The sequence below is a fragment of the Triticum urartu genome, chromosome 3A (assembly GCF_056163025.1).
Source record: "Triticum urartu cultivar PI428250 chromosome 3A, HENAU_Tu73, whole genome shotgun sequence".
Taxonomy (NCBI): Eukaryota; Viridiplantae; Streptophyta; class Magnoliopsida; order Poales; family Poaceae; genus Triticum; species Triticum urartu.
In genome coordinates this window covers 338,908,994-338,981,082 of record NC_141875.1, presented here as the reverse complement: position 1 = coordinate 338,981,082, position 72,089 = coordinate 338,908,994, and the positions used below count along the sequence as shown (strand labels likewise).

The following is a 72,089-nucleotide window of genomic DNA, read 5'->3' as shown; positions in this document are numbered from 1 at the left end:
ATGTAAAACGGACAACAGGGAAAATGCTCAAATGCATGAGATGAACACGTATGCGAATGCAATGCACATGATGACATGATATGAGATGCATGACAATGATAACAACACACGGAGACAAAAACCTGAACCCAAGAAAATAAAATAACTTAACGCCGGAAACGGCAAGAGTTGGAATACATATTGGGAAAGTCATATCCGGGGTGTTACATACCTCTTGAGCACTGCGTTGGTTTTCCCTTGAAGAGGAAAGGATGATGCAGTAGTGATAGTTCATCCAAGTGAACCGTATGTTGTATATCACACACACCTTCATCTGGCTGCCCGTTTCTTTTGCTCCTCCTCATCGCAAACAGTTAATTGAGATGAACCCTATGCCCTGCATCGTACACGCAACTAAAATCTGAATCGTGTTTGATGCATCCTCCATCGCAAATGTTTTGCACCTTTTTGATGGGTTTTTTACACCACCGTTTGCGATTATGGCATCGCACATAGTTTCGTCGAAGGGTCTCTGATCGTAGTGTCACGTTAGCAGCATCATGTAGTAGTGTTTTATACAGTATTCTAATCATATCATAAACATGCAATATGGTCATCATATCATACACATAATAGTCTCATCATATCATCCAACACAAATCATGTCGTCACGTCATAATCACGATGTAGCTATAAAAGTTACATGACATGTCTCATCATACATAATGTAGTACTTCTTGAGGCACCAGTTCGTATCCCTCTCTCGCACTAGCGTGAACCTAAACTAACTACTTTCCGATTTGGCTCTGCTATTGAACCCTCTCTGGCTGTCGCTCGGAAGGCGATACACCTGGGCCTGACACTCCGGCCATTCGTCGTATACTCCTGGCATAGCACTTCTTCGCCATCAATGATCTATGTGCCTGCATCATCACATGAGTCGATAATATGCAACATATATAGTTGAGCAACAGAAAGAGATAGACTTGGCAAAAATAGAAGCAACATATCATAATCATAAATAACAAAGTTCATCATACCCAAAATGCCCTAACTAGAGTGATCTTCGCTAGTTGACGAGGACGGTTTAATTACCTCACAAATAAAGTTCAGTCGTGCATAACTTCGTCTTAGAGAAAGTATGGACTAAACGGACACATTGTCATATATCGTCAATCACTCCAACATGTCGTGCCATCCATCCAAGTCAGGCAGATAGTCCTCGAGCGCAGTGAAAGGCTTCTGGTCGATACGCTGAGTGGCTACGCGTGTTCGGACGTCTTCCCACGACATTTTCCCTTCTTTGTAGAACATCCCTGTTTTTTCGAGGACCTCCTTCATGATTATTTGGGAAAGTTCACGCTGGATGTGACAGAACTCAGCTCGAAGTCGATGATCCGGGATATCTCCTAGGTTCTTTGCCCATTACAGACTATGGGCATCGCCGGATCTAGGTGACATGCGAAGGTTCTACTGATCTCGTCTATCGGATTCAGGGCTCCGCAGACCCTTGAGAGGTTCTAACACTGGGTGCACACGAAGAACACTCTCTCCCTAGCTCGCTCGCTAACGATCCCATGGCCTAGCTCGACGAACCCGGAGAACGAGAGACACAGAGATTTATCCTAGTTTGGGCCACCTTGCGGTGTAATACCCTACTCCAACTTTGTGGTGGATTGCCTTGATGGGCTGAGGATTAACTAGTACAGTGGATGAACAGCCTTAGGAGGTGAGGTGTTCTTGAGCTTGATGAGCTGGTGAGTGTGGGGATGGTCTGGATGATCCTCTCCTCTATGGTGGTGGCTAACTCCTATTTTATAGTGGCATTGGTCCTCTTTCCAAATGTAGGTGGGAAGGGATCCCACAATGGCCAAGTTTGAAGGGAGAGAACTAGTACAAGCTATCCTGACAAAAGTAGTCTTCGCCTGCAAAAGGCTCTGGTGGTGACGCTGCCGTGGGCTCCGTGATGACCTCCATCTTGTCATCCTGGCGGTCTTGGTCTTGTTGCATCGATATGGAAACCTTTGCCTGATGCCTCGGGACTCCGTGCCTGCACTTGCCTCCTTAGCACCAAAGAGGAAACTGGTACACTGCGCCCGCTGGAGCCTGCCTGGCCTTGGTCGTCATGGCTCACGTCATGTGAACCTCGCGAGGTGCACCCTGCCTTGATATTTCCGCTCCTCGGGAGCCAGCCTAGTGAGGCTGTCCCCAGGGAGGTCTTGGTGTCGTCCGTCTCGTGAGACTCGGCCCCTTTCGAGGGTTTTGGATCGTTGTTGCTGGAACTGGGCCATATCAGGCCGCTGGTGGAGCCACGCCGCGGGCCACAGGCAGGCAAGTCTGGGCACCCCCGGTCCTAGAATGCCGACAGTAGCCCCCAGGCCCAAGGCGCGCTCGAACTTGGCTTCGAGGCGAAGCCAAAGGGCAAGTGCGGAGCGCCGCGGGCCCCAACCGCCTACGACCTCGGTCGACGTGTGGTGATTGACGGGACGTGGGCGCCTCCGCTTCCCCATGCTTCCTCGGCAACTGTCTGACTTGATGAGATGCCGTTGCATGCAGAGGAAAATCATCATTACGTGCGATCGTGGTGACCAGTGGTTGGCCTCCTCCTGGCTATAAATGAGGGAAGGGGCAGAGCCCCCTTTGCTCATCTCTGCCTTCTCGCCGTCCGCTCCTTCTTCCTCCTCCTTGCCCCGTCGCCCTGCTGCAGCCCCCATGGCGCCAACGAAGAGGTTCTCGGTCGCGGAGAAGGGGAAGGCTCTCTAGGAGGGGCCTGGCTCACCGCCGCCCAAGAGGGGGCGGGGTCGCCCTCGCAAGCACGCCACGACTCCTGTTGTGGCTCCTCGGAGGCGCGGGCGTACTCCCTTGGGGACCGGTGTCGTTCTTGGTGGCCGCAGCGGTACTACCTCTCGCAGCGGGGGCCACCCGAGGCGGGGCAGCCCTTGCACCGAGGGAGGCGCGTTGTGGTCGCCCGGCCTCCTCGGTCGCACTTCCATTCGGTGGAGGTGCTCCTGGAGTTTGTCGTGTGGTCGGAGCGGCCGGCTAGCACTTGGCTCTAGCTCCTGTGCTCCTTTGCTGGCGAGCTGCCGGCCGTGAGCCGACGGCTTCTGGTTGCAAGCCGACGGCTGCTGCAGCAAGGCCTCATGTGCCGCGGTGGAGGTTTTCACCGCGGGCAACGCGGTCCTGGCCCGCGGCTGGCAGATGTTCTCCTCACGCGTGTGACCTGAATAGGAGGTGCACCCTCCACTTCAAGTACGACGCCGTCGCAGCCCTCTACGTGAGGGTGTTTGGGGAAGATGGTTGCCGCGCTGGGTGCTACCCCGAAGATAGCGACGACGACGACGGTGGGCTTGGCCTTGACGACAGTCGCGATGGCGCGGAAGGCGAGCTTGCCCTTGGCGATGGCCACGACTCGTCCAGCGGCAGCGGCTCCTCCTCCAACGAGAGCACCAGTAGCGGTGTCTACGACCAGCCGCCGGGCTCGCTTCGAGGACAGTGGCGGGTCGTCCCGCCGCGCTCCAGTGAAGCACGAGGAAGGCTTTGGCTGAGTCCAGGGGGCAGCCTCGGAGCTAACCCTCGTGGTTGTGTGTGCCGCTTTTGTTTATCCTTTTTTCCTGCACCTTTTTAAAAAAACATGGGGCCCTGCGGTGGCGCGTGTAGTGAACTATGGTGTTTATGCTGCTATGTTATGCTTATCGCTCCGGTGTTATGCTGCGGTGCTCAATCTTCAAATGTGTATGGTAGGATACTTAGCTTGATACGTTTGCGGTAGTCCCCCTCCTCGTGACGGCGCGCGTTCAACTGCCTGGTGAGGCCCTTCTTGCCGTCGGATCAGGAATCCCCAACCTCGAGGGATGTCACGAGGCTGCGAAGTTGTTAGAAAGCTCTGTCGGGTGTTTTATTCTTCCTTGCGCGAGCCCTCGGGCATGAGCCCATCGTGGATCAGTGCACCGTGTCGCAGTACCCGGGGGGCATGGACATCAAGAGGGTGCGTAGATCACGAGCTTGCTCGAGGGCGTCTCGCGAGGATAGAGAAACCCGAAGCACCGAAGGAGCGGGGCTACGACGAAGTGTGTTTGCTGTGCGGGGCGAGCCCGTCGCACGCACACACCTGCCCAACCCCCACACGCGAGACGTGTGAGAAGGAGCAACGGGCAATTGCCGCTCCTCCAGAACCAGGACCAAAACACAAAAGAGAAAACAGAGGGGGACGTCAGCGAGGCAATTGAAAGCATGCAAACTCCAAATTCATTAAAAGGTTGCAAACCAGATAAATAAAGCAAATGAACAGTCGCGTCCGGCACCTAGTCTAGTCTTCTCACCAGCGCGGAGCTAAGTGCTGCCACTAGGACGCAGGAGGGAGCCCCCGAGGCTGGAGGGGGGCACTCTGGAGACTCCGGGGCGTGTAAAGCCCCACTCATTATTACGTGAGAGTGTCACGAGCGGAGACCTTCACAGCCATGGGGCCTTGCTTCATGGGTAGAACCTCCGGAGGTGCTGGATGTTCTAGGCATTCTGGATGGGGATCCCGTCCTGCGTCTCCAGGCACGCGGCGCCAGGCCTGGAGACGTGGGCGACCCTAAACGGGCCCTCCCACATGGGTGAGAGCTTATGCAGCCCTTCCCTGGAGAGCACCCACTGTAGGACGAGATCTCCCACCTCGAGTGTCCTAGAGTGGACGATGTGGCAGTGGTACCGCCGCAGCGCCTGCTGGTACCTTGCCGCTCGGAGCGAGGCTTGACGGCGGCGTTCCTCCCCCAACACGAGGTCCATCCCCCGCGTGGCATCCTAGTGCGCCTCATCAAACGCCAAGACCCGTGCAGAGTGATGCCTGACCTCATGTGAGAGAACCGCTTCAGCTCCATAGACGAGGAAGAACGGAGTTTCGCCGGTCGGCTTGGTCACAGTGGTGTGGACGGACCACAGCAAGGACTGGAGCTCATCGAGCCAGCCCCTGCCGCAGGCCTCGAGCTTCTTCTTGAAGGTTCTTTCCTTGAGGCCCCTCGGGACCACCGCGTTGGCGCGCTCATCCTGGTCGTTGCTCCTCGGGTGTGCTACTGAGGCATAGCATATCTGCGTTCCAAGGTTAGCATAATATGTTTTGAAGAGGTTGCTAGTGAATTGTGAGCCATTATCGGTGATGATGCGGTTAGGGACTCCGAAGCGGCTCACGAGACCCTTGATGAACTTGACCGCCGAGCCGGCCGGGATGGTGCGGACTGCTTCCACCTCCGCCCATTTGGTGAACTTGTCGATGGCGACGTAGAGGTAGCGGTAGCCCCCGGGTGCTCGGGGGAACAGACCCAAGATGTCCAGCACCCAGACCGCAAACGGCCACGAGAGTGGGATGGTCTGGAGGCCCTGGGCAGGCTGGTGGATTTGCCTGGCGTGGAACTGGCAGGCTTCACATGATCTCACCAGCTCGGCCACGTCGGTGAGCGACGTGGGCCAGTAGAATCCGCTACGGAACGCCTTGCCTACGAGGGTGCGCGATGATGAATGATGCCCGCAGTCTCCACCGTGTATGTCGGCTAACAGCTCGTGCCCCTGTTCCCTGGAGATGCATCGCAGGGAAACATCATTTGGTCATTTTCGGTAAAGCTCATCGTCCCAAATGCAGTAGGTTGTGGCCTGCTGAGCTACTCGTTCAGCGTCTTCTTCCTTCTCCAGTAGGGTTCCCTGAAGCAGGTACGCCTTGAGTTCTTTGGTCCAGCACCCCTCCTGAGGCTCGAGCCTGAGGAGCAGGCATGCTCCTGAGGTCGGGCCATAGGCCGGGGCCCCCGAGGTTGGTGCTGGCGGGAGCTCCTCCGGAGGCAGTGCTGGCTCCGCAGCAAGAGGGGCTGCTGAGGGCTTGAGTCGTTCTTCGAAGACACCGGGCTCCTGAGGCTGGTGCTTGGATGCTCTCTTGGCAATATCGTCGGCTTCCTTGTTCATGCCGCGGGGCACGTGCTGCAGCTCCAGGCCCAGAAATTGCATATCTATCTTGCGTACCTTTGCCAGGTATGCCTCCATGTGTTCATCCTTCGGCTCGTACACTTTGTTGGAGAAGTTGACGAGGAGTTGAGAGTCGCCTTTGATGGTGAGGCGCTTCACGCCCAAAGCGGTTGCGGCCTTGAGGCCGGCGATCAAGCCTTCGTACTCCGTGATGTTGTTGGAGACGTTTTCACCGTGTTGGAAGCAGAGTTGCATGGCGTAGTAGAGATTGTCTTGAGTAGGCGAAACGAGAACGGCTCCAGCCCCCGCGCCATGTCGTGCGAATGCGCCGTTGAAGTATATGACCCAGCCGTCTGGTGCTTCGCCCCTTGGTGAGAGCATCCGGTCCTCGCCTGCCTCTGGCCCTGGGGAATCAGTCCACTCTGCCATGAAGTCGGCAAGCACAACCCCCTTGATGACCCTGGTGGTGCTAAACTCCAACTAAAATGCCTGTAGCTCAATGTTCCATTCAGCGACTCTACCTGCTGCGTTGGGGCTCCGGAGTACCCTCTCCAGTGGGTAGGCCGAAATGACCTTGATGGGGTGCCCTTGGAAGTAGTGGCGTAGCATGCGTGAGGTGACAAGGAGCACGAGCAAGAGCTTTTGCGGCATGGGGTAGCGTGCCCACGTGTCTCGCAGTACCGTGCTGAAGAAGTACACTGGGTGCTCGACGAGGGCGGAAGTGTTGGCGGAGTCCGAAGCCTCCTGAGGCTGGAGGACCTCAGGAGTTTGGTCGCCCATTGGGGCAACTATGGCATCATGAGCGCCATCTTGTGGAACCTGGTCATCCGTTGGTCTCGTCGAGGCTTCAGGGACGCCGTCCTGAAGCTGTGTTGCCTTGTCCTGCCGTGGGGCGTTGCCCGGCAGGCCCTTGGTTTGGTGCTCCTCCCGGACCACCACTAGCGCTGTGCTGGCAGAGTGAGGTGTGGCGGCCAGGTAAAGCACTAGGGGCTCGAGGGGACACGGCGCCACCATCACTGGTGGGCTGGTGAGGTATTTCTTGAGGTCTTGGAATGCGGCATCGTCCTTCGGGGTCCACTCGTACGGTCCCATCTTCTTCATCAGCTTAAAGACTGGGAGGGCGCGCTCCCCCAGCTTGGAGATGAAGTGCCCTAGTGCGGTCACGCAGCCCACTAGCTTCTGCATTTCCTTAAGGGTCTGTGGCGGGTTCATCCTTTCTATCGCCTTGACCTTCTCCGGGTTTGCCTCTACCCCCCTATGTGACACAGAAAGCCCAACAACTTGTCGGAGGGGACACCAAACACACATTTCTCTGGGTTGAGCCGCAGTTCCACCTTACGCAGGCTAGCGAATGTCTCTTCTAGGTCCTCGATGAGGGTCCCTGCCTCCCGAGATTTCGCCACTATGTCGTCGACGTAGGCCTCAGCGTTCCTCCCGAGCTCCTGGCCCAGTGCGATGTGCATGAGCCGTTGGAAGGTTGCCCCGGCGTTGCGCAGCCCAAAGGGCATGTAGGTGTAGCAATACACACCACATGGGGTCAGCAAGGCCGTCTTCTTGACATCTTGCGCCGCCATCTTGATTTGGTGACACCCTGAGAATGCATCTAGGAAGCATAGCAGGTCGCATTCGGCAGTGGAGTCAACGATCTGGTTGATGCGCGGTAGTGGGAAGGGGTCTTGAGGACATGCCTTATTGAGGTTGGTGAAGTCGACGCGCATGCGTTCCTTCCCGCCTTTTTTAGGTACCACGACCGGGTTCGCCAGCCATTCTGGGTATCGCACCTCCCGAATGACACCAGCGTCCTGCAGCCTGCGGGTTTCTTGGACAATGAATGATGGCTTCTCTATGGACTGCCATCATGCCTTCTGCCTCACTAGGCATACATTGGGGCACACATTGAGGTGATGCTCGATCACCCCCCCTCGGGACTCCGGCCAGGTCCTTGGGCTCCCATGCAAACACCTCCTTGTTCGCGCGCAAGAAATCAACCAGCGCCTTTTCTTGGTCTGGGGCGAGGTTGGCGCCTATGGTGAAGGTGGATCCTAATGACCCATCTTGGTTGACTAGTACCTGCTTCGTTTTAGCCCGGTCCTGAGAGAACAACTGCTTTTTCTTCGCCGGCGTAGCCCCGGGGGCTTCTTGGACCTCTCCCGCTTTTGGCCATGCGACAGTCGTGGCCCTAAAGGCGAGCTTGAGAGCCGTCAGTGCCTCCTTGGTGTCCCCGGCCACGGTGAGGACGCCGCAGCTTCCCGACATCTTCATGAGGTTGTAGGCGGGGTGAGTCGCTGCCATGAACTTGGCCAAGGCCGGGTACCCGAGGATGGCGTTGTACGGGAGGCCGATACGGGCGATGTCAAAATCGATGATCTTGGTGCGGTAGTTGTCACGGGCTCCAAAGGTGATGGGAAGGTGGATCTTCCCTAGAGGGCTGGTGGAGCCGTCGACGACCCCGGAGAATGGCTTGTTGGGGCGGAGCCGGCCATGTGACACGTGGAGCAAGCCAAAGGCTTCCACGGACAGCACATTGAGTCTGGCCCCGCCATCAATGAGCGTCTTGGTTACCGCCACGTTACAGATGGTCGGGGTGAAGAGCATCAGGAGTGCGCCTGCGCTCGCGGTGGTCACTGGAGGATCGCTCGAGTCGAAGGTGAGGTCGGCCTCGGGTGCCGCCCACCCCGGAGGAGTCCCATGTCGCACGTAGGCAGCACCTGCTTGACGAAAGAACTGCTTGATATGGCGGTCCGATGGCGGTGCCTGAGAGCCGCCGAGGAGGGCTGCGACGGCGTGGGGCGCTGGTGCCGTGAAGTGCACGATGAAGAGGCCGCGTAGCTCTTCCCAGGAGGCCACAGAAGATTCCGGCAGACTGAGAAGCCAGGCGCGCGGTACGCCCGTGAGGGCCATGGGGAACCAATTAGCCATGACCTTGTCGTCGCCTCCTTCCACCCAGACAGCGTCCTCGTACGCCCAAAGGAAGCTTGCCGGGTCCGCCGCACCGTCGTAGCGGGGTGGCATCTCCGGCTTGAACTTGTGCGGCCATCGTACCTGCCGCAAGCCGAGGGCGAAGGCCCGGAGCCCCACAGCGCCTCCGCATGCGCCTATCGGCCCGGACTAAGGAGAGATGCTCGCCATGGGGTGGAACGGGGGAGCGAAGCGGGCGGATAGGACGGAGAGGTGAAGCTTCGACACACCCCTACCTGGTGCGCCAAATGTCGGATTCAGGGCTCCACAGACCCTTGAGAGGTTCAAACACTTGGGTGCACACGAAGAACACTCTCTCCTTAGCTCACTCTCTAACGATCCCACGGCCTAGATCGACGAACCCAAACAATGAGAGACACAGAGATTTATCCTGGTTCGGGCCACCTTGCGGTGTAATACCCTACTCCAGCTTTGTGGTGGATTGCCTTGATGGGCTGAGGATTAACTAGTATAGTGGATGAACAGCCTCAGGAGGTGAGGTGTTCTTGAGCTCGATGAGCTGGTGAGTGTGGGGATGGTCTGGATGATCCTCTCCTCTATGGTGGTGGCTAAGTCCTATTTATAGTGGCCTAGGTCCTCTTCCCAAATGTAGGCAGGAAGGGATCTCACAACGGCCAAGTTTAAAGGGAGACAACTAGTACAAGCTATCCTGACAAAAGTAGTCTTCGCCTGCAAAAGGCTCTGGTGGTGACGCTGCCGTTGGCTCCGTGATGACCTTTGTCCTGTCGTCCTGGCAGTCTTGGTCTTGTTGCACCGATATGGAAACCTTTGTCTGATGCATCGGGACCCGTGCTTGCGCTTGCCTCCATAGCACCAAAGAGGAAACGAGTACACTGCGCCCGCTGGCGCCTGCTTGGCCTTGGTCGTCATGGCTCACGTCATGTGAACCTCGCGAGGTGCACCCTGCCTTGATATCACCGCTCCTCGGGAGCCATCCTAGTGAGGCTGCCTCTAAGGAGGTCTTGGTGTCATCCGCCTCGCGAGGCTCGGCCCCTCACGAGGGTCTTGGATCATTGTTGCTGGAACTGGGTCGTACCAGGCCGCTGGTGGAGCCACACCATGGGCCGCGGGCAGGCAAGTCTGGGCACCCTCGGTCCTAGAATGCCGAGATCGTCTGTACTCCAGCATGTGGTGGAGGACATAGAATCCATCACTGGGAGTACCACTCAATTGCTGGATGCAGCAGAAGTCGGTCTTATGGCCGAAGGCGGGCGCGCGGTTCCTTGTCTTCTTGAGCGTGATCTCTCCACCCCGTAGGCCGTAGCTAAAGATAGCACTATCGAGAACAGAGTTGATGTGGGTGTAATCTTTTTTCTTCATGTTCTTCGACGAGTCCAAGTAACGAGCGTGGGAGAATCGGCGGTAAAGGATGATGAGGACGGCGTGCCTGTCGCTGCGCAAAATAAGTACACCTCAAATTAGCATCCACGCATGCAAATGAATGATTGAAATTGAAGGAAGGATATCCGCGCGGATGACTTACATGGGATGAGAAGGCACCAGAATCGTCTCCTTGTCCTTATTGCCGACCATGAAATCGGCGATGTAGTTACTCGCGTATTCACGGTGCTTTGGCAGTCTGCCAAGAATCCCTCGTGCATGAAGTACGGGTCAGCGACACAGATATAAGGTATCTGCTCAATCCTGATGATGTAGTTCATGTACAAGGCAAAAAGGCGTACAACATAATGTCCAGCTTTTTCAATTGAAACATGTCGAACATGTAATCAAATAGAAGGAAGAACTTCTCCGCGGGGAATGTGTCGACGTACAACCTTTGCTGTGGCACGTTAACCATGTAGAGCTGGTATCCTGGATTTTTCGACACGATCAGGCTTTTCTCTCTCCACAACACATCGTCATGAAGTCTCCTTAGATTGCCGTATATGGCCTCTACCACTGCCTTAGGTAGGATCAGATCACCGGGGATATGCCATTTTGCGGCACCTATGATAGGTATACAGTCTTGAACCCGAGGCTACAGAGGCGGCTAGATCATAGAAGTAGCTTTGCCTTTCCTCGGTCTTTTCCTATGCTTCTTTGCTACTGGAAGTGAGCCTATAATACATTCATCCTCTGGCAATTCAGGCACCAACTCATCATGCTCAAACCCTGAGTACTCATACTGCTGAGCCATCAATCCTCTGTTGTCATAGGCGCAGGTATTGAGATACTGTAGAGGGTCATCGTCATCCTCGTCGATGGCATCATGCATTGCTTCTTTGACGGCGGCGGCGTCATCAGCCACTAATGGAGCCTCTTCCTCACCCGGCACGAGAGGCGACGCTAATTGGGTAGGTGGGGTGTTGGTGTTCATACCTTGTTGAGGCTGCTTGGTCGTAGGTGTGCTTCCGGCCGCCTCCAGACAAAGCAGACTCTTCGGCCACAACATGACCTAACGCTTACAATCGCCAAGCCGCCGCAGGGTCTCGTCGTCATCTCCTCCTAGTGCTACCGGAGGAGCCAAATTCTCGTGGCCCGGTTCGACACTGGCCACAAAAATCTTGAAGACGTTAGGGGGATAGGCCAGCTGTGGAACAATTATTCCTTCGACTTCACTATCGTCGCCTTTCCCACGTCCACCTTCTGGCCGCTGATGGTGTATATGCACGGGGTTACGTCGGCATCCGAAAGGCAACGAAAATGTGAGATTATACATATACTGAAGAGGGCTGGTGTGACAGGCATATATCGTGAGGGCATTGAGCTTAGTTAAGGACGAAGCCCCGCCGAGCACGCTAGAGACGGAGGATGGGATGCTATGTGCAGGTGGGGTTGCGTTAGCAGGTGCAACGTTAAACGAGCTGCTCCTGAAGAAGTTGGAAAGGGGAAAGTCTGCTGCCTCTTTATTTGGATTTTGCTTGCTCCAATTGACAATAACCGGAATCAACACACCATACGAAGATGCCATTTCCTCTCTTGTGGTAGCTACCGCTGCTTTGACAGTCTCAGCTGATTTCTTCTCAACCGCAATCTCAACCTTCATGTTGATATTTTCTTTGTTTAACCTCTGTCTTTCCGTTCTCTCCTTAGTGGTTTCACGGTAGTACTTCTTCCACGTGGCATCATCTCCGACGCCGTGCACGCGTCCATACGACGGCCGAGTGTCCACCAGGAGTCCTTTCAATATGTTCAAGGCCCAGTTCAATGGGGTGTCCCACTTGGGCCTCGCCAACGCCTTAGACGGCGAGTCACTTCCAGCCGCAATCCTGTGCTGCTCTTTCTGCAAAAGGAACAAGGATCGTTTACAAATATGACTAAACGTGCAGTTGAATTGATCAAAAGCTAAATTAGGGGGTAAATTAAAAATTACCAGCAGTCTCATGAATTCAGTCGTGACCGCATCCGTCTCAAAAACCTTGTTGACTGGGTCCCAATGGTACTGGGACCTGATAACATCACGCTCCTGCGGGACGGTGAACTCCCCCAAGGGGTCTGGGATCCCCAAACTTTCGTGTTTCGTGTCCTCCTTGGCCCATATGGGCCTCTTCCCTGCGTAACAACGGCTTCCAAGGTGGTGGCATCCCAGGTTCCTCTCTTGAAGCCCCTTCATGTACTTCGACTATTCTTCGGCAGCTTCGGCAACGCAAGCCGCCTTGAATATTTCAAACTGCTCTTTTGTAATTGTCGGATTATCCTTTACAATCTCGGAGTAAGGTTCTGTTTTGACCATGATCCGATGTTTCACCCTTACTTTCCAAGCGGACAATGCGCTACTAAACTTGCCCATGGCGTGTTTGTTTATCTTCTTCATTGCCGGGTTTGCCACGGTCGAGTATATTTGCTTTCATCCCGGCCCGGGAACAAGAAAACCTGGTGCAGCTTCCTTAGGTGGGAGTGCTCCATATTTGGTATCTACTTTAGTTTCTCATCGTTGATGCTGGCGGTTGCCCGTAGGATGCAGCCTATTTGATTGTCGTAGCTCGCGCGCGCTTCCGCAGGCTCTTTTGGCTCAAAATTGCCGGAGTCCACCTCCGTGACCACTAGTCTAGTAGTGCTGAGATGGTTTGGGCGTCGTGTCCTCTTCGGTTTCGGTTATATACCGGCTTCGCCACTCTCGGTGCCGGTCTCGGCGCCAGTGTCGGTCTTGGTGTTGGTCTCAGTCTCTGATACGTCTCCAACGTATCTATAATTTTTTATTGTTCCATGTTGTTATATTGTCAATCTTGGATGTTTTATAATCATTTTATATCATTTTTGGTACTAACCTATTGACATAGTGCCAAGTGCCAGTTGCTATTTTTGCATGTTTTTACATCGTAGGAAATCGATACCAAATGGAGTCCAAATGCAACAAAACTTTATGGAGATTTTTTTGGACCATAAGACACCCAATGGGCCAAGGCAGCGCCTAGGGGGTGCTCCGAGGGGAGCACAACCCACCAGGGCACGCCAGGAGGCCCAAGCGTGCTCTGGTGGGTTGTGCCCACCTTGAGTGCCCCCCGGACCGCCTCTTTGCTCTATAAATACCCCGATATTCCAGAAACCCTAGGGGAGTCGACGAAAATCAATTCCAACCGCCGCAGAGTCCAGAACCACCAGATCCAATCTAGACACCATCACGAAGGGGTTCACCACTTCCATTGGTGCCTCTCTGATGATGCGTGAGTAGTTCGTTGTAGACCTTCGTGTTCGTAGTTAGTAGCTAGATGGCTTCCTCTCTCTCGTTTGATACTCAATACAATGGTCTCTTGGAGATCCATATGATGTAACTCTTTTGCGGTGTGTTTGTTGGGATCGGATGAACTTTGAGTTTATGATCAGATCTATCTTTTTATATCCATGAAAGTTATTTGAGTTTCTTTGATCTCATATATGCAAGATTGCTTATAGCCTCGTATTTCTTCCCGGTATTTGGGTTTTGTTTGGCCAACTTGATCTATTTATCTTGCAATGGGAAGAGGTGCTTTGTAGTGGGTTCGATCTTACGGTGCTTGATCCCAGTAACAGAAGGGGAACCAACATGTATGTATCGTTGCTACTAAGGATAAAACAATGGGGTCTATCTCTACATAGATAGATCTTGTCTACATCATGTCATCATTCTTATTGCATTACTCCGTTTACCCATGAACTTAATACACTAGATGCACGCTGGATAGCGGTCGATGTGTGGAGTAATAGTAGTAGACGTAGGCAGGAGTCGGTCTACTAATCTTGGATGTGATGCCTATATAATGATCATTGTCTGGATATCATCATGATTATTTGAATTTCTATCAATTGCCCAACAGTAATTAGTTTACCCACCGTTTTCTATATTTCTCGAGAGAAGCCACTAGTGAAACCTACGCCCCGGGTCTCTTTCTCATATTATTTGCCTTTGCGATCTACTTTTCCTTTGCTTTTATTTTCAGATCTATTAAACCAAAAATACAAAAATACCTTGTTGCAATTTATTCTTATTTATTTTATTTGGCGTTCGATCTATCAATCTACTACAATTTTATTCACGTCCGTTTGCCCATCTTGGGGTGCCGCTACCCGAAAGGGATTGACAACCCCTTTTACACGGCGGGTTGCGAGTAGTTGTTATTTGTGTGCAGGTGTTGTTTAAGTTGTGTTGCTTGGTTCTCCTACTGGTTCGATAACCTTGGTTTCATCACTGAGGTAGATACCTACCGCTGCTATGTTGCATCATCCCTTCCTCTTTGGGGAAACACCAACGTAGCTTCAAGCCGCCATCAAAAGGAATTTCTGGCGCCGTTGCCGGGGAGGATCTTCAACATATACCAGGTTCCTAATCACAAATCTCATCTCCTTGCAATTTACATTATTTGTCATTTGCCTCTCGTTTTCCTCTCCCCCACTTCACAAAAATTCGCCGTTTTATTTGCCCTCTTTTTTGTTTGCCTTTTTCTTGTTCGATCTTATGTTTACTTGTGTTTCCATGTGCCTTCTATATGCTTGCATCTTCGCTTGCTAAAAATCTATTGATATGGATCCCCATCCACTTGCTAATCTTTTTAAAAGATCCAATCATGATTAACCAACTGCTAGTGAGTTGAGTGCACTAGATTATCTTTATGGAGTTTTCCTTGAGACTCGTGAATCTGAAAATTGTGATGAAGAAATTTATGAAGTGATTCATAATAGCTCCTTGAATGAAAAGCACGATTGCAATGATTTTACTATAAATTCTATTAATGTCAGTTGTGCTAATAATATGCGAAACCCCAAGCTTGGGGATGCTAATTTTGCTATGTCCACTACTTGTTGCAACGATCATGATTGGGGTGATAATGATTCTTATGATCTTGAAAACAAATTAAGCCTCATGATGAATATGTTTCTGATAATATTGAAAGTGGGTTTGGAAGAGTGTCAACTTTAAGTAAAAATAATCCCACATATTTGGAGAGTGTTCAATCTTATGAATTTTTTGATAAAAGTAGGTTCGGGGAGGTCATGACTTTAGTTGATGTTAATCCCACTATCTTGGAAGATTATAAAACTATTATGCATGTGGATCATGAAGAGAAAATTTTATATGATAGATATATCATTGAATTTGATTATGATCCTACATGTAATAATTATGAGAGAGGAAAATATGGTTGTAGAAATTTTCATGTTACCAAATTACCTCTCGTTATGTTGAGATTGCTATTGTTTCTTTCTTCTCCCTTGCATATGCTTGTTTTTACTTGTCTTGATAATTTGTTTGCTTATAAAATTCCTATGCATAGTAAGTATGTTAGACTTGAATGTGTTTGTCATATGTTTATTGATGCTCTGTTTGTGTGTCAATTCTTATCTTTCATGTGAGCATCATTGAAATCTTATGCCTAGCTAGGGCGTAAAACGATAGCGCTCGTTAGGAGGCAACCCAATGAATAAAATTTATTTTTGCTTTTTGCTTACTATTTTGAGTGTTAGCACAATTATGCTACTGTTATTATTGTGTTTTTAGTGTTTTAATTAGTGTTTGTGCCAAGTAAATCCTTTAGGATCTTCTTGGGTGATAGTTGTTTGATCTTGCTGAAAAACGGAAACTTTTGCGCTCACAAAAACAATTCGCATTTTGAACCAGAGAGCGATAAAATACCAATTCCGTCTGCAGTAGATTAATATACAAATTTCCCAGGTCGTCCTAATTTTTCAGATATTTTGGAGTTACAGAAGTATTCAAAATATCCATATTGCTACACACTGTTCTGTTTTTGACAGATTTTGTTTTCTTTGCGTTGTGTGCTTGTTTTGATGGCTCTATGGTTTTCTTTGAAGAGTTTTTGCCATAGAAAATTTGGAATACAGTAGATATAATGCATGAACAAAATATGAATTGGTTTACTACAACATTTATAGTAGTTATTTGTTTTCTTATACTAACGGATCTCACGAAGGCTTTTGTTGAGTTTTGTGTGATTGAAGTTTTCAAGTTTTGGGTTATCTTGTTGGAAATATGCCCTAGAGGCAATAATAAATAAGTTATTATTATATTTCCTTGTTCATTATAATTGTTTATTATCCATGCTAGAATTGTATTGATAGGAAACTCAGATACATGTGTGGATACATAGACAACACCATGTCCCTAGTAAGCCTCTAGTTGACTAGCTCGTTGATCAATAGATGGTTACGGTTTCCTGACCATGGACATTGGATGTCGTTGATAATGGGATCACATCATTAGGAGAATGATGTGATGGACAAGACCCAATCCTAAGCCCAGCACAAGATCGTGTAGTTCGTATGCTAAAGCTTTTCTGATGTCAAGTATCATTTCCTTAGACCATGAGATTGTGCAACTCCCGGATACCGTAGGAGTGCTTTGGGTGTGCCAAACATCACAACATAACTGGGTGGCTATAAAGGTACACTACGGGTATCTCCGAAAGTGTCTGTTGGGTTGGCACGAATCGAGACTGGGATTTGTCACTCCGTGTGACGGAGAGGTATCTCTGGGCCCACTCGGTAGGACATCATCATAATGTGCACAATGTGATCAAGGAGTTGATCACGGGATGATGTGTTACGGAACGAGTAAAGAGACTTGCCGGTAACGAGATTGAACAAGGTATCGGGATACCGACGATCGAATCTCGGGCAAGTATCATACCGATAGACAAAGGGAATTGAATACGGGATTGATTAAGTCCTTGACATCGTGGTTCATCCGATGAGATCATCGTGGAACATGTGGGAGCCAACATGGGTATCCAGATCCCGTTGTTGGTTATTGACCGGAGAACGTCTCGGTCATGTCTGCATGTCTCCCGAACCCGTAGGGTCTACACACTTAAGGTTCGGTGACGCTAGGGTTATAAAGGAAGCTTGTATGTGGTTACCGAAGGTAGTTCGGAGTCCCGGATGAGATCCCGGACATCATGAGGAGTTCCGGAATGGTCCGGAGGTAAAGATTGATATATTGAACGAAGGGTTTTGGAGTCCGGGAGTGTTCCGGAGGTACTGGGTGATGACCAGCATGACCGAAAGGTGTTTCGGGAGCCCCGGCAAGTGTTGGGGGGCTTCATGGGCCAAGGGAAGGGGGAAAACCAGCCCACTAAGGGGCTGTGCGCCCCCCTCACCTATTCCCACGTGACCAGGGGTTTGGGGCGCCCCATCTAAGGGTTCCCACCTCCTGGCTTGGGGGCCAAGTCACCCAAGGGGTAGATCCCATCTGCCCTGGCCGCCGCCCCCCCTAGGGGAAACCCTAGGGCGCCTCCCCCTCCCCCTTGCCCCTATATATAGTGGAAGTTTTGGGGCTGCCCAGGACACGAGATGAGTTCCTCTCCCCGTTGGTGCGGCCCTACCTCTCTTTCTCCTTTCTCCTCTCCCGCGGTGCTTGGCGAAGCCCTGCAGGATAGCCACGCTCCTCCATCACCACCACGCCGTTGTGCTGCTGTTGGATGGAGTCTTCCTCAACCTCTCCCTCTCTCCTTGCTGGATCAAGCGTGGGAGACGTTGTCGGGCTGTACGTGTGTTGAATGCGGAGGTGCCGTCCGTTCGGCACTAGGATCTCCAGTGATTTGGATCACGACGAGTACGACTCCATCAACCCCGTTCTCTTGAACGCTTCCGCTTAGCGATCTACAAGGGTATGTAGATGCACTCTCCTTCCCCTCGTTGCTAGTCTCTCCATAGATAGATCTTGGTGACACGTAGGAAAATTTTGAATTTCTGCTACGTTCCCCAACAGTGGCATCATGAGCTAGGTCTATTGTGTAGATTCTATGCACGAGTAGAACACAAAGTAGTTGTGGGCGTTGATTTTGTTCAATATGCTTACCGTTACTAGTCCAATCTTGATTCGGCGGCATTGTGGGATGAAGCGGCCCGGACCAACCTTACACGTACGCTTATGTGAGACCGGTCCCACCGACAAACATGCACTAGTTGCATAAGGTGGCTGGCGGGTGTCTGTCTCTCCCACTTTAGTCGGATCGGATTCGATGAAAAGGGTCCTTATGAAGGGTAAATAGCAATTGGCATATCACGTTGTGGTCTTTGCGTAGGTAAGAAATGTTCTTGCTAGAAACCCATAGCAGCCACGTAAAACATGCAAACAACAATTAGAGGACGTCTAACTTGTTTTTGCAGGGTATGCTATGTGATGTGATATGGCCAAAGGATGTGATGAATGGTATATGTGATGTATGAGATTGATCATGTTCTTGTAATAGGAATCACGACTTGCATGTCGATGAGTATGACAACCGGCAGGAGCCATAGGAGTTGTCTTAATTTATTTATGACCTGCGTGTCAACATAAACGTCATGTAATTACTTTACTTTATTGCTAACCGTTAGCTGTAGTAGTAGAAGTAATAGATGACGTGACAACTTCAAGAAGACACGATGATGGAGATCATGATGATGGAGATCATGGTGTCATGCCGGTGACGATGATGATCATGGAGCCCTGAAGATGGAGATCAAAAGGAGCAATATGATATTGGCCATATCATGTCACTATTTGATTGCATGTGATGTTTATCATGTTTATACATCTTATTTGCTTAGAACGACGGTAGTAAATAAGATGATCCCTCATTAAAATTTCAAGAAAGTGTTCCCCCTAACTGTGCACCGTTGCGATAGTTCGTTGTTTCAATGCACCACGTGATGATCGGGTGTTTGATCCAAACGTTCACATACAACGGGTGTAAGACAGATTTACACATGCAAACACTTAGGTTGACTTGACGAGCCTAGCATGTGTATAGACATGGCCTCGGAACACAGAAGACCGAAAGGTCAATCATGAGTCATATAGAAGATACGATCAACATGAAGATGTTCACCGATGTTGACTAGTCCATCTCACGTGATGATCGGACACGGCCTAGTTGACTCGGATCATGTAATCACTTAGATGACTAGAGGGATGTCTATCTGAGTGGGAGTTCATAAGATGAACTTAATTATCCTGAACATAGTCAAAAGGATTTTGCAAATTATGTCGTAGCTCACGCTATAGTTCTACTGTTTAGATATGTTCCTAGAGAAAAATTAGTTGAAAGTTGATAGTAGCTATTATGCGGACTAGGTCCGTAAACTGAGGATTGTCCTCATTGCTTCATAGAAGGCTTACGTCCTTAATGCACCGCTCAGTGTGCTGAACCTCGAACGTCATCTGTGGATGTTGCGAACATCTGACATACACGTTTTGATAACTACGTGATAGTTCAGTTAAATGGTTTAGAGTTGAGGCACCGAAGACGGTTTTGAAACGTCGCGAAACATATGAGATGTTTCGAGGGCTGAAATTGGGATTTCAGGCTCGTGCCCACGTCAAGAGGTATAAGACCTCCGATGATTTTCTTAGCCTGCAAACTAAGGAGAAAAGCTCAATTGTTGAGCTTGTGCTCAGATTGTCTGAGTACAACAATCATTCGAATCAAGTGGGAGTTGATCTTCCAGATGAGACAGTGATGTTTCTCCGAAGTCATTACCACCAAGCTGCTAGAGCTTCGTGATGAACTATAATATATCAGGGACATATATGATGATCCTTGAGATATTCGCGATGTTTGACACCACAAAAGTAGAAATCAAGAAGGAGCATCAATTGTTGATGCTTGGTGAAACCACTAGTTTCAAGAAGGGCAAGGGCATGAAGGGATACTTCATGAAACGGCAATTCAGCTGCTGCCCTAGTGAAGAAACCCAAGGTTGAACCCAAACCCGAGACTAAGTGCTTCTGTAATAAAGGGAACAGCCACTGGAGCAGAATTACCCTAGATACTTGGTAGATGAGAAGGCTGGCAAGGTCGATAGAAGTATATTGGATATACATTGTGTTGATGTGTACTTTACTAGTACTCCTAAGTAGCACCAGGGTATTAGATACCGGTTCGGTTGCTAAGTGTTAGTAACTCGAAATAAAAGCTACGGAATAAAACGGAGTCTAACTAAAGGTGAGCTGACGACATGTGTTGGAAGTGTTTCCAATGTTGATATGATCAAGCATCACACGCTCCCTCTACCATCGAGATTGGTGTTAAACCTAAACAATTGTTGTTTGGTGTTTGCGTTGAGCATAGACGTGATTGGATTATGTCTATCGCAATACGATTATTCATTTAAGGAGAATAATGGTTACTCTGTTTATTTGAATAATACCTTCAATGGTCTTGCACCTGAAATGAATGGTTTATTGAATCTCGATCGTAGTGATACACATGTTCATGCCAAAAGATAGTAATGATAGTACCACCTACTTGTGGCACTACCACGTAAGTCATATCGGTATAAAACGCATGAAGAAGCTCCATGTTGATGGATCTTTGGACTCACTTGATTTTGAACCACTTGAGACATGCGAACCATGCCTATTGGTATATATGCATGAAGAAACTCCACGCAAATGGACCGTTTGGACTCACTTGATTTTGGAATCACTTGAGACATGCAAATCATACCACATGGGCAAGATGACTGAAAGCCTCGGTTTTAGTAAAATGGAACCAGAAAGCTACTTGCTGGAAGTAATACATTTTGATGTGTGCAGTCCAATGAGTGCTGAGGCGTGTAGTGGATATCGTTATGTTCTTACTTCACGGATGATTTGAGTGAATGTTGAGTATATTTACTTGATGAATCACGAGTCTGAATTATTGAAAGGTTCAAGTAATTTCAGGGTGAAGTTGAAAGATCGTCGTGACAAGAGGATAAAATATCTATGATATGATCATGGAGATGAATATCTGAATTACGAGTTTGGCACAGAATTAAGACATTGTGTAAATTGTTTCACAACTGATACAGCCTGGAACACCATAGTGTAATGGTGTGTCCGAGCATCATAGTTGCACCCTATTGGATATGGTGCGTACCATGATGTCTCTTATCGAATTACCACGATAGTTTATGGGTTAGGCATTAGAGACAACCGCACTCACTTTAATAGGGCACCACGTAATTCCGTTGAGACGAAACCGTTTGAACTATGGTTTGGAGAAACCTGAGTTGTCGTTTCTTAAAAGTTTGGGGCTGCGACGCTTATGTGAAAAAAGTTTCAGGCTGATAAGCTCGAACCCAAAGCGGATAAATTCATCTTCATAGGACACCCAAAACAGTTGGGTATACCTCTTGTCTCAGATCCGAAAGCAATAAGGGATTGTTTCTAGAATCGGGTCCTTTCTCGAGGAAAAGTTTCTCTCGAAAGAATTGAGTGGGAGGATGGTGGAGACTTGATGAGGTTATTGAACCGTCTCTTCAACTAGTGTGTGGTAGGGCACAGGAAGTTGTTCCTGTGGCACCTACACCAATTGAAGTGGAAGCTTATGATAGTGATCATGAAACTTCAGATCAAGTCACTACCAAACCTCGTGGGATGACAAGGATGCGTACTACTTCAGAGTGATACGTAATCCTGTCTTGGAAGTCATGTTGCTAGACAACAATGAACCTACGAGCTATGGAGAAGCGATGGTGGGCCCGGATTCCGATAAATGGCTCGAGGCCATAAAATCCGAGAGAGGATCCATGTATGAAAACAAAGTGTAGACTTTGGCAGAACATCTCGATGGTCGTAAGGCTGTTGAGTGCAGATGGATTTTAAAAGGAAGACGGACAATGATGGTAAATGTCACCATTAAGAAAGCTCGACTTGTCGTTAAGATGTTTTCCGACAAGTTCAAGGAGTTGACTACGATGAGACTTTCTCACCCGTAGCGATGCTAAGAGTCTGTTGGAATTATGTTAGCGATTACTACATTATTTATGAAATCTTGCAGATAGGATGTCAAAACATTGTTTCCTCGATGATTTTCTTGAGGAAAGTTTGTATGTGATACAATCGGAAGGTTTTGTCAATCCTGAAAGATGCTAACAAGTGTACAAAGCTCCAGCTATCCTTCTAAGGACTGGAGTAAGCATCTCGGAGTTGGAATGTGTGCTTTGATGAGATGATCAAAGATTTTGGGTGTATACAAAGTTTATGAGAAACTTGTATTTCCAAAGAAGTGAGTGGGAGCACTATAGAATTTCTGATGAATATATGTTGTTGACATATTGTTGATCAGAAATGACGTAGAATTTCTGGAAAGCATATAGGGTTATTTGGAAAGTGTTTTTCAATGGAAAGCCTGGATTAAGCTATTTGAACATTGAGCATCAAGATCTATAAGGATAGATCAAAACGCTTAATGGTACTTTCAAATGAGCACATTCCTTGACATGATCTTGAAGGTGTTCAAGATGGATCAGTCAAAGAAGGAGTTCTTGCCTGAGTTGTAAGGTATGAAGTTAAGACTTAAAGCTCGACCACGGCAGAATAGAGAGAAAGGACGAAGGTCGTCCCCTATGCTTAAGACATAGGCTCTACAGTATGCTATGCTGTGTACCACACCTGAAATGTGCCTTGCCATGAGTCAGTCAAGGGGTACAAGAGTGATCCAAGAATGGATCACAAGACAGCGGTCAAAGTTATCCTTAGTAACTAGTGGACTAAGGAATTTTCTCGATTATGGAGGTGGTAAAAGAGTTCGTCGTAAAGGGTTACGCCGATGCGAACTTTGACACTAATCCAGATTATTCTGAGTAGTAAACTGGATTCATATAGTAGAACAGTTATTTGGAATAGCTCCAAATATAGCGTAGTAGTTGCATCTACAAGATGACATAGAAATTTGCGAAATACATACGGATCTGAATGTTGCAGACCCGTTGACTAAAACCTCTCTCACAAGCAACATGATCAAACCCAGAACTCATTGAGTGTTAATCACATAGTGATGTGAACTAGATTATTGACTCTAGTAAACTCTTTGGATGTTGGTCACATGGCGATGTGACCTGTGAGTGTTAATCACATGGCGATGTGAACTAGATTATTGACTCTAGTGCAAGTGGGAGACTGTTGGAAATATGCCCTAGAGGCAATAATAAATAAGTTATTATTATATTTCCTTGTTCATGATAATCGTTTATTATCCATGCTAGAATTGTATTGATAGGAAACTCAGATACATGTGTGGATACATAGACAACACCATGTCCCTAGTAAGCCTCTAGTTGACTAGCTCGTTGATCAATAGATGGTTACGGTTTCCTGACCATGGACATTGGATGTCGTTGATAACGGGATCACATCATTAGGAGAATGATGTGATGGACAAGACCCAATCCTAAGCCTAGCACAAGATCGTGTAGTTCGTATGCTAAAGCTTTTCTAATGTCAAGTATCATTTCCTTAGACCATGAGATTGTGCAACTCCCGGATACCGTAGGAGTGCTTTGGGTGTGCCAAACGTCACAACGTAACTGGGTGGCTATAAAGGTACACTACGGGTATCTCCGAAAGTGTCTGTTGGGTTGGCACGAATCGAGACTGGGATTTGTCACTCCGTGTGACGGAGAGGTATCTCTGGGCCCACTCGGTAGGACATCATCATAATGTGCACAATGTGATCAAGGAGTTGATCACGGGATGATGTGTTACGGAACGAGTAAAGAGACTTGCTGGTAACGAGATTGAACAAGGTATCGGGATACCGACGATCGAATCTCGGGCAAGTATCATACCGATAGACAAAGGGAATTGAATACGGGATTGATTAAGTCCTTGACATCGTGGTTCATCCGATGAGATCATTGTGGAACATGTGGGAGCCAACATGGGTATCCAGATCCCGCTGTTGGTTATTGACCGGAGAACGTCTCGGTCATGTCTGCATGTCTCCCGAACCCGTAGGGTCTACACACTTAAGGTTCGGTGACGCTAGGGTTATAAAGGAAGCTTGTATGTGGTTACCGAAGGTAGTTCGGAGTCCCGGATGAGATCCCGTACATCACGAGGAGTTCCAGAATGGTCCGGAGGTAAAGATTGATATATTGGACGAAGGGTTTTGGAGTCCGGGAGTGTTCCGGAGGTACTGGGTGATGACCAGCATGACCGAAAGGTGTTTCGGGAGCCCCGGCAAGTGTTGGGGGGCTTCATGGGCCAAGGGAAGGGGGCAAACCAGCCCACTAAGGGGCTGTGCGCCCCCCTCACCTATTCCCACGTGACCAGGGGTTTGGGGCGCCCCATCTAAGGGTTCCCACCTCCTGGCTTGGGGGCCAAGTCACCCAAGGGGTAGATCCCATCTGCCCTGGCCGCCGCCCCCCCTAGGGGAAACCCTAGGGCGCCTCCCCCTCCCCCTTGCCCCTATATATAGTGGAGGTTTTGGGGCTGCCCAGGACACGAGATGAGTTCCTCTCCCCGTTGGTGCGGCCCTACCTCTCTTTCTCCTTTCTCCTCTCCTGCGGTGCTTGGCGAAGCCCTGCAGGATAGCCACGCTCCTCCATCACCACCATGCCATTGTGCTGCTGTTGGATGGAGTCTTCCTCAACCTCTCCCTCTCTCCTTGCTGGATCAAGGCGTGGGAGACGTCGTCGGGCTGTACGTGTGTTGAACGCGGAGGTGCCGTCCGTTCGGCACTAGGATCTCCGGTGATTTGGATCATGACGAGTACGACTCCATCAACCCCGTTCTCTTGAACGCTTCCGCTTAGCGATCTACAAGGGTATGTAGATGCACTCTCCTTCCCCTCGTTGCTAGTCTCTCCATAGATAGATCTTGGTGACACGTAGGAAAATTTTGAATTTTTGCTACGTTCCCCAACATATCTTACGATGGATGAAGGAATAAGGAGTAAGAAGAGCCTAAGCTTGGGGATGCCCCGGCATCCCAAGCTATTATCCAAAAGAGAGCAAGCAACTAAGCTTGGGGATGCCCCGAGTGGCATCCCCCTTTCTTCTAACGACCATCGGTATTTTACTCGAAGCTATATTTTTATTCGTCACATACTGTGTGTTTTGCTTGGAGTGTCTTGTATGACATGAGTCTTTGCTTGTTTTATTTTGTGTTTTAAGTCTTGATTCCTTGCTGGACACACCTATTTGAGAGAGCCAAAATTGTGCTATGACTTGTTAGAATTACTCTCTATGCTTCACTTAAATTTTTATGAGCTATGGACTTGCTCTAGTGCTTCATTTTGTATCTTTTTGAGCATGATGTGCTTTAGTATTTTTAAAGAAATTCTCTCTTGCTTCACTTAAATTAATTTGAGAGAAATAAATATTATGCTCATGATCTTCACTTATATTTGTTTGAGCTTATCAAAAGCAACACATGAAAATTAGTCCAAAAGTGATAGATATCCAACAAGGATATAATAAAAAATCCATAATGATCATTGGACAAAATAAACTTGATTCTTAGTAATAGTTTTGAGATATGATGTTGTGATATGTGAGTCATGTTGATGAGTAATTATGCTTTAGTAAGAATATTGGTGTTAAGGTTTGTGATTCCCTATGCAAGCACAAAAGTCAATAATTATGCAATGAAATTATATCCTACTTGTGGTGCATTATTCGGTGTTAATTATGCTTAATGCTCGCGTATGAGATTATTCATTTATTGGTTGGTCGCTTCTCAATCTTTTGCTAGCCTTCATTTTGCACTAAGTACGATCACTACTTGTGCATCCAAAAACCTTTAAACCAGTTTTGCCACATGAGTCCACTATATCTACCTATATGCGGTATTCTTTTGCCGTTCTAAGCAAATTTGTATGTGCCATCTCTAATTTTCAAAATAAACTTCTCTTTTGTGTGTTCGTACCACTCGCGGAGTGGTGAGGGGTGGCTAATATTTTCCATGCTAGCTGTGTTATTCTCATGATGAGTGTTTATTCACTTGTCATTGCATGAGAGTAAGGCAAAGGTATTAGGGATGCCCAGTCCCGAAATGAAAAATGAATTTACTTTTATGCTGTGAAATAATAAATTCCTTGGAAAGTGTTGGTATGGAAGGCACCCGTGGATACGGTTAGCCATGGAAAGTGAAAGTATGGTGGAAAAAGGAATAAACTTTATTTTCTGTTTGGGAACCGCCTATGATATATGTAGCATGGAAAGTGTTGGGAACTCTAAGTCGTTTTCGTTGGTGGGAAGGACACACCTCCCAAAATGTTTTTATCTCTAAGTTTTTTGCTTTGAGCTCTGGCACCTCTACAAATCCGTACTTCCCTCTGCGAAGGGCCTTTCCTTTACTTTATGCAATTTTTATTTTTGAATTGGAGTCTCCATCTTCTCTTATAAAAGCACCAACTAGGAGGCACTATGATCGCACTTGAGCATTGGCTGTAGTTAATATGCGAGTGTGTTTCATGAATGGATCAATGATTGAGCATGATGGGCTAGGGATAGCTTATTTTAGCGTTGATATTTTGAAAGACATGGTTGCTTGTTGATATGCTTGAGTATTTAAGTTATCATGTCAAAACTAGACTATTGCTTTGAACAATATAAAAGTCCAAATGTCCATGCTATAAAGAAAAGAAATATGAGATGACATGTTAGGTAGCATTCCACATCAAAAATTCTGTTTTTATCACTTACCTACTCGAGGACGAGTAGGAGTTAAGCTTGGGGATCCTGATACGTCTCCAACGTATCTATAATTTTTGATTGTTCCATGTTGTTATTTTATCGATCTTGGATGTTTTATAATCATTTTATATCATTTTTGGTACTAACCTATTGACATAGTGCCATGTGCCAGTTGCTATTTTTGCATGTTTTTTACATCACAGGAAATCGATACCAAACAGAGTCCAAATGCAACGAAACTTTACGAATATTTTTTTGAACCAGAAGACACCCAATGGGCCAGGCAGCGCCTGGGGGGGTGCTCCGAGGGGAGCACAACCCACTAGGGCGCGCCAGGAGGCCCAGGCGCGCCCTAGTGGGTTGTTCCCACCTCGGGTGCCCCCCAGACCGCCTCTTTGCTCTATAAATACCCCAATATTCCAGAAACCCTAGGGGAGTCGGCGAAAATCAATTCCAGCCGCCGCAGAGTCCAGAACCACCAGATCCAATCTAGACACCATCATGAAGGGGTTCACCACTTCCATTGGTGCCTCTCCGATGATGTGTGAGTAGTTCTTTGTAGACCTTCGGGTCCGTAGTTAGTATCTAGATGGCTTCCTCTCTCTAGTTTGATTCTCAATACAATGGTCTCTTGGAGATCCATATGATGTAACTCTTTTTGCGATGTGTATGTTGGGATCGGATGAACTTTGAGTTTATGATCAGATCTATCTTTTTATATCCATGAAAGTTATTTGAGTTTCTTTGATCTCTTATATGCATGATTGCTTATAGCCTCGTATTTCTTCCCTAATATTTGGGTTTTTTTGGCCAACTTGATCTATTTATCTTGCAATGGAAAGAGGTGCTTTGTAGTGGGTTCGATCTTACGGTGCTTGATCCCAGTGACAGAAGGGGAACCAACATGTATGTATCATTGCTACTAAGGATAAAATGATGGGGTCTATCTCTACATAGATATATCTTGTCTACATCATGTCATCGTTCTTATTGCATTACTCTGTTTCCCCATGAATTTAATACACTAGATGCATACTGGATAGCGGTCGATGTGTGGAGTAATAGTAGTAGATGCAGGCAGGAGTCGGTCTACTAATCTTGGACGTGATGCCTATATAATGATCATTGCCCGGATATCGTCATGATTATTTGAAGTTCTACCAATTTCCCAACAATAATTTGTTTACCCACTGTTTGCTATTTTTCTCGAGAGAAGCCATTAGTGAAACCTATGGCCCCCGGATCTCTTTCTCATATTATTTGCCTTTGCGATCTACTTTTCATTTGCTTTTATTTTCAGATCTATTAAACCAAAAATACAAAAATGCCTTGCTGCAATTTATTCTTATTTATTTTATTTGGCGTTCGATCTATCAATCTACTACAATTTTATTCACGTCTGTTTGCCCATCTTGGGGCGCCGCTACCCGAAAGGGATTGACAACCCCTTTTACACGTCGGGTTGCGAGTACTTGTTATTTGTGTGCAGGTGTTGTTTACGTTGTGTTGCTTGGTTCTCCTACTGGTTCGATAACCTTGGTTTCATCACTGAGGGAAATACCTGCCGCTGCTGTGCTGCATCATCCCTTCCTCTTTGGGGAAATACCGATGTAGCTTCAAGCCGCCATCAGTCTCGGATGTGACAGGTGGGCACTGCAACAACTGTTGCTCCTCGAGAAGATTCAAATAGGCGTCTTCCGCCTCGTAGACGTTGCAATCACCAGAACCCTGTCCTTCATCATCGCTAGCCATGTTTCCTACGATTAAATCTAGTGAATTAATTCTAGACCTAATAAAATGAATAATGACATAAAAAGGCCTACGTTTTGCAGAAATGTTGATTCATTCCCGATGCGGCAAATCCCGAGCACTCGATATATCCTAGTTTGATAGAGTCAAAGGTGTCCCGTCTTTCGATGAGATGGTGATTATCGTTTCGAAGGAGTAGACTTTCATGATCAGACTACGAATGTATGAGGACGCCGCGCCTTAGCAATCGCTAAACCAACTCCGAGAGGTTATTGACCACGCCGGAGCACGATCAACCTAACCACGAAGGTCTATTTCCTATAAGCAAACGAAGAACAAGCAAGAAACTAAGATTGCAATCTGGATATTGCGAATATAAGATGAAAGCTTTATTGATCAAGGTGGGGTTCTGTGACGCCTTGGTCTGGTCATTGAACACAAACGAAGTACGCGAAGTTGCAGCGATGGCGAACTTTTAATCTAAACAAAAACCAAAGTCTAAACAGTTCCCTAAGGGCTATATATATGGAGGAAGAGAGGGGGAATTTCGTGGCCCTTGGAGGAGGGGTCTGAAACCAACCCTAACTCTTGTTTCCCCACACATACGGACTCTAAAAACAGCCTATAATCAAGTATTTCGAAATTACATTGGCCTGGCCCAATAATAAGGTGATGCAGCACCTAGAATAGCCTCTGGATGAAATTTATGACGTGGCATCTTGTATATTTTTTCCAAGGCTTCATGCACTCATTATGGTGGCTTCAAAGTCCTGGAATCGTCACTTATAACTCCGTTCTTGTTCCCCTTGCGCATGCCATCATCTCCATGCTTGAACTTGCTCCAAGGTTCATATTTCTTGTCCAGGCTAGGCCCTTCATTTGTAAGCAAAACAAATGTATCCAATTTGGGCAGCATCATATTCTCATGAACATTAGAATCGTTACCAAGAAACGAAAGTACATGGTAATTCAATTGGCGTGTGCGAGCTCTAGTAATTGGTCCAGTATGTATAGCAGCAGGGGTTGTGGTGTAACAATGGTATTGATGTCCTCATCATAGTTTGTAGCACAAGTCATGCAGAAAGTCATGGAAAATTAATTGGTCCAGTATGTATAGCAGCAGGGGTTGTGGTGTAACAATGGTATTGATGTCCTCATCATAGTTTGTAGCACAAGTCATGCAGAAATTCATGGAAAATTAATTGGTCCAGTATGTATAGCAGCAGGGGTTGTGGTGTAACAATGGTATTGATGTCCTCATCATAGTTTGTAGCACAAGTCATGCCGAAATTCATGGAAAATTTCGGCATGACCTTTGCTGCAAAGTGGACAAATCTAGCACCTGAAATTTGCCGGAACGGAAATGAATCAACATTCCAACAAAACATAGGTCACTCAACTTCATTCTCTGCAAACAACAAAAGGCCACTTGGGCACAATCGAACCACTTCAATGAAAAGATATAACATGACCACTTCAATGAAAAGATATAATCAACAATAATGGAATATGCAAATGAACATCAATGACATATATCATATAACATCAATCTTGTTTCTCATTTATATAGCAACAATTACTTGAACCAAGTTTTTGAAAAGAAAAACAATTCTGTTTTTTGTTTATAGCTAAATGCCATAGCTACTATTTTTTATTTATAGCTAAATGCTTTTGTTTTTTGTTTATAGCTAAATGCCATAACTACTATTTTTTATTTATAGCTAAGTGCTTTTGTTTTTTGTTTAAAGCTAAAATTCTAGGAAGGGGTCATCTTTCAAATAAAACTTACCTAAATTCTTTTCCTTGAAAAATAGTGGTCTTTTCAAAAACCAAAAACCTTTGCAAAACCTCACTAAACACTTCTTTGCCTAGGACAGAACCCAAATTCTGTTCTAGCTATCCCTCTCTCTCACACACACACACATTATTTTCTTTTCATCCAAATTGTTTTAGAGCAAATATTCCAACAATACTTGACCTTATTAGAAATTGCAAAGGAACTCCATTTTCTCTAACCCTTTTGACCTCACCAAAATTTCCACAGCAAGACCTTAGTACCTACACCCACTTTTTTCAAAAATATTGAGGTCCACAGTCCAAATAATTCAAATTTCATTTGAATGAAATTTGGACCAGATTCAGGTCCATAGTCCAAATAATTTTTTCATAGCTAAATGCTATTGTTTTTTTGTTTATAGCCTCTATTAATTTAAAGCTAAATGCTACTATTATTTATATACCCTCTGTTAATTTAAAGCTAAATGGAATTACTGTTTAGGCATTTTCATAAAAAAATTGCCCTATCTAATTTCCTTAAAAAAATGCTATTTTCTTCCTAAATGCTAAAAAATTCCTACTGTCCTAAACAAATCTAGGGTTCATATGAACATCATCACAGCAGCAACATATGAAATTTGCCCTGGCTAGCAGAGAGAGAGAGAGGAGGGCGGGGGAGGGGAGAGGAGAGGAAGAGGCTTACGGTCGGTGGCGAAGGCGGGCTCACTCGGGTGGCAACGGTCCAGGAAGGGCTCGAGCAGCGATGGCGAGGTCGAGTGCGGCGGTGGTGACTTCGAGGGCGGCGGCGGTGAGGTCGAGGGCGACGGCCGGCGTCGAGGGCGTGCTCGGGCGCAGGGCGATCAATGGCAGCGACAGATCGAGTGGGGGAGGGGAGGGGGAGGGGCAAAAGGACTTAGCAAAATTTTGAGCCCGCGCGTGGTTAAGCCAAAATAGCAGTAGCGCTGGTACGAAAAAGCGCTATAGCTAAGTTAGCTATATCGCTTTCCACCAAAACACGCTACTACTATAGGAAGTAGCTATTTATTTTCTTTTTTCTTTTCCTTTTATCCAAGGAACTTAGCTATAGCGCGGGCATACAAAAAGTGCTACTGCTAAAGTAGTTATAGCGCTTTGTGAGAACAAGCGCTACTGCTATGCCTTTCTTCTTTTATTTTTCTTGTTCTTTTGTTTTTCTTTACATTTTCTTTTTTTAATTTCTCTTTTTTCTATTTCTTTCATTTTCATTTACTTTTCTATTTATTTTTATTTTATTTTATTTTTCTTAGCAGTAGCACTCTACACCAGAAACGCGCTACTACAAGGCACTTAGCGGTAGCGTGCTTTCTGCAGGATCGCTACTATTATTCCTAGTCTACCGGCAATAGTGTGGGAATTATAGAGTAGCGCTTTTACCTGCATGCGCTACTACTACAATCATAGCTGTAGCGCGCTTTGTGGACACACGCTACTACTAAGTAGCAGTAGCGCTTTGTTCTGACCAGCGCTACTGCTATACCTCTGTGTATAAGGTTTTGCCTAGTAGTGCTCCATTGTTGGTGCACTCCAGTACTTGACACTCACCATACCGGATTTACAGTATGCCATACAGCAGGTGTGGCTTCATATGCACGTTCCTCGAGACAGTCATTGGAACCTGGTGAAGCGGATCCTTTAGTATATCCGCGGCACTATGGCTCTTGGTCTCACCCTGACAGCATCCTCCTCCATCGACATGGTTGCCTACTTCGATGCTGATTGGGTCGGCTGTCCAGACACTCGTCGCTCCACTTCTGGCTATTGCGTCTACCTCGGCCCCTCTCTCATCTCGTGGTCGTCCAAGCGACAACCCACGGTGTCGCGCTCTAGTGCTGAGGCTGAGTATCGGGTTGTGGCCAATGTCGTTGTTGAGTGTTCCTCGCTCCGGCAACTTCTTCAGGAGCTACATCACAACGTGACTCGCGCTACATTGGTGTATTGCGACAACGTCTCCGCCGTTTATCTCTCCGCCAACCCTGTTCATCCTCGCCGCACGAGTACATCGAGTTTGATATTCACTTCGTGCGTGAGCAGGTGGCTCTCGGGCATGTCCGTGTCCTGCACGTACCCACTGCGCAGCAGTTTGCTGATGTCATGACGAAGGGGTTAGGCCAACTCCAACGCACGACCCCAAACAGACGTCCGTTTCGTCCACTTTTCGTACGTTTGGGGTAGCAATGGGGTCGTGTCCGCCCGAATTTCTAGATGCGCCGGCTGTGCGCCCAATGCGCGGCTGCATTTCGGCCACATCTCGTTCGCATACCTTTTTTTGCAAACAAATATCTTTATTTTCATCATTGATTTTTGATACATGGAAGCACCGCACCAAATCTTTACTAGAATAGCAAGACCAAAGAAAACAAGAACCACAAGAAAACATTTTAGAAGATATCCAACTTCCATAACTGCTCCCGTAAGTTGGATTAGTGCCTTCTCGATGCATTCATTGTTGATCTGCGGAGGCTCTATCTTGGGTGCTTCTTTCTTCTTCGAGTCTAAAGAAGTAGACGTTGCTTCCTCGCATCTAGTCTCATCTCTAGCCTCTATTCTTACAATAAGTGCATGAACATCTACTAAATTGCGCTCTATCAATAGATTGATGTATTCTTCTTCCCAATACCAAAAGTTGCATCCATTCTACACAATAAAAATTTGAGTGAGTACAACTAATCGAATCCGAGAGCACAACCGAAGCTAAAGTAGCACAAACCCTATCGTTTGAGCAATTGACGAACACCCATCCGGGATGTCCCGGCGTTGTTGACACGCAGTGTAAGACCTTCCTTGGGCAGTCGTCGCACTTTATGAGTGGCAACAATGCGCCCACGAGCCTTTTGGCTAGCATCGAGCCCGGGCGACGGTCGTTCGTGTATTTGTCGGTGAACCGCCGACGGGGTAGATCTGAGCGGCTAGAGGAGTCAGTACCTGCATGTAGCCTTGCCGAGGCCTTGCGGCCCGGTGCCCGGCCAGTCCATGGCACGACACGGCCTCCCGTAGCCAGGCGAGCTCAAGTCCAGCCGAATCCGCTCCAAATCCACCCGCCGGGTGCGCAAATCAGGTGGTCGTGGTTGGGCAGCTCGAGGCGTTGAGGGAACGAGGACTGCGACAAGGGTTGGGGTGAGCGCACGGCCGAGCTGCACTGCAGCAATGGCGGTGGTGGCGAGGGACGAGAGGGGCGGGGGTGCAGCTGGAGCGGGAAGGGATAGAAAAAGGAGGGTCTCCGTCCCCAACGGGCGGGCCAACGGAGGACATGGGCAGGCACCACGCATCGTCCGCTTATGTCCGTTCGGTCGCAAACTCGACCCAAACTTGGGCCGGGAATGAATCAAAAGCGGACAGAAAACGAACAACGGTCCGTTTGCAGCCACACGTTGGAGGGGCTACTTTATCTGTTTACCCCCAAACAGACACGAGCGGACCATTTGGGCTCGTGCGTTGGAGTTGGCCTTACCAACGACTACGTTTGAAGAGTTTCGGTCCAGTCTATGAGTCACTAGTAACGTAGATGTATCAACTGCAAGAGGGTGTTGAACATGATTGTTATTGCATATATATATCCGCCTGCTAGTATCTGGCTGCTAGGATCTCTTGTATTTACTTTCTAGTTTAGCGATATCTCCTGATCCTTTTCTTGTATAGCTGATACGGTTGAGATCTCGCAGCTCATGCATGTACTCTATATATGCTATGGCATATGAGCAATACAATCATCAATGTAAATATTATCATTCCACACATTCGCAAAATAGTAGTAGTAGTAGTATGTAACTGGCGGCACAGAATGACAAAATATACATAGAGAGAGAATTCCTTATTTGACACTATCTTAAAATCTGCTTTCTTATTTGACACTGGAAAAAAATTTCTTTCCTATTTGACACAAATTCTAAATTTTATTCCCTATATGACATTTTCGTTCATTTTGAGTCTAAATGACATCTGAAAAGACTCTTTTGCCCCTCATGTGATATGTGTGTGGGGGGCAATAGCACACACACAGCACCAATGCGAGGGCAGAAGCACACACGCAGCAACACATACACATGCACCAACACACACGCACGCAACAACACGCACACACACGCAGCAACACACATGCACGCGCGGACACACGCATCAACACACACGCAGCACACACACAGCAGCAGCAGCACACACGCAGACAGCACATAGGCATGCAACAGCACACACACGCGCACGCACGTACACACGCAATAGTAAACACAGACGCAACGGCACACATGCACACACACATGCAGCAACAGCACACATGTGCGCGTGCACCCACACACGCAACAGCACACACGCGCACACACACATACCGCATGAGGAGCAAAATCGTCTTTTCAGATATCATTTAAGCATAAAATGGACGAAAGTGTCGTATAGGGAATAAAATTTAGGACTAGTGTCAAATAAAGAAGAAAAACTTTTTCAGTGTCAAATAAAGAACCAGATTTTAAGACAGTGTCAAATAAGGAATTTTCTCATACTACTTTTATGAGCACCTTGGTTCTATACCAACGAGTTGAAGTTAGTCCCCTAGCATGCCATATACTATTCCTTTAAGGGTCGATCACATTGTGGAGGAACCTACGCCCAGAAATCGATCATGACACATGAACCTGCAACATGTATCCCGCCTATGCGAATTCACTGGTCACTCGAACTCCCCAATGTCCTTCTGGCCGGCAAGGATCCTTGAGATCTGGAGGCCCCGGCTGAAGGCTTGGTTGAAGAGCAACCGTGTCTGGAACTCTGAGACGAAGGGAAACCACGACAAGAAGCCGATGGGAAGGAAGAGGACAAGACCCATGATGTTGTCGTATGCCCTCCCTAGCTCCATGATGGAGTCCCACAGCGTAGTCTTCTTAATCAGTGGAGCGCATGCCTGCCCAATCTGTGCACAAGAAACAATATAAATCACTCATAAGCTCAGTTTGCTTCTGTTCAATGAGCTTGTCAGTCAACTGCTCGAGAATTAAGCCGCTAAATGTTCGTTATCTGGTTCCGTGCTCATATGCAGGTAGGAATTCCATCTTTTTTAGAGCACTTCGCTATGCAAAAGTAGGTTAACAGAGGTTTTACTCACCAGAAGAATACACCAACCAGTTGGTAGGAACCCAAGAATACTAGCGAAGACATCTGAAATCGTGAGGCTGCATACAACAAATAGGACTGACATCACAGAGATAAAGCCAAGAAAGAGAAGGCCCTTCAGGATGCGGAACATAAGCTGTAAGTCTGTCCCAAATTTCTGCCGTCCTATTGAAACCATCTGAAGACAAGGTAGAGCATCCAGATGGTAAGGTTTTTAAGCATCGGAGGAAACTGGTCAAGACCAAAGGCCAAAGTGTTACCTTCAAAACTACTAGAACCGTCAGCATAACCAGCCATGACAATCCATAAACCTACAGGTCGATAGCAAATGGAAAGTACATTATGATACGCTGCAACTCTATGAACTAAATATTAAGCAAATAAGGCAGCACAACATATGTAGTGAAAAGTACCAGGATGCTTGTGCTGCGGCGTGCAATGTTGAGATGATACACTATACCATACTGGTAGATCAAGAAACGAAGAGAGAGGAGGATTTCCAAGACAAGAGCGCGAATGCTGGTTTTCCTAAGGTGCTCCTGCTCACCTATCCACCAAGCCTCCCAGCTTTGATCCACAGACATACCGATACCCCCACGGTTACCCATCCATTTCCTCCAATCTGTCCAGTCATCAACCGTCTTCTGCCACTCAAAACATGACGGATTGAAGATAAATGGTGCAAATAGCCAAGATGCCACCAGGAACCATATGGAGAAGGTGACAAATAGGTACAGGCTCGTGCTGCGGTAGGATTTCCCATAGGCCAGATATACAACCAGAAGTATTAACAGCTCAAGTCCTTTAACAAAGTGGCTTCGGGAGTACATGCGATAATTATCAGCAAACTTAGCGTGGTACACAACAAATCCACGGCCTGTAGGTCTGTATTTAGCGCCACCATGGAGTATTGTTCGCCCATAGTAGTGTGTTTTGGTGCCAAGCTGGAATGTGAAGAACACAGAGGCCAACTGAAGCTGCATGATGATGAACTCTCCTAAAGCTGTGCGGAATCCCTTCTCTAAGCCAACTTCCATGACCATAGGGAGGACAAGCAGCAACCCAAGCTGGAAAACAGACTGTGAAGCGAGTGCATTTTCAAGAGGCTTGATGTCCTCCTTAATACGTGGATCCAGCAAAATAGACTTTTCCAGACCACTCATGACGAGATATAACCTCCCATACAAAAATACATAGACTGTAAGTACAGTAACCTGGAGAAAGGAACTATGGATGTCAGTATCCCAAAATATGCAGAATGAGCACATTGTGTGTTTGACACCATGGCTAAATTGTCAGTTAGGTTTATGAATAATAACTGAAGTCCTAAAAAGGGCCAATTTAGGAATATCCCATTAATGATACCAAATATTGTTGATTTTGTTGTAAAGGATGATATTGCTAATTACCAATTTAACATACTGGTCATGATGAAATAAATGGCTTGAACTTCGATCATCTCCACCTAATGCGCCCGTATTGTTTTATGGGATCTTTTTAATAATCTATAAAGAGCCCTCACAATTGGATTTTTTATCCAAATGTTTAGCATGGTTCTCTCATACGGCCCAATCATAAACGCATCAGAAACAAGGAAATAACATCGACATTTTTACACCTAGATATGTTCAGTTAATGTATCCTTACCATGCTACTGAAATAAAAGCCAACTGTAGTGAAGTAGAAAGACAGCATTCTATAGAAGTCAAATCTGCGTCCAAGACGATAGATGTCACGACTCAATGTTTGTTCACCATTTCCATTGGCAACCTTAGCTTCAAAGCTTGAAATTTGGTTCATCCCCACATCACGTCCTTTACCGACTTGCATATACTCATGATGTGTGATATTTCCTTCCCTCATTGTTGAATTAAAACCTAAGAAATTGTATTCAATAAATGCATTTTAGGTAAGGGATGACTGAAACGTTCATAAGAGATGTAGACTTACCTGAAAAGATATCTTCGCTTAAATTTATAGTCTTGGAAGCTTTACTTATGCCCCCCCTAGTAATATGGAAGAGTCTATCAAAAATATCAGGATGGCCATAATGGAACCGAACCCTGTGGTACATCACAATGGGTTAGAGAGATACAAAGCCTCATAATCAAAAGAAAAATGGTGCATCTTACATACATGAAGATACAAACATCTCCATACTACTTAAAAAAAGAATAGCATTCCTTTTTATCCAAGCCAGAGTGCTTCGTCCAACCTTACGTACGTTCGTACTCCCTCTTTCCATTTGATTTTTCCCTCCTATCTCTTGGTTTTTTCACGGGTGTTCCTTGAAAACCGTCTTAACTGTCCCACCTTTTATTGACTTACCAAATGAAATTATGTTTCTTTTGGTAAGCCAATAAGCTTTACCAAATAAGTGATTACAAAATAAGATCTAAAATTTACCTAGGTAGGTATATCATGGGCAGGATTTGATAAGTGATTACTAGACTGGAATATTATATCCCGTTGCAATGCACGGGCAATTATCTAGTGACCAAAAAAGTTTACTGATCCTTACTTTGGACTGGAATATCACCAAAGAACTAGCCATGGACAGGGGTGCGTGGAAGTTAGCTATCACGTTCCAGAACCATGAGTTGGTTTCAAGATCTTATGTGTTTCAGCTCCAGCCTAATCCCAACTTGTTTGGGACTGAAGGCTTTGTTGTTATTGTTGCTATTGTTGTTGCTGCTGCTGCTTTCATCTCATAATTCTGTTGGTTACCTTGGTGCATGGTACAGTTATCCACCATGGTCTGACATAGTAGTGCAATGTAATGCCCTGACCAAACCCACCAGTTCCTGGCCGTTGCGCTAGACTGACCACAAAGACCAACACTAGTCTTTCCTGTGCACTTTGTCCTCACTCATGCACACCTGGGATCAACTTCCCAGTTGGTCACCCATCCTCAAATTGCTCCCAACCAAGCACGCTTAACTTTGAGGTTCCTTTTGGATGGGGCTCCTGGAAAAGAAGGTGCACCTTGTTGATATGAGTAGTCTATCATCCTATTAAGCCAGGATGTCACATGCAGCAACTTTTCAAACATCTTGAATTGCACTTTTTCCCACTAACTAAACCATCATACTCCCTAAAATCATAATAGCCTAGTTAACAACATCTAGTGACTCATAGGTGCACCTTGTTGATATGAGTAGTCTATCATCCTATTAAGCCAGGATGTCACATGCAACAACTTTTCAAACATCTTGAATAGCTCTTTTTCCCACTAACTAAACCATCATACTCCCTAAAATAATAATAGCGTAGTTGACAACACCTAGTGACTTATTATTGGTTCCCAGAAGGACTGGGTGGGAAAAGATTCTAAAGTATCACTAGCTACATACAAGTGTCACTTTATGAAAACATGGTTTCAGGATAATCTTTTAGCAAAATAGCAATTAGTGGTAAGAGCAAAATTACATTTTAGCTAAAAACTGACTGTAATGTCTTGATGCGACGTCGAGAGTCAATAAAATCTCCCTTAATCGAAAAAAAGGCTACAAACTGCCTGGAATTTGGATCGATATGGCCTTAAGAGGGTACCAATCACAGTTTGCTCTTCTTTTTTCAAACAATAACTAACGGAACTTTAATCTTTATATCAGACTTACGATCTCTAATTTTACATAAAAGATTCCAAAGTTCTTGCCTTCTTGCTAGCACATTATATTATTCGTACTAGACTACAACTGTATTTGACAGATTAGGAATTTAGTGTAGAGAATGTACATAATTTAATCTATTTTATAAATACGAATTGCTCGTAAGACAAATCTATAATGTAATACTTTTATAATTTAATCTACAACTATAAGTCTTTTAGCACGAATTCCTCACAAGATAAATCTGAATAGATTACAAGTACATTCCCCATGGTCATGGGCCTCATAGTTTGACCAAAACGATATAGTGGAACTGACAGCCAACTCAAATAGATTCTCATTCTAACTAAAAGCATTGGATTAATAGCTTCTACATGGAAATGAAAATGAGAAGAGGGTCACATACTTGAGAGGATTGGCCAAAACACGCTGTCCAATCGTAACAAAGCTGGTCTCTTGGTTTGACATAAACCAAGCAAGTGATGAAACACTAGATAGAAAAGGGAAAAAAGTTACTTATATGGGGGGGGGGGGGGGGGGGGGGGGGGGGGTAGCATAAATGGCATGAACAAAAATTGGACAGAACTATGGATAGATGGATATACCTTCCAGTAAAAATATGCTCCCGAAGACCTAAAATAGTGGGCTTGCTCTTTCCATATTTGTCACTCCCGAACTCCTCCAGCACATTTCTCATTTTAAATGCCTCTTCAAGGTAATTATCCTAGAAGTAAAGGGGCAAAAGCTACCACTAATTTATTGCGGAATTGGTATCAGAACAAAAACATTGGGAAATACCACAGCAGTGTATGCCGGCATGTCAACATGATTTTTAGTGTGTTTGGGCAGAGAAGAGTGTGTGTCAGCAAATGAACACGATTCAGTAGTACAATTAGATAGGGAGACTGTTTTGAGGTGTGTTTGGACAATGTCGACCAAGTGCAGTTTACCCAGTTTGGCCTCAAAATTTACTAATGGTTGACAAATCAGAGTGGTGAGGCCAAGGACGGCTGCCACAAAATTTACTAATGGTTGACAAATCTGAGTGGTGAAGCCAAGGACGGATAGGAATGAAACAAATCACAGCAGCAGACCACACAAGCCTACATTATTGGCCTGGTTGACCTTCTTCAACAAGTTAAGCTGAATTGAACACGTGCACTGTGGAAATGGAAACTGTACCTGATTCATATCAATGGCCTGGAGTGCTTCACCCCTGGTGAAAATTATGGCATGATTTTGATTTTCAGGTTTGCCCTCTCCAATATCTGTGGGTTTGCCAGGAAGCTTGATGCGGTAAATTTCCTAAATCAAGTTTACAGCACAAAGTATAAAAATATCACTGAACTAAAGATGCATATCCAAAAGATGGTGAGTTGATGCTTTATGAGTTTATGAATGTGCACAGAAATAGGTGACCAAAAATTGATGGAAAGCTACTAACTTGTGCAGAGACTTCAAATACTTACATACGGGGCCGAGTGGTCTTCGACCAGCAGGCCCCGCTCTCGCGAAACCCTACCCTCCCATGCCGCCACCCGCGAGGCGGCCGGGGAGGGCTGCCAGATCCTCCCGCCGCGAGCCTCCCCTCCCTCGCCGCCGCCAGAGCCTGTTCTTCCTCCAGCGCAATGGGGTAGCGCGGGCCGCTTCATCGGGTGCGAGCGCGAGGCGCCGCGGCGTGGCGGCGCACGGCCTCCTGGTGGGCGTGGCGCTACGTGGCCGGCTGCGTGGTGGAGCGCGCCTCGCCGCAGCGGCTGGATCCGTCCGGCAGGCGGCGCGGGCCGCGGGCGGCGGCTGGGGTCCGGCTTCGGGCTCCCGGCGGCTGCGTTGGTTCCTCTCCGTCGCGGGCGTGCGGTGGTGGTGCGGCTCGGCCGGTGGCGGTCCGGCGACCTGGTGGTGGTGGCCGGCGGTGCGCGTGGTGCTGGTGCTTCCACTTGGCGGCTCTCTGTGCGGGGAGGCAGGGGAGCGGCTTGGACAGGGGCGGCGGCGCCGACGGGCGTGCCGGCTGCAGCGCGAAGGCGGGAACTTTACGGGCCTCGGAGATCCCGGCCGGGCCTGTGCGGCCACGGGCCTGGTATGTTCCTGCTATTGCGTCCGGTCAGCTACCGTCATCGACGGTGGAGGTGGGGCCCTCCCGCGTGCCGACGGTGCTGCTGTTGCTGCCCTAGTCCCGGCTCCTCTTCTTCATTGTGCAGGCCATGCTTCGCGGTGCCGTGGTGAGACAGCGTGGGAAGCTTCATGACCGGGTGGCGCAGGGTGGTGGTCAGTTTGGTGGCGAGCTCGGGAGTGCCTGAGGTGAAGGTTGGGATCGGGAGAAATCCCTATTGGCTTGCCCGACGCCGACGCGGTGGCGCATGAGGGTTCCGCCGGACCTTCCTGGAGGGCGTCGAGGCTACCCTTCCTCTCTCCTCACCACGTACCGGGGGAAACCCTTGGCAGCAGCGTCGTCATCGTCGCGTCCCTTCTTGGAGGTGTTGATTGGTACCGGTGCTTCAGAGGCTCGGAGCTTGGTGGGCGATCTCCGGTGGATGCAACGGCCACGAGGCTTCTTCGTTTTTTGTCGATCCGCCGTTGTCGGCATTTGTTTCTCTTGTATTTTCTCTTTCATTTCTTTTGGGCGTGACTGTGCTGCTTCCGGCCCAGCACCTATCGTTGGTTGTCTCAGTTGGTTGCTTTGTATACAAAGCAGGGGGGAAACCCTTTTTCGGTAATACTTACATACAAGTGTAATTTCTACTTAAATAATATTATCTAAAAAACAAACATAAAAAATGAAGTCTTCTACCTTTAGTTAGAGAAGCCAACGAAGCTTTTGATGGAAATGATGCTATGTGAAAACATTTATGTTTATATTCAGCAAGTACCTCATCATACTTTTCACCCACTCCTTTGACAAGAACAGAATAATAAGTCTTCTCTGTTGTTCCATTTTTGGTCGGAGCTTCTACTTCATCAATATAAGCAATCCGTAAGGACGGGTACCTGTGCATTTCAAATATCAGATGGATTGTAGTAACCTACTATGATCTTCGTGGAAAGATGAATGCACTAGGTTTTGTACATTATCATGAGGTTAAGGATGTTCAGATAGCAAGCTTTATCTTTGAGATTCTTGGACACCTTTTGCATGCCATATACTTGACAAGACACAACATAGGTGAATTTGATATCAGCAATGGCAAGTGCCATATCTACAATGTTTCCTCCCTCTTGATAGGATGTTGTTGTTCTCTGGCGGTCCAATTTAGCTGCAAAATACTGATGGAGTAAAACATATGCAGATTTGCAAAGAATGGGAAAGAATTCACAGGCAGATTTGCATAGGATGAAAAATATATGATGGAGAAAAAATTAATCTAACCAATATCAATTTTATCTTGAATACATTGAATCTCAAGCGCCCTCCTGTAGTACATCATTCCTCTCACTAGCACAGTAATAAAGAAAGTTAGAAAACACGATAGATGAAGTTCATACAACATAAGAGAGTGACTTCACCAGTTCTGGTGAGCGTTTGTCCCCTATAAGATGCCCAGGGTGAGATCTCATCCATCCTTGATTTAAGGGACTCCTCATCCTTTGGTACAAATTTTATGCGCTCAAGACAATTCTTCCATTCATCTATTAGCATGCAATAGTTCATGATGAGCATTTGCTGACAACAGAAGATAATTAACATTCACAAATTGTCAGATAAATGAATATAGGAGTACCTGGATATATTTTCCGTAAATAGAACAGGATAGAAATCCCGTCCTCATTTTTTTTATGCAGATCTTCTGTCGAAAAGAGCACCTCCTCTTTGAAGTAAGGAGTTAGAACACTGATGTGAAAACAGAAATGTTTGTTAACTGGTATTCCAGCAAAAAATAATTGTAGGGCGGTTTGACCTACGGGCCAAGTGTTAAGGAGTATTAATATTAGTCTAGGAGTCCTTATTAGGCTATGTCTCTTTCCTTGTACCCTAAGTCTTGTGTTATATATATATATATATATGCCCCTTGAGCTATGCAATAGAGATAAGTTGCATCCATAACATGGTACATGAGCCCAAGATTAGGGATTTTTTTGGGTGTCAACACTCGCCCTCCTGATCAAATCTCGCGCTGCCATTGCTCTCTTGGCTGTCGTGATTTCCTCTCCCTCACCGGCTGCTGCTACCTTGGCCAGCCGCTGCTCTGCCCGCTGCCCGTCACCTCAATCTGGTGCGTGGCTGATTGATTTGGTGATCCGCGCTTGATCTGGTGCTGGTGTGCAGCCGCCCCCTGCAGGTCTTCAATCCGCACCTCAAGGTCTCCAACAGCCGCTCGATCGCTCTCCCACAGCACGATCTCAACGCCACAAGTGGTTATGTATTTATTAATGGAGGCGGCGCAGTGCATGGAGGTCATGTAAACAGATCATATTGACAAGGTCAACCATGGAAGCAGAACTTACTGCTTTAGACACAGCCACTGCTGAAGCAGAATGGCTGCGTGACTCTTGATAGACCTGCATCTGGTTGAAAAAACTGCACCGGCTATTCTTATGGATTGTGACAGCCAAACGGTCATCGCTAAAGTGAACAATTCTAAGGACAATGGAAGTCATCAAGACACGTGAAGAGACGTTTGAAGTCTGTCAGGAAGTTGAGAAACTTCGGAGTAAGAACTGTTACATATATTCAAACAGACAAAAACCTGGCAGATCCCTTTTGATGCGAAGCATCCTATGGCATCACCATGTCAAGTGACACGTGCGACATCTACTTCATACATATAAAGGTGAATCATCTCCTTTACACATGTTCACTTGATCCCTTCTTGGATGGTATACTACTTGACCCTCCATCGTGCATGTATAGGTTTGAGCGGAGATTCACGGATGACGAGGAGTACAAGCGCAAAGGAATGACTATACCATCCGCGAAGGAAGCATGGAAGCGAAGACGGAGCTGCAGCGAGTTACAGCCACCGGACATCCCACTACCGGACGTCCGGTGCCTGAAGAAGAGAAGCCAGCGAGGAGCAGCCAAGTGCTCCAGCGGCAGGACATCCGATGGAGTACCGGACATCCAGTACCCACCAGAATCCAGTGCCACGCACCCGAGAAGAAACGGGCGGATTTCCGGTGCGTACTGGACATCCGGCGCCTAACGAGCCGTTGGACATATGGTACCTGCCTGCTCGCATGACTGGGCCACGGGTCTTGTATCCCTTCCTTCCGCGGTTCCGCCCCTCACTTACCCCTTCATGGCTTGTAATATAAATAGACCTCCCCCTCCTCATTTCTAGGGTTAGCTAAGATTAGAACAGACACCAGAGCTTAGCTCATGTACCTCCCCTTGTGGGATCCATCCTCTCCTATGGAGATCAAGACCACCATGAGTGGAGAATCCTGAGGGATTGCAAGACCTCTATATGAGAAGAACCATCTATGGTTGCAAGGCCTCTCGTGGAGAAGAAATGCTTCATAGAAGCATCAAGCCCTCCTTGTCCTAGGACTTAGGGAAGAACCCTATCTTGTTCCATCCACTCTTTGGATCATGGATCTATCTATGTGTATCTTTATTTGCATCTATGTGTGTTTATTTGTATGTTTCCCTTCGTATTCTTCCTCAAATCCACCTCCAATTCGTAAAGATTGGGCCACATAGGGTCTCTACCCTACATCACCTTTACAAAGGGACTATCATGAAATGTGATAGATAGTGCATCGAGGGAGATGGGTAGACCCATAGATGTTACACCATAGTAGTAACCCAACCTTTGTGATCGGAGATCTCGTGAATTAGGACCTCGGAAGAACAAGCTATTGGTTAACAGAGGAGAGTAACATGTAACCCTCTCTATGTGAAGATGCAAAACTCTCAGAGCTGTAAAGCTCAAAGTTGTAAGGCAGGTTGGCAACATGCCTTAATGTGGTTCTATTAGCTATGATTAGCAAAGATGTTCTCCTAAAGAGCAGTCTTGAAAGAACGCACATATATGAGCCCCGTCTGTAAACGTCACAGTTTATGAGACTTGGGTGATCTCTAGTAACCTCAGGAAGAGACCGGGTGTTTACCCTACTGTACATAGTCAAAAAAAAAGAGACCAAGGAGTACGACGTATATGCTCCAAACCGCAGGATAGCCTACTGGCAGTCAAGTACTGGTTAAGACTTTGAGTGAAACCCGTTCACACAAAACTTGCAATTCAAAGCATAATCCATTGTCAAGTTGCGGATGGATGTAGCTTAAAGCTCTAGGCAAAAGTTCAACTTAACACAGGTATATTAAACAAGTAGTGAGAAAAGACAAATCTCTAAATGGGTATTTGAGATCTGGTGGGGAATTGTTAGAAATAATGGGCTAGGCCCATTTTCAATTTCTGAAATCTCAAAGAGGCCCATTAATAAAATGGGAAGTGGTGGTTCTAAAGTTTAGTCCCGTCCCGCTAGTGGAGGAAGTGTTTGACCTCTTTATATTGTGGGTTCTCCCCCACAACACTAAGTTGTGTGTTGAGGAGAGAAAGAGAAGACCACACGTGCACGCTCGCCTCGCCTGGCCGGGCTGGGGTCGGGCCGGGACGGCGCGGGCGTGTGACATACGCGTGAATGGTCCGCTAAAATCCGGTCTGTGACCTTGCAGGGGCGCAGCTTCTTTTTGCCGTTTTATTTTTTGATGTCTTGGCAGACAAGTTGATTGTTTCTTGTCTGGTAAGTATACGACTTAGAAACCAAGTCAGTTTGAGATCGTGATCGCGACACGATATTGTTGGAAATATGCCCTAGAGGCAATAATATTCGTATTATTATATTTCAATGTTCATAATTAAGTTTATATTTCAATGCGATAATTGCATTGGTTCTTGAATATGAGATTAATAGTTGGAAATATGCCCTAGAGGCAATAATATTTGTATTATTATATTTCAATTTCATAATTAAGTTTATATTTTTATGCTATAATTGCATTGGTTCTTGAATATGAGATTCAGAGGAAAACCCAAATGCATGTGTGTAAACATAAACACCAAGATGATCCCTAGTCATGCATCTACGACTAGCTCATGTATTGATGATGATCTTGTTTTCCTGATCATGAGCATTGTTATTGTAACAAGGATACTATCAATAATGAGAACACGTTGTTACCGGAACAATGGTGTTGGATAGACCCAACTTATGAATTACTGAGAGATGTTATCGTTGTTATGTTGTCAGTATTTTCATATAATTTGTTCATGATTACTAAGTTCCATAGACCATGTGAATATCATAATTCAACATGCTGGATAGTTACTTTGGTTACCGAACGTCACTCTGTAACTGGATACGTGAATAAAGGTGACTTACGAACTTACGAGTATACCTAAAAGGCTGAAACATATGTCTCGGTATCGATAGTTCAAGACTAGGATTTGCTCCTCTCACGATGAAGAGATCTATATATGGAAATTTGGGGGGGGGGGGGGGGGGGGGGGGGTCTCAAAATGGGAGCCATACGAAAAATCCGGGATTTTATTTGTGGAAGAAAGTTGTGAAGAACTGTCATGAGATGACCACCCCTAGTGGACCCCACAAGGCCCACATGAGGCGCCAACCCCCTAAGAAGGCCTAGGCCGAATCCTAATAGGGGTGGAGTCCTTCCCTCCTTCCACCAAGTGGAAAAGGAGGACTCCTCCTTCTCCACCTATATATATGTGTGGAGGACTCCCTCTTGCAGCACACCAACCCAAAGGGGATCTCTCCCGCATAGCTCTACGTGCCCCCGGTCTAATTGGCCTAAGTGTTTAGGCTCCTAATTAGACGGGCAATAATCTCGATCTAATTGGTCTAATAGAATTAGACAAGAAGCGCCGCTAGACTTTCTTTCTCTCTCTAGTTTTCTCAGAGTCCTTCCCGCACGTCGAAGCTCTGCCAGTCTACTACTTCGGAACGCGTGGATACCTCGGAGGGGTCGTCTACTTTGACTCTCGTCTCGAAGAACTCTCTCGCCAGCTGGGAGGTGCAACCTAGCTGCGAGAAATCATCGCGCTGCACTGACTCTTCACTGCTTCCGCTACTCTGCTCGTCGGTGAGTTTGATCGTTACAACCATCTTCATAGTGTTCCTGGGTGTGATCGTGTAGCATAATTTTTTGTCATGTAGCACGTTCCCCTACAGCCGATCCATATTTTTGTACGTTCTCGTTTGACTTCAGAGTTCAGACGTAAGAAAAAATTTACAGGATATAAAAATGATGTTAAAATAGAGGGCCTTGTGCTATACAGTAGAGATAAGTTGCATCCATAACACCAAGAACCAAAAAAGGGTTGGTGGAAGAATAAGTTGGAGGGCCAGCCACTAGAGTTGGGTTTCTTACCTGAAGGACATCATGCTGCGGACCTGTGGAGCCCTTGGCATTTTCATAAATAGTGAGTTTGCAAAGAAAGTGATCCTGCGCCTAGCTTCCAAGTTCGTTGGTACATAAATTGCAGATTCTTTCGTTGTCAGCAACAACTGAAGCCTAACACACTGCTAACACAGAAATCCCATGGTTAATGAGGACACTAGTACTTGTGAACTTACAGAAATGAATACTACCATTGAAATAAGTTGCTAAGAAGATAAATGACCTTCTCCCTCCAAGCTTCATCCTTTATTGAGTCCAGATTCAGATTTGCAAACAGTTGATTGTCTCTATTTTCATCCTTCAAAATACTGGGATTTGAAAGAAAGTTGGTTGTCAAAAAGAATTCCTGAAGGTGCACATCTCAGCAATCAGCATAGATCTTACCCTTGTCCATTCTTCATGATATCCTGTGTGATGATTTCCATTGTATCTTGTAATAGATTGGCGATCTGTGTTTTTATTGTTGTGTCATGCTCCTCTTCAGTTTTCTGTAAAACAAGTAAACAGTTTTTAGAGTGTTGAAATGAAAATATCGTATAAAAATATCTTGCTAAGAAATCCAAGAACAGTAGCTATCAGTACCAATAGTAGAGTTAGCAGCTTATCGAACTTAGCACTTAGCTGAGGAAGTTCATCCAATCGGAATTCCCTCACAAGTGACTGACGTTCTATGCTATCTTCAAGACTTTCACGTATTCGATCAACAACTCTGTACCCATGAAGCAAATCAATAGTAACTGTAGTTAGCAACATAACCATATGGTAAATTAATTTTCTCAGAACACAATATGCCTTACTTCTTATCACTTGTTTCTGCCATAAGGCTGTACAGAATATTTAATAAAGTCTCATAGCACTCTATTACGGCATAAAAGGTGTATGGATCCTGGTTTATCCTCTTCCGTAGTTCTTCATCCCTTTTCTTGACGCTCTTTGCCATATCAAGTGCCATTGGAATCTAGAACATCGTAGCCATGAGCACTACAGTACTAGCTCAGGGAGAAAATCGAGTGCTTAACCTAGTGGATGATTAAAAAGTGTACCTTGCTAGCGAGAAGGAAAGGAGGCCATTGAAAAACGCTAGTGTCGCCCGCAGATGATGGAACAATCAATAAATCTCTCTCCCTAGAAGCAAATGGAAAAAATATTTAGAAGTATGTTAACAAAAGGAAAAGACTAACACCAACAGCCAAAGCATGTTATAACAAAAAGAAAAAGACGCCAGGACCAACAGCAAACCTATTGTTTATCAAGTCTTCATCTCGCAAAGAGATAATAAATGCATTCCATATGTCGGAGAACTTATCAATATGCAAATTTTTGTCCTCCTTCTGAAAAGAGTTTACACAAGGTATTCGAAGAGACAATAAATCAGCTATCATACCAGCCAAAAAGTGACAGAAAAATGATTGGTAACAAAATTTAGTAATATTGGACCTCACGCTCACGTCTCTTTGGTTGACTACCATGTCTAGGCACAAGATGTTTACCAAACGCTGTTGGGATTGCCTCGAATCTTGATCTTAACATCCCAAGGGTTCGTATCTGCAGGAAGGTAAATATTCTGCAAGATTGGGCCAGTTCTTTTGGCGGCTTAAAAAATAAGCCACCTCCTCCCCAACTTATCCCATAAGCCGCCTCTCTAATTCATTGGGGCTTCTAAACTAGCTATGGGATAACTAATTTAGAAGTTTCAACAAATTTGAGGAAGGCCTTACTTTTTAAGCTGGGGAGAGGTAGCTTATTTTTTAAGCCGCCCAAAAGAACTGGCCCTTATTTGCGGTAGCTACAGCCTCAACACTCCAAGGGTAAAAAGGTAAGAATAGACATGCTACCAACCTCACCCAAGCGGCTGAAGGCACCATTTACTCCACCACATATTGTTGAAAAAATAGCATACCATATTTGCGTATCCATGAAGTATACCTATAGGAGGAAAAATGAGCAGCTTCGTATTAACACCCCCCCCCCCCCCACACACACACACACCCACACCCACACACCCACACAGGTACAAAACACATGAATTGATACATACCATGACAATTGGTGCCCATATAGTAAAAACAACACCTAAATTATGCTGCACTGCAAAATTAGCATCCAATCAGTGTTCGAAACCTTATCTAAAGAATTACCGTGATACTGCACTACTACAACATAAATCTTACAGTATGGAAAGAACTCGTGCCAGATGTATTTCCCCCGTCCCAAAAACATAATTGTCCTGGTAGGTCCAACGAGAGGAGAAATCTGCCAACAGTGATCAAATGTCAGTACACTTCCAACATTTGAAGCTCAAAAAAATTATTATACATGTGGCACAAAAAAACAAAAGGGTTGTATGTGGCAGGTTACTCAAAAATACTATTTGGATTCATTATTTGGGGTAGCAGGGGTTTAGCAATAGATAAATGGAATTCACAAAGATTAGTTGGGGACGGATTAGCTTATTTTCCTTTTTTGGGGTCAACCAATGCCTGTTGTCCTGTTCCTAATTAAGAGGCATAAAATACCTTGCTCAGAAAAAAATATCTATACTAAACATCCAAACTGCAACTGTCAGGGGATTGATTCTGAGCTACCAAAACCCTAGTTCGAACTCTGGGGGCTTGGCTTACTACCACAAAGCTATGAGCTACACGTGAGGCACGACAGGGACACGCGAGCTACCCAGGTTCGGGCCACCGTGCGGTGTAAAACCCTAATCCTGCTTGGCGGAATTGCTTGTGGAGACAGTGCTCTTGGAGCTACAAGGTAGACGAGAGTCAAGGGTGCCAATGGCGCAATCCTTCTGAGGAGTCGATCCCCTACTACGGTGGCAGCACTGCCCCTTTATAGCAGCCCCGGTCCTCTTCCCCGAAAACATTGGCGGGAAGGGCTACCACATGGTGGCAATTTGAAAGGGGACAGGCGCCCAGGCTTATCCTGACAAAAGGCGGTCTTCGCCTACTAAAGTTGTTATCTATGACGCACAGGGGGCTCCACGATGACCTCTGTCCTGGCGCGCCACCCGTCCTGGTCTTATTTCACCAAAGCGGAAGGCTTTGGGACTTGCTTTACCGAAAAAGACTTTCGCCCCGCTTTATATATTAAGCATCGACCAACAACAACCCAGTACAAACGCACGCCACCACAACACACGCACACACCCAAGGCAAGATACATAGGCGTTGAGCGCAGCAACACCACCCCAAGCACTACAAGAGCAGCCGGGTCCTCGACCGTGAACACGCCACCGCGAAGAGATGAAGCCGCATATGACGATCCGTGGGCTCCAAGACGGTGCCTTCAGGAAGGATACGACACCGGAGCACCGCCACCGCCCGACCCGAGAGTCAGAGTTTCCCCTAGAGCAACACGACGGGCAATGAAGGCCGCGACGACGCCTTCAAGAAGGGAACGAGCTTCACCGCCGCCGGTCCGTCTGAAGATAGAACAGGTTTTCATCCTAGCCAATACTCACCGCCACCGAACGCCACACCCCGGCGACCATGCCGCCCACACGACCATGGTCACCGGGCAGCACCAAGGCACGGCCTTTGCCCATGAGCACCGCGACACCACCACCAGGGCCGCCGCCCCGGCATCCAAGACCTCGACGCCACCTCACCCGCCACCCAGCGCCACCCCACCCAAAGAGACGAGTGGAAAGGCCCCACCTTTAGCACCCCTGAACTGTCCCCAACGCCGACACAATAGGCCGGCCAAAACTGGTCTCCATCAGCCCGTCCTGCCGCCGGGCGCGAGATGTGCTCAGTCCTGCTGCCGGGTGCGAGACGAGTCTTGTCCTGCTGCCGAGCGCGAGACGAGCATGGTCCTGTTGTCGGGCGCGAGACGAGCTCGGTCCTGCTGCCGGGCGCGAGACGAGCGATGGACCACAGCTGGGAGAAGTCCAGTCCATCGACGAAAGTGGCGCGCGGACGACGGGGAGAGAAATCGAAGGCCGACGCACGCCGCCTACGGAAGAACCGACGCCGAAACATGTCAGCCGCCGCCGCATCCGACCTGCCAAGCTACCGTGGATCCATCCACAGCCGGAGCAGCAGCCGGGAAACTGCCCTAGTGACGCCGGCTGGCACAGCCCTGCTGCCGTCACTTGCCGCGGCGACGTCACCCACGTGATGGGCACGCAACCCGCGCCGTACGGCCTCCTCGGGAGGCCTCGCGGGAGGGCACCTCACGAGGGGGGCCTCGTGAGGCCGCCTGCTTTCGATGATGGTACTTGGTGAAGTCCTTCAATGAGAGGGTCCTCGCAGGGCGCGGCCCTCTCGAGGTAGCTGGCTTCGCGGCGCCCACGGTTGGGCCGCCTCTTGAGTTGGGCCATTCCTAGGCCGTAGGCAGATGGCCCGTGGTACCCTGGTTCCCACTGGGCCGACAACAACCTTCAGTTTTCATCCTAGTTTTGCCTCTAAGGGTCGAGTGCGCTGCATGGACTATTCTCTAAACAACATGTTCCTCCGCAAGGATGTGCATAGCTAGAGGCATCATTGACTCTTATACCAAATCGTCTTGAACGCCAAGATACACAGTGCAACCAAACTTTAGCTAGACACACTGGTGACAGCAAGAACAACACCACGGCAGGGATGGGAGGGTGGGTGGTGATATCGAAAAGGGGAGAAAATGTCCACCTGGGGACAACAAGGAAAGAAGTAATATCGAGCAGCTGAGGTAGGAACTCGTGGTAGGATTACTTGCTTGCAATCTTGCATTGAAGGAGCCCACAGGCTGAAGAAGAACCTCACTAGATGAAAATATTGAGTGGCAAAGCACTTCAATAGTGATAAAAGAACTATCATTGTTGTAACTTTTGGTGTTCTTTTAATAGATATGATTTGAAAAGATTAAGTGTGTGTGCATGTTAAGAGTATAACTTAGGAAGTGTATATCCTGTTTTTGCAGAACAGTAGAAGAGCCCATTCGGCCCATGTAGGTGTGTGTATATCTCCTCAGAGAAACAGAGGAAAGTGATTTGGCTAGGAAAAAAGGGTTCCTACTATGCCCACATTTGAGGCGAGGGTGCCTGCACATGTGTGTGGAGGGGTGAAGTTTGTGTGGATTGCCCAAACCTATCCATCAGTTAGGACTTTTGGGTGAACTTGTTGTGAAACGTTATATTGTATCGGAGCCAGAGGTCACTCATGTCACCACTCTCACTATCTACGCATCAATATATCTCAGCTCGTACAGCATGTTCATTTTGCAACCGATTTTTTCGCAGATAGGGAAAAGCAATGTGTGACATTTCATCGATAGATAGGGGTTTTAACAAGTTATATATCGACCAAAAGGCTGCAACCCCAGAGCACCCTAGACGTTAAGTAACATCACACCCACCACTCCCCTGGAACTCCATCAGCGAGCCTCCTGTTTGGTACCTCATCTTATATCTTATTTTCATATGGTGTGTACAAATTTATAATTAGTTTACTTGTTTCTGTCAATTTCATCACGAATCTACGACAGAGACACATTCATTATATCTCGGCTAGTACAATATTTTTACTTTGCAACCGGTTTTTTTTCGCAAATAGGGAAAAGCATTGTGTCATTTATCGATAGATAGAGTTTTAACAAGTTATATCGAGCGAAAGGTGCAACCCCAGAGCACCCTAGACGTGAAGTAACATCACATCCGCCACTCCTCTGGGACTCCATTAGCGAGCCTCCTGTTTGGTACCTCATCTTATATCTTATTTTCATATGGTGTGTAAAACTATATAATTTGTCTAACTTTTGTTGTCAATTTCATCACGAATCTACAATACAAACACATTTCTTTTGTTTCTCAGATATGCAGCAGGCTGTTAAGGCTGCAGTTTGGCAAGGTTAACCAACTTTGGGCATGGCCGATGTCTAAGGATACTTTGGGTCGTGGATCAACCTCAACTACCTGGATGCATAGCACGGTAAGACTCAAAGGTGTTTTGTGGGTCAGCCAGCATAGTACAAAGAGTTTGAACAAATTTGGTTCCCTTCGTTCCAATGTTATGAGGCCCCAATGTTGAAGTTACTAAACAAGAAAGGAATTTCATTCTGTTTACTGATTTAAAATGATTTACATCATATTCTGATTTTAAAATACAAAAGTTCAAGGGATATGCCACCCGGTTTGGTGTAGGATTTACAACCTCGAAATTCCCTTCTCAACATTGTACCGACAAGCACCAGAAGCCGACATCTGGCTCTAATACCATGTTGATTTTCTGATCAACAAATTCACCAACAAAGATGGGAAATCCATTCATACCTTAATAAAGTATTATCAAATCGGTAGCTAATGTAATAATATAGTAAGGAAATAGCTGCCCAGCTGGTCTAGAAAAGCACCACAACGAACAAATTATTACTCCCTCTGTTGCAAAATATATTTATTTTTACTTTGGACAATCCAATATGCACGTTTGACCATTATTTTTTGGATAAGTATGTAAGTAGAACATTACAGAACATTGTATTGCGAAACAATTTTAACTCTAAATCCAAGGAACTATTTGTATCTAACCAATCTAAAAAATCCCTAAAAAGACAATCTAAAATTTTAATTAATTAGTGATAAAAAATAAAGAAGTTTGACAGCTGACTTTCTAAGAGGACAAATCTATTTTCAAACAGATGGAACACAAAATTAAGTACTCCCTTCGTCTCGGTGTACAAGTCATTTGCGTAGTTCTAGGTCATCGATTCGAGGAATTAAACATGTGTTATATGTCATGAAAAGTATATCACTAGATTTCTACACGGATGTAGTTTCTAAATATATATTTTTTGTCACATATAATACATACTTATATAGTTAAATTGTCAACCTAGAACTACGCGAATGACTTATACACCGGGACGGAGGGAGTAGTGTGTAAAATAAACTAAAACTGGTGGATTAATTTGAGCAAATACTAACCAATAAAACATAAATTTGCTTACGGAAACAGTAACAGATCTAGTGTGATACTTAAACTAGAAATACGTTATTACAGTGCCTAGATTGTACCAACCTCAACATAATAACTGAAGGCGAGCTTGCATATAAGCAATAGAATCCAGAATGTCGTGTACCTATTTTATGAAGAAAAACATTAAGTGTTAGGAAGAGAGAGAGAGAGAGAGAGAGAGAGAGAGAGAGAGAGACTTACTTAAGAAGTGAACATGTGTCCTCGTACATGCCTCGGGCGACATATAATTTTGGCTGATAAGTAAAAAACATATGAGAACCAAAGACTACAATCAATTCTACTAAGAAGTCATGTAGATAGATCTAATCAAATGTACCTGCGTCCACCACAAAAGAAATCTAACAATGCGAGAATTTGAACGCTCTAATGCCCTTCGCATTGGTAGAAATATGAAAAACAAGGCACTGAAAATGTTCGGCAGCATGTAAAGAGCAACTGCAAAATTATATATCGATTGACTCTGGAAATTGCCAATCCAATTGCTGAAGAACTTGATAAGGCCTGTGGGATTTTGGATGGAACTGGAGTACGTCACTGGAAGAATTATCAACCAGCCAATAGCTACAACAAATTTAAGAACATGCCGCATCATCTGCGAGCACACCAGGCTCCTCCAAGCCTTCCAGTTAAGAACTATCTCAAGTGTGGCTGAAAAAGTTTAAGAGACCAGTTTTAGAAACTGTGCAGCATCCGAATCAGTAAGAAAAGCCAAAGTAGTTTCAAATTCTACTCAGATGCCAAAAGGTAATTAAGCAAGGACTCCTTAAAACTGGGAAAACAACTAAGCAAGGTTACAAGATTCACAAAGTTCCTGAGACCAAAAGTGCATCCGTACCCTGAAGGAAGTTTAGAAATGCAGCTGTTATGAATATTGTCATAACATTTCTGAAAACAGCTGGCTCGAATATAGCAGAAAGTGATCCAGAAGGGCTCCATGCAATAATTACCATGGCCTAAAAGGAAGAAAAAACATATGATATAGCAAATGAAGAAACATGACATCTTTCAACTAATAATTAAGTCCATACCTGGAAAGCTAATATGAAAAAGGCCCACATTCGATCAAAACTTCTGAAGAGATGCAAAAATGTACGAACTTCAACAAAATTTGTTTTGGACATCCTCCGTCTGCTCATCGAATGATCGTGCCGCTGCACATTGCATACATTTAAAGTTAGCTCCATTATATTACCAGATGTACTTAACTTGATCAAACTGCTTTTAGATACACATACAATACACTGAATACAAATGAGTACATGTCCCATTGGAAGTCTAGATTACACGTATGTTCCTTGAAAAAAAAGGAAAATATGTCATGTGGGCCAGCAATACCGTCAGCACCCTAAGCACAAGGGGGTGTTGTAGCATCTCAGGCCCAGACGGGTGCAGATGAGCACCAGGCTTACTGCTTAGAAACAAGCCATTTATACCAAGTTGGTGCTTTCCTCTCAAGTCAAGTAAGTTCTTCAGATTGATTGCTTAGACTGAGTTTGTTAGATCAACTTAATAGGGCCGGCTCCTACTCTCCCCAGCTTGTATCGGACCTTCTACCTTTTCACTGTCGCGCTGTCTTCAGCTTGTATCGTACGTATTTAAGGGCTTTATATTTAAAGCCGGGCGGAAGTGTACTTTCTACAGAAATAGGGTCGGCTCCTATATGAAGGATGACATGATTGGAAAATGTAAAGGTGTATCCCTTTTGGGTCCATCAAGAAATAAACAGAAACAGAGATTAATATGATTTGTCTCCATAATCCCTATTTCTACTCCCTCCGTCCGGTGAAGAGTGTACATCTAGAAATTTTAGGACAAGTTATGGAGTTGAGTAAAAAATGCATTGGAAATGTGCAAACCATCATCTCTCTCCTCTTTAATTACCCAACCCCCAATGAGCTAAGTGCATGTAGAAATTAAGAAGACCATGTGTAGATTGCTATTGGTCTTGATTACCGTGTGATGAGAAAGAAGTATTTTTCCCACTTTAAAGTGCTTTGGGAAGATAGAAGTACACTCTTTTGTGGACAAATTTTGAAGCTAGATGTACACTCTTCACCGGATGGAGGGAGTACCTCTGTAGCCATTATGGCACAGCGCAGACCCAAGGGTGTGCAGCCACATGCTCCCTTCTCCCACTATTACTTTATCCAATCCATAGTCTGATGAAGTAGAACATGATTTCCCTTCAGTTCATTTTGTATGAACAGCTCTCAGCTCTCTCCCATCACTGTACTAAATTTGCATATGCTCACTAGTAATATTGCATGTTACATTGGCTTACATCACCCCAATGAGTGAAAAGAATATGTGAAATTATAATCATTCTTGAAAAAAGAATTATAAAATCAACTGCATAACCATGGTTTTTGCATCCTTGCCTCTTCTTCACTATCCATTGCTAGTTTGTATCTACTATTAAACATTTCACTTCCTTGTACTCATTTCATTGCTATACTTTGGAACAACGGGTTTTGTGTTTCCTTATATTTTGTTTAGCCGCTAATATTTCTGTACATATCATCATTTCATGTTCACCTTTTATTTTTTTCCCTGGAACTGTTTGAGACTTTGAGGAACCACAAAAAACAATGATACTATTGTCTACTTTTAGCAATATGAAGCAATATTAAACAAACCTTCAAAGTAAACTACATTTAACCATGCAGTGGATAAATTTCTGTTCATGATTTCTTCAATTCCAGAACCACCATGCAAGAAAAATTGTTCCAATTATATACCACTAAAAGGTGTTGCTAGTTCCTCATCTACCATTTTCTGTTGGTTGACTGTTAAGTGAAGATCTTCAACTTCTCATGGTCATGTACTTTAGTCTCACCGTATTCGATAGAATAGAATCAGTGAATAAATTTATTAAACTAAAATCGCTAAGAATTTTAACAAATTAATGATGTCTGATATGATAATAAATAGTATCTGTTGCACAAAAAATATGCAAAGGATTATCCAGAAACCTCAATGTCATTTTTAGTTTCCGTAGGATCTGCAAAAAAGTCAGAGGCTGGATCCATTGGCCATCCAAGTTGTTTGAAGCATTTCTTCGACCTGAATGTGCGAAGGTTGAAGGCAAAAACAGTGACCAGTAAGAAATGCTTTCTTAGAACCTACTGATGGACAAAGCACAAAGATGAACTATTAAAAGCAACTTACCAAAAATATTCATTCAGGTCATCATAGTTTCTCCACTTCGAGTGGCTCACGGTACCACGCTTACTCATTGTAGCTTCCTTTTGCATCAAATGAACATTAAACGGATAAGAATAAGAAATAACATTTTGCAACGAACATTATACAAGATATCCGAGTGCATACATTATGAATAACATTGTAGATTGGTTGGATAACCAACTGTAGAAATGCATCATCACTCCCCTCTCGCCGGAAGGGTGGGTCAAACGACTCTTCTCGTCTATCAGATATTATGTCATATAAATCCCTTGCCATCTATCATGAATTTAGGGTGAAAAAGATTGGTCAAGAAGTCAGTGTATGTTTAGAACATGCCCAGAACGTTAGCTCGGGATCTGTTTATGAGAGAATTGTGAAACTCTAACAGAAGTGTTGCATGCAGCACCATTTTTAAAGTATATCTAAAAATTCTCATTTCATAACAAAAAATAATACAAATGCCATAAAAACATTGAAGAACAAAAAAAAAGACAATTATATTATTTGCCAAGACATCTATTATTTTGGTACTTCAACCTTACATAATTTGCTTGGAGTTCATGCTCATACATAAGCAGTTAATGTGTTTCACGCAGTACACCATTTTACTCACGGTAAAAAGTTTGTTCTTTCTGGTGTGCTAAAAATGTAGAGTCCTCAACTTACAGAAACAAACATAGCAGAACTGTGCTTGGTGTGGTATATGTATTGACTGAAATTATTAGCCCATGACAAGTGTCTCCCTAGTAAACCCTCATCATGTGCATTTCCCAATACTCGTGTTCTACATGTAGTCTCTCTTTTCATGGGTGATAACCAACCAGAATACATTATGCATACCTCAGAAGTCAGATGGCGACTTAGTCAACCTTTGTTGGTCATTTCAACTCTGTTATAAGGTGTTTTGACCTAGTAGCTTTCCCCTTTATATAATAATATGATGATTGTGTGCATCCTAGGGTGCAGAGACCAGGAGGTATAACCTTCCTTTTCGGACAAAAAAGATTCTACTAACACCATTGCATTTCAATCAGAAGAAATTTCTTTGTTACACGATTATATAATCACTGCTATATGAATAGGTCTACGAATATACATACATACATCAAAAGAAGATATCTCGGACGTAAGAACAAGATTGTCACTTACATGGTGGAAGATATAACAAAGGCATTCAGGCATAAAGCGAACATTAGAAGCTTCACCCCAAATCAGCAAATACAACCCGATGTAAAGAAGCTCTGGTTGTTGTGTGGAGGCATCATGTGGAATTCTGCACGAAAATCATTTACAGTTAACGAGGAATCGAGGACAACTTTGAGCACCAGGTGTGCAACAAAATGCTATATTATTACTTGATGTTTGACTCCAAATGCAGATACCGACACCATGAAATGTAGTTTTGAAAGACTTTTTTCATCAAGTGATCCACTGTATCACGCTGTATCTGCAAGTCATATTAGAAGCTCGTGAATCAGTTTAACATGGACACTAGTAGGAGCGGAACACCACTTGCAAAAGGGCTCTGCCAAGTTGAGTTGATCCAGCATTACTGACAAAAACTAGTTCACAGAAATATTTACCATGTGATTTTGTCTTTCACCCTGGTGGACATTGCCATTTCCTCTCATATCTATGTTAGCAAGCAGCAAAATCAAATGCTCCTTTTGGTTTTCCACGTTACCTTTCTGCAACAATAAAGCAAAACATAGTATGAAATCTTAAACAGATAACAGAACACCTTGGTGCCTGACCACCCAACACAAAACCACCATATTACTTTTTAACTAGAGAGTAGTGTATAAATCCGCAACTCCAGTGACTAGAAAACAGTTTGCATGATTCATGAACGTTTGTGAACAAATTTTATATGTGATTGATGTGCCTAAAAGATTCATGTGCGTACAATAAACCCACAGTGTATTTTCCATTAGCATAACATAAGCATTAACTATGTGAGTTCCATGCGAAACCAATTGGTCAAACTAGTAAATTTTGCCAGCTGGTCACTTGAAGTGATTTAGAAAAACAAAATTCTAAAGGATTCGAGATTTTGATCATACAGTCTAGAATATAAATTTAAGTATTGGTTAGTATCCACCTGAAATCCAAATGTTTGCCAGAGCCAATCAAGCAGGTCACGAACAATAGGTCCATCATCTATCCCTTGAGGCCCGTTAGTCGTATCTGGCCTTGGCGTTGGAAGATTGTTTATCTTGCGAAGAATGGCCACTGCTGCTTTTATCTGCAATTTTCACACACAAGAAAATCAATCATTCATAGTAAATGTTGTACTAAATAAAGCAGTCGAAACAAAGTTTTATGGTATATAACCTAACCTCAGGTATTTCCATTACAGGTTGTGTGGGACCAGAAATATTAAGGGGCAAAATGTTGTAATGTGAGAAGGAAGCTTTCTCCTTTTCAACACCTTTAGCATACTGGTCATACTGCAAGACATGTATTAATTCCAAGTTATAATGTTTCATGATGTGGAAAAATGTGATGAAGATAAAACAATTATGTTGCAATTATTTGCAGTTGCTAGATGTCGCACCTCGGAGTTAGGCTTGTCAGGTGTCACAGTTTTTAACACATCATATAGGACAGATGCAATCTGATAGTATCTAGCCATCTCATCCCTGTATGTTATGCATAGAGAAAGGGTGAACAGAGCTTAAGGGTGACCTCTTATATTTAAAAAAATGCTGCGGCTTACGGCTTTCTCGTTTGAAGACCCTCCTCAAGATATTTTTTACAATAGTGTTCATAGAACCTCTGAATCTCTTTTGCATCAGTTGATGCAAGTCTGCGTTGTGTATCTTTTTCATCCTGTGAAATAACAAACATGAAAGATGTAATGTATTGTACTAGTTTCAAAGCAATCGACAATTAGGGTGAATATGAATGATAGGTTCTTCATACCTTTTCCAGCCTATGCAAGAGATAAGTTTTGAACTGCCGGACTCCACGGCCACTTGAGTTTGGATCCATGGTGTGCGCCTTCTCGAATGCAGTAAAACGGCCTTGTGGAGCAGGCAGGCAGGCAGGTCGGAGTAAGAATAGGTGAACTAAGTCAGGTGTGAAGAAAGTGCTAGTGGTAGTACTGACAGAGGTATGCGACGCGCGGGTTTTCGTCCTCGATCTCGTTGGCCGCACGGAGAATGGGCACGATGGGCGCGAGGGAGGATGGCACGAGCTCGCTCTCTATGATGGGTCCTTCCTCCTCGCCGGAGTATCCATCCGTCCTCATGGTGATTGCCCGCGAGATGTTCCGCCTACCCATGGAGGGCTGGCGCTGCGGCGCCGACGGGCCGCCGCTGGACATGGACATAGCTCCCTCCCCGACGCTGTGGTTGCGATGATCGAATAGAGCGAGAGTGGTGTGTGGTGGTGGCGCTGGTGGTGGAGCTGGCGGTGGCGATGAGGGAGAAGGGAAGAGAAGGGAGCAGAGGGGGATGCATCGTTATTGCCTTAAAGAGTCGAGGGGAAGTGCGATGCTGAGGGAGTTGGCTTTTTCGCTTTGTGGCTTTGGGGCGGGCCTTTTTCTTTCGGGCGGGGGCGGGGCGGGGCTGGTGGAGATGTTGGGGAATTGGGATGGCCGATAAGGAGGGGCTTTGATCCAAGGGACTATTTTTAATCTGACTAAAAATAGTCTTTTTTAAAGGCTAAAGTTCCAAGCACCCTTGACTAAAGAGAGGCTAGGACTAGTCTTGAGGTTAAAAACTTTTAGTCATAGGAAACCTACTAAAATATGTATTAGCCCTCTCTCTTCTCATTTAATTCCTCTACTTTAACACATGCGAGTTCTGGATTGGATGGTTTGGAGAATAATAAATGCTCAATAATTTGATTTTAGTCTCTTTAGTATTTGGATCCAAGCATGGGTGAGGCTAGTAAGTTTTAGTTCCACTACTTTTAGTCATGGGACTAAAACGTATCCAAGCACCCTCGAGGGAAGCAAAGGAATTGGAACTGCAAAGGTAGGTCTTAGACAGACAAGTGTTTTGGTAGGCCTCAAGACAGATGTTTTGACAACTCTCAAGATAGAAGATAGTTAACAGCATCTCCAGCCGCGTCCTCAACAGGCCTCCTAAGGCCGTTTTTTAGCGCCGGCGTCGAAAAATCGGCCCAGTCGCACCCCATGAGCCTGTTTTTTGCCGGATTGGGCCGAAATTGGCGCCGGCGCACCCAACCCGAACCCGGTGTGCTGGGGGGCGCCCGGGGGCGCCAGCGCGAATGTTTTGGCGCGAAAGAGTGACGGGACCGGCGCATCAGCGAGACGAAGGCTGGTCGTCCTCATCGTCTCGGTTTTTCCTCGGCGAATCAATGCCAAGGCCGCCGGTCAGCCTGCCATTGATTCACGGGCGGCGAAGTGCGGCGACGTAGCCCCGCCTTCCGCCACGCGTTCATGCGCGGCCGCCCCCGAGCCGCTATAAAAGGCGCCCCTGGCCGCGCCGGTGAGGCACCCATCCATCGGCAGTCCTCCCCTTCCTCGTCGCCGCAGTTCCTCCCCTCTCTCCGTCGTTCGAGCCCCTCTCCCCCCCCCCGGCAACCATGAGCGCGAGTTACCTCGGCGACGCGGCGGCGACCAACGGTTTCGGCCGCCGCTCGCTGCATGAGCGGGAGGCCTACCTCCTCCACGAGGCCAACTACCTCGCGCCGCCCGACGTATGCGCTCCATCGCGGTGGAGGCTCAGCGCCGGCGGGGTCCCTGTCCCCCCTTTGCCCGTCCCCGAGACACCCTATTTTCACGCCGAGATCGAGCGTGCGCGGGCGTCCCTGACGGCCGCGGAGCGGGCGCTCCCGGAGTACGCCGCTGACAACCACGCGGCGTGGGCGGCATACTTCGAACGCCGGCAGGAGGAGCGGCCCGTCTCCACCAACAACGCGTCGATGTCGCGCGGCCGCAACAACAGCGAGGGCCGCCGCCTGTGGTGGGGCGTCCCTGGCCGCACGCTCAGCGGCGTCCTCGCACATGTCGAGGGCGGCAATGACCCGCCGCTCGAGTGAAGCAGCGTGCCGAGGCGAGGGGTCGAGCAGCGGCCGTGTCAAGGAGGAGAAGCATTGGCCATAGTTTAGGTTTTTTTGTCCCTTTTATTCGTGTAAAAAACGCCTAAATTTCGTCGAAATTTGGCCGTGTTTGTTCAAATTTGGCTGTGTTTGTTGAAATTTGGACAAACTGTGAGGACGTCTGGGGGCGACCTGGGAGCGGCGGCTGAGAACGTGCTCGCCCCCACGCCAAAAAAAACGTCGGCTCGCCTCCAAGCGGCGCTTTTTCGTGCCCTTGGGGGGCCGAACGGCTGGAAATGCCCTAAGCAATATAATAAGCAGGATGTAGGTTTTTACCTCGACCGAGAGGGGATGAACCTGAGTAAAAACTCGCGTCTCTCGATTCCGATCAACCCCGACAGGACAACGGATGGGGTCTGGTCCTGACTTTTTCGACTGGTCGTTCGCTCCCCTGCTTTTTAAACTTTTGTGTTCTTTCTCTTTTATTATAGTACTCTACTTATCTAAAACAAAAAATATATTATATAATTCTTTTCTCTGATTCCATGCTTTTGTACATGTCGACATCGGCGCCGTACCGGGTGGGAGTGGCAAAAGCACACAAACCAGGATTTAAAGCATCTCTAGCAGACCCCTTAAGCGGTTTTCAATTCGCGAAAAACACATTTTAAGAGTCGGTTTGAGCTGCGGCTGATGAAGCTATGTACCTAGGGTAGGGTCATGGATCTGTCCAAGATACCCTCCCCAAGGACATCCCTAAAAGAACCAGAAGCATTAGAAGAAAAATCATCATCCACTCGACCATGAAGCTATATTCCACTCGACAGTCTCGAAGACACTCGACCGTATGGACAATCACTCGACTACCAGAAGATCTAGAGCCACTCCACTCTGCAACGGTCGGGAATTAAGTCATAGCTTTAATGGTCATTATGTATCTTTATTGCAAGTGTTACCAGTAACGTCCCCATCTTTATGTACCTTAAACCCTTTGTAAGTGAGGGCGGGAGGGGTCTGGCAAACTCTATATAATCCACCCCCCTTCTCAGGGACAAGGGTTCGCACCCCTTGTAACACACACGCATATAATCCAGTCGACCGCCTCCGGGCTCCGAGACGTAGGGCTGTTACTTCCTCCGAGAAGGGCCTGAACTCGTAAAACTCGCGTATACAACTCCTCCATAGCTAGGATCTTGCCTCTACATCCCTACCCCCATTCTACTGTCAGACTTAGAACCACGACAGTTGGCGCCCACCATGGGGCAGGTGTCTTAGCGACTTGTTGGAGAAGTTGTGATTTTTCCGATCCCCATCAACATGGTTTCAGGCAGAGGTTTGGCCAAGGGCCACGAGATCCGTCTCGGTGCGCTCGTATTCATCGCCAACGACTCCGCTTGGCTCCAGGAAGCGCCACTCGACGTCGAGGCACTCCCCGTCCGCGGGGCAACGCACTTTCACGCGTGCGTCCGTGGCGTCCTCCTACGGCAGCCGTCGACTCAGTATCGGTCGGCTCCTGTGCCGACCTCCTTCCCTGCAGCCCGCCGGGGCAAATGTTCCGGTCGGTCGAGGTTTCAGCGATGGGTGAGGCATGCGGTGGCTCGCTAATCGGCCACCCCCCAGGTCGCGGCAATCGAGCCCGACGAAACTCTCTACGGCCTGTTCGACTGGCTCCATAGAGACTGCATCCGAGTGCGACAGCAACGACCCCGCGGCGGAAGTTTTGATGGTCAATGGACCACGCAGTCCTCCTGGCTTCACCCGTGAGGACGGAGGCGATGGTGGCGGCGATCCATCGCGTGTCCACGAAGAGTACCGACCCGAACCCCTCTCTTCATAGAGGAGGAGGAACTTCGCCGCCGGAACATGGATGCACTTCACACTCCTATCGTTGGAGAAACCCCTGAGGCCCAGGCCTTGGAGGAGGCGCGCCTGGCCAACTTGGCTGAGCGCACTCGACTAGAGAACCTCCAACGCGCACTCGACGAGCGTGCTCGGCAGCATGCTCCCGAATCGAGTCGACGTCAACTTTTTCCACCTCCGACTCAGGTATACCGAACTCCAATCCAGAATCTCGCAGCTGCGGCCCAAATAGCGGAGTCAATTCAACCTTCCCAGTCAGAAGCTGGTCGAGGTTTGGTGCAGATCCGGGCTTTGCTCCGAGCCGCGGGAGAGAAGAATACAGTAGTATCTTAGTCGCGGAATAGGATTCACAGCAGATCCGTGGTTGCAGACACAGTCCAGTCGGCTCACAGCCCAAGATCGCCCCTGAGGCGTGAGGGACGTGGAGACCGACGAGATCAGTACAGAAACCGTGAGCAGTATGATCACCGACTCGATCACGATGATCGTCGTCGAGGGCCCACGCCTCCCCCAAGGAGTGGATCATACATGCCTCGGCAGCAGGATGACAGACGCCCTCACAGTGGTGGGCGAAGGATTCCAGTCGACCCCAGGGAACAGGGCTGCGGTGAAAGATTTTCCAACCAGCAGCAGAGTGCATGTCTCAGGCCCAGAGTGCTTCAGCAGAGCCATCAGGGCTGCGGTGATTCCTCCCAACTTCAGGTTGGCGACTGGAGTCAGTAAGTTCACTGGTGAGTCCAAGCCTGACACTTGGCTTGAAGATTACCGAGTGGCTGTACAGATCGGTGGCGGCAACGATGAAGTGGCCATGAAGCACCTTCCTTTGATGCTAGAGGGCTCGGCCAGCGCGTGGCTGAATCAGTTAGCTCCTGGTAGTATTTATACTTGGGAAGATCTTGCTCGAGTATTTGTCAGAACATTTGAAGGTACTTGCAAGCGGCCAGCAGGGTTGATAGAATTACAGTGTTGCGTTCAGAAACCGAATGAAACTTTGAGGGATTATATCCAGAGATGAATCACATTGCACCACACAGTGGAGAATGTGTTAGATCACCAAGAAATTTATGCCTTCAAAGAAGGCGTTAAGTATCGGGAGTTGAATCTAAAATTCGGTCGGACAGGAGATATGACTCTGGCTCGGATGATGGAGATTGCCACCAAGTACGCCAATGGTGAAGAAGAAGACCGGCTCCGGAGTGGCAAGCACAAAACAGTCGTCCACGAAACCGGAGGAGGAAACTCCAGTCGGAAGCAGAAGCGCAAAGCCGAGCCAGCCGCTCCTGGTGAAGCCTTAGCCGTGACTCAAGGGAAGTTCAAGGGGAAACCCAAAGGACCATGGAACCCCAAGAAAGTAAAAGATCGGGATGGAAATGTGAAGGAAATATGCCCTAGAGGCAATAATAAAGTTATTATTTATTTCCTTATAATCATGATAAATGTTTATTATTCATGCTAGAATTGTATTGACCGGAAAAATAATACATGTGTGAATACATAGACAAACAAAGTGTCACTAGTATGCCTCTACTTGACTAGCTCGTTAATCAAAGATGGTTATGTTTCCTAACCATGAACAATGAGTTGTTATTTGATTAACGGGATCACATCATTAAGAGAATGATCTGATTGACATGACCCATTCCATTAGCTTAGCACCCGATCGTTTAGTATGTTGCTATTGCTTTCTTCATGACTTATACATGTTCCTATGACTATGAGATTATGCAACTCCCGTTTGCCGGAGGAACACTTTGGGTGCTACCAAACGTCACAACGTAACTGGGTGATTATAAAGGAGCATTACAGGTGTCTCCAAAGGTAGATGCTGGGTTGGCGTATTTCGAGATTAGGATTTGTCACTCCGATTGTCGGAGAGGTATCTCTGGGCCCTCTCGGTAATGCACATCACTTAAGCCTTGCAAGCATTGCAACTAAATGAGTTAGTTGCGGGATGATGTATTACAGAACGAGTAAAGAGACTTGCCGGTAGCGAGATTGAACTAGGTATTGGAATACCGACGATCGAATCTCGGGCAAGTAACATACCGATGACAAAGGGAACAACGTATGTTGTTATGCGGTCTGACCGATAAAGATCTTCGTAGAATATGTAGGAGCCAATATGGGCATCCAGGTCCCGCTATTGGTTATTGACCGGAGACGTGTCTCGGTCATGTATACATTGTTCTCGAACCCGTAGGGTCCGCACGCTTAAGGTTACGATGATAGTTATATTATGAGTTTATACATTCTGATGTACCGAAGGTTGTTCGGAGTCCCGGATATGATCACGGACATGACGAGGAGTCTCGAAATGGTCGAGACATAAAGATTGATATATTGGAAGCCTATGTTTGGATATCGGAAGTGTTCCGGGTGAAATCGGGATTTTACCCGAGTATCGGGAAGGTTACCGGAACCCCCTGGGAGCTAAATGGGCCATGATGGGCCTTAGTGGAAAAGAGAAGAGGCAGCCCTACATGGGTTGTGCGCCTCCCCCTTCCCCTAGTCCTATTAGTACTAGGAGAGGTGGTCGGCCCCCTCTCTCTCTTTCCCCCTCCGCGAATCCTATTCCAACTAGGATTGGGGGGGGGGGAATCCTACTCCTAGAGGGAGTAGGACTCTCCTGGCGCGCCTCCTATGGCTGGCCAGCCTCCCCCCTCTAGTCCTTTATATACTGAGGCAGAGGCACCCTAGAACACACAAGTTGATCCACGTGATCTATTCCTTAGCCGTGTGCGGTGCCCCCTGCCACCATAGTCCTCGATAATACTGTAGCGGAGTTTAGGCGAAGCCCTGCTGCTGTAGTGCATCAAGATCGTCACCACGCCGTCATGCTGACGGAACTCTTCCCCGACACTTTGCTGGATCGGAGTCCGGGGATCGTCATCGAGCTGAATGTGTGCTCGAACTCGGAGGTGCCGTAGTTTCGGTGCTTGATCGGTTGGATCGTGAAGACGTACGACTACTTCCTCTACGCTGTGTCATCGCTTCCGCAGTCGGTCTGCGTGGGTATGTAGACAACACTCTTCCCTCTCGTTGCGATGCATCACATGATCTTGCGTGTGCGTAGGAAATTTTTTGAAATTACTACGAAACCCAACAGTGGCATCCGAGCCTAGGTTATTTATGTTGATGTTATATGCACGAGTAGAACACAAGTGAGTTGTGGGCGATATAAGTCATACTGCCTACCAGCATGTCATACTTTGGTTCGGCGACATTGTTGGACGAGACGACCCGGACCAACCTTACGCGTACGCTTACGCGAGACCGGTTCCCCCGACGTGCTTTGCACATAGGTGGCTTGCGGGCGACTGTCTCTCCAACTTTAGTTGAACCAAGTATGGCTACGCCCGGTCCTTGCGAAGGTTAAAACGGAGTCTATTTGACAAACTATCGTTGTGGTTTTGATGCGTAGGTGAGATTGGTTCTTGCTTAAGCCCGTAGCAGCCACGTAAAACTTGCAACAACAAAGTAGAGGACGTCTAACTTGTTTTTGCAGGGCATGTTGTGATGTGATATGGTCAAGACATGATGCTGAATTTTATTATATGAGATGATCATGTTTTGTAACCGAGTTATCGGCAACTGGCAAGAGCCATATGGTTGTCGCTTTATTGTATGCAATGAAATCGCGATGTAATGCTTTACTTTATTACTGAGCGGTAGTGATAGTCGTGGAAGCATAAGCTTGGCGAGACGACAACGATGCTACGATGGAGATCAAGGTGTCACGCCGGTGACGATGGTGATCACGACGGTGCTTCGGAGATGGAGATCACAAGCACAAGATGATGATGGCCATATCATATCACTTATATTGATTGCATGTGATGTTTATCCTTTTTATGCATCTTATCTTGCTTTGATTGACGGTAGCATTATAAGATGATCTCTCACTAAATTATCAAGAAGTGTTCTCCCTAAGTATGCACCGTTGCGAAAGTTCTTCGTGCTGAGACACCACGTGATGATCGGGTGTGATAGGTTCTACGTTCAAATACAACGGGTGCAAAACAGTTGCACACGCGGAATACTCAGGTTATACTTGACGAGCCAAGCATATAAAGATATGGCCTCGGAACACGGAGACCGAAAGGTCGAGCGTGAATCATATAGTAGATATGATCAACATAACGATGTTCACCATTGAAAACTACTCCATCTCACGTGATGATCGGTTATGGTTTAGTTGATTTGGATCACGTAATCACTTAGAGGATTAGAGGGATGTCTATCTAAGTGGGAGTTCTTTGATTAACTTGATTAACTGAACTTAAATTTATCATGAAACTTAGTACCTGATTAGTATCTTGCTTGTTTATGTTTGATTGTAGATAGATGGCTTGTGCTGTTGTTCCGTTGAATTTTAATGCGTTCCTTGAGAAAGCAAAGTTGAAAGATGATGGCAGCAATTACACGGACTGGATCCGTAACTTGAGGATTATCCTCATTGCTGCACAGAAGAATTACGTCCTGGAAGCACCGCTGGGTGCCAGGCCTGCTGCAGGAGCAACGCCGGATGTTATGAACGTCTGGCAGAGCAAAGCTGATGACTACTCGATAGTTCAGTGTGCCATGCTTTACGGCTTAGAATCGGGACTTCAACGATGTTTTGAACGTCATGGAGCATATGAGATGTTTCAGGAGTTGAAGTTAATATTTCAAGCAAATGCCCGGATTGAGAGATATGAAGTCTCCAATAAGTTCTATAGCTGCAAGATGGAGGAGAACAGTTCTGTTAGTGAGCACATACTCAAAATGTCTAGGTATAATAATCACTTGATTCAATTGGGAGTTAATCTTCCAGATGATAGCGTCATTGACAAAATTCTTCAATCACTGCCACCAAGCTACAAGAGCTTTGTGATGAACTATAATATGCAAGGGATGAACAAGACTATTCCCGAGCTCTTCGCGATGCTGAAAGCTGCGGAGGTAGAAATCAAGAAGGAGCATCAAGTGTTGATGGTCAACAAGACCACTAGTTTCAAGAAAAAGGGCAATGGGAAGAAGAAGGGGCACTTCAAAAAGAGCGGCAAGCAAGTTGCTACTCAAGAGAAGAAACCCAAACCTGGACCTAAGCCTGAAACTGAGTGCTTCTATTGCAAGCAGACTGGTCACTGGAAGCGGAACTGCCCCAAGTATTTGGCAGATAAGAAGGATGGCAAGGTGAACAAAGGTATATGTGATATACATGTTATTGATGTGTACCTTACTAATGCTCGCAGTAGCACCTGGGTATTTGATACTGGTTCTGTTGCTAATATTTGCAACTCGAAACAGGGACTACGGATCAAGCGAAGATTGGTTAAGGACGAGGTGACGATGCGCGTGGGAAATGGTTCCAAAGTCGATGTGATCGCAGTCGGCACGCTACCTCTACATCCACCTTCGGGATTAGTATTAGACCTAAATAATTGTTATTTGGTGCCAGCGTTAAGCATGAACATTATATCTGGATCTTGTTTGATGCGAGACGGTTATTCATTTAAATCAGAGAATAATGGTTGTTCTATTTATATGAGTAATATCTTTTATGGTCATGCACCCTTGAAGAGTGGTCTATTCTTGTTGGATCTCGATAGTAGTAACACACATATTCATAATGTTGAAGCCAAAAGATGCAGAGTTGATAATGATAGTGCGACTTATTTGTGGCACTGCCGTTTAGGTCATATCGGTGTAAAGCGCATGAAGAAACTCCATTCTGATGGACTTTTGGAACCACTTGATTATGAATCACTTGGTACTTGCGAACCGTGCCTCATAGGCAAGATGACCAAAACGCCGTTCTCCGGTACTATGGAGAGAGCAACAGATTTGTTGGAAATCATACATACAGATGTATGTGGTCCGATGAATATTGAGGCTCGTGGCGGATATCATTATTTTCTCACCTTCATAGATGATTTAAGCAGATATGGGTATATCTACTTAATGAAACATAAGTCTGAAACATTTGAAAAGTTCAAAGAATTTCAGAGTGAAGTTGAAAATCATCGTAACAAGAAAATAAAGTTTCTACGATCTGATCGTGGAGGAGAATATTTGAGTTACGAGTTTGGTGTACATTTGAAAAATTGCGGAATAGTTTTGCAACTCACGCCACCCGGAACACCTCAGCGTAATGGTGTGTCCGAACGTCGTAATCGTACTTTACTGGATATGGTGCGATCTATGATGTCTCTTACTGATTTACCGCTATCGTTTTGGGGATACGCTCTAGAGACGGCCGCATTCACGTTAAATAGGGCACCATCAAAATCCGTTGAGACGACGCCTTATGAACTGTGGTTTGGCAAGAAACCAAAGTTGTCGTTTCTGAAAGTTTGGGGATGTGATGCTTATGTGAAAAAGCTTCAACCTGATAAGCTCGAACCCAAATCGGAGAAATGTGTCTTCATAGGATATCCAAAGGAAACTATTGGATAAACCTTCTATCACAGATCCGAAGGCAAGACTTTTATTGCTAAATTCGGAAACTTTCTGGAGAAGGAGTTTCTCTCGAAAGAAGTGAGTGGGAGGAAAGTAGAACTTGACGAGGTAACTGTACCTACTCCCTTATTGGAAAGTAGTACATCACAGAAAACTGTTTCTGCGACACCTACACCAGTCAGTGAGGAAGCTAATGATGATGATCATGAAACTTCAGAACAAGATACTACTGAACCTCGTAGGTCAACCAGAGTAAGATCCGCACCAGAGTGGTACGGTAATCCTGTTCTGGAAGTCATGTTATTAGATCATGATGAACCTACAAACTATGAAGAAGCGATGGTGAGCCCAGATTCCGCAAAGTGGCTTGAAGCCATGAAATCTGAGATGGGATCCATGTATGAGAGCAAAGTGTGGACTTTGGTTGACTTGCCCGATGATCGGCAAGCAATTGAGAATAAATGGATCTTCAAGAAGAAGACTGACACTGATGGTAACATTACTGTCTACAAAGCTCGACTTGTCGCAAAAGGTTTTCGGCAAGTTCAAGGGATTGACTACGATGAGACCTTCTCACCCGTAGCGATGCTTAAGTCTGTCCGAATCATGTTAGCAATTGCCGCATTTTATGATTATGAAATTTGGCAGATGGATGTCAAAACTGCATTCCTGAATGGATTTCTGGAAGAAGAGTTGTATATGATGCAACCAGAAGGTTTTGTCGATCCAAAGGGAGCTAACAAAGTGTGCAAGCTCCAGCGATCCATTTATGGACTGGTGCAAGCCTCTCAGAGTTGGAATAAACGTTTTGATAGTGTGATCAAAGCATTTGGTTTTATACAGACTTTTGGAGAAGCCTGTATTTACAAGAAAGTGAGTGGGAGCTCTATAGCATTTCTGATATTATATGTGGATGACATATTGTTGATTGGAAATGATATAGAATTTCTGGATAGCATAAAAGGATACTTGAATAAGAGTTTTTCAATGAAAGACCTCGGTGAAGCTGCTTACATATTAGGCATTAAGATCTATAGAGATAGATCAAGACGCTTAATTGGACTTTCACAAACAACATACCTTGACAAAATTTTGAAGAAGTTCAAAATGGATCAAGCAAAGAAAGGATTCTTGCCCGTGTTACAAGGTGTGAAATTGAGTAAGACTCAATGCCCGACCACTGCAGAAGATAGAGAGAATATGAAAGATGTTCCCTATGCATCAGCAATAGGATCTATCATGTATGCAATGCTGTGTACCAGACCTGATGTGTGCCTTGCTATAAGTCTA

The 72,089-nt window shown here is 46.1% G+C and overlaps 1 protein-coding gene across 2 annotated transcripts; it reads right to left on the bottom strand.

Moving 5' to 3' along the window:
- Positions 1-33,969: 33,969 nt before the first annotated feature.
- LOC125543768 (putative callose synthase 6) lies at positions 33,970-60,999 on the bottom strand. 2 transcript variants are annotated; one of them, XM_048707238.2, is made up of 42 exons: positions 60,597-60,999; positions 60,411-60,511; positions 60,205-60,317; positions 60,043-60,127; positions 59,825-59,935; positions 59,587-59,730; positions 59,069-59,173; positions 58,841-58,932; positions 58,635-58,758; positions 57,630-57,761; positions 57,468-57,544; positions 57,272-57,362; positions 55,328-55,450; positions 55,135-55,252; positions 54,616-54,947; positions 54,480-54,532; positions 54,342-54,402; positions 49,515-49,596; positions 49,382-49,431; positions 49,183-49,269; positions 48,781-48,888; positions 48,583-48,674; positions 48,387-48,468; positions 48,141-48,301; positions 47,926-48,052; positions 47,728-47,831; positions 47,567-47,651; positions 47,314-47,465; positions 42,701-42,810; positions 42,486-42,608; positions 42,349-42,414; positions 42,049-42,235; positions 41,773-41,969; positions 40,170-40,255; positions 39,593-39,711; positions 39,394-39,477; positions 37,327-37,439; positions 37,024-37,253; positions 35,790-36,590; positions 35,637-35,687; positions 35,369-35,554; positions 33,970-35,176 (listed from the first exon to the last, which is right to left on the bottom strand). In XM_048707238.2, exons 1-42 carry the CDS (start codon positions 60,817-60,819, stop codon positions 34,937-34,939), a joined length of 5,808 nt encoding a protein of 1,935 aa, XP_048563195.1. In that variant the 5' UTR covers positions 60,820-60,999; the 3' UTR covers positions 33,970-34,936. The 2 variants fall into 2 exon arrangements, with proteins under 2 accessions (XP_048563195.1, XP_048563196.1); XM_048707239.2 differs by having other exon boundaries at positions 40,170-40,292; positions 41,852-41,969; positions 60,597-60,998.
- Positions 61,000-72,089: the final 11,090 nt, after the last annotated feature.

Coding starts and splice junctions, on each gene's coding strand:
- LOC125543768 (XM_048707238.2), bottom strand. CDS start 60,819: ATGTCCATGTCCAGCGGCGGCCCGTCGGCGCCGCAGCGCCAGCCCTCC. Junction 57,545..57,629: donor TCTACAATGTTATTCATAAT/GTATGCACTCGG, acceptor TTGATGCAAAAG/GAAGCTACAATGAGTAAGCG. Junction 42,609..42,700: donor TTTACGGAAAATATATCCAG/GTACTCCTATAT, acceptor GCATGCTAATAG/ATGAATGGAAGAATTGTCTT.